Source organism: Equus quagga, chromosome 21 (assembly GCF_021613505.1).
Source record: "Equus quagga isolate Etosha38 chromosome 21, UCLA_HA_Equagga_1.0, whole genome shotgun sequence".
Lineage (NCBI taxonomy): Eukaryota > Metazoa > Chordata > Mammalia > Perissodactyla > Equidae > Equus > Equus quagga.
This window is the reverse complement of record NC_060287.1, coordinates 40,343,998-40,415,191: the sequence shown is the minus strand read 5'-3', so window position 1 is coordinate 40,415,191 and position 71,194 is coordinate 40,343,998. Positions and strand designations below refer to the sequence as shown.

Here is a 71,194-nt window from a genome sequence, read left to right as displayed (position 1 = left end):
GTGCAGGACCGATCACTGCCCAGAGGCAGCGGCTGCCTCCCGTCCTCCTTCCACCCGAGCTGGGAGCTGCATCTGCTGGTCACAATCACACGTGGCCGCCATGGTCGGGGCACCACCGTAGCAGTGGTCACCCAGAGTGTCCAGTGCAGTGGGACGCAGCCACTGCCCGTCTGATCGCAGGGGGCGTACCTGTGGCCTGAGGGTTGTTGCTCTGGTCACCCCGCTGCCCTCAGCTCCATGGCGGGCAGAGTGGCTGGCCCGTGGTGGGGATTCTCTTGCCCCACTGGAGGCCGTCAGATCCTGACCCCCGTAACACTTTATTTCAAGAAGTCCGCAGCATCCTCGGCAGCATCCCTGAGTCTTGTGGGGGGCATCCACCTTGGTAGGGGAAGGTATTTCTCTGCTCCCAGTGGGCTGGGGGAGGGGTGGGCACAAGGACTCCGTGGAGGACAGGCCGAGGGATCCCTGACGGCTCAAGGGGGCCCGGGACAGGCCACGGGCCAGGCAGATGGGGGCCGGGCAGGGCAGCTGGGGAATGCGGGCCCTGGACAGCGCTGGAGTCCTGCAGGACCACCGGGCAGGGGACCTGCCCCTCGACTGGACAGGGTGACTCGGCTGTGGGGCCCGATGGGTTAATCTCTTTCCAGTTACCTCACACTGGCCTCTGGTTCTATGGAAAAAGCAGAACATCTGGCAGCAATATTTCTTCATCGCTGTCTGCGCCTGCGGGAGAAGCTTGGCTGCCCCCTTGAACGGGTGCAGACCTGAGGGACCTGATGGGGGCGCCGGGGGTGCCCAGCCAGGACCTGAGGAGGGGCCTTCCCCACAGCGACAGCCACCCAGCTCCCACCACACCCCAGAGCCCACCCAGCATGGTCCCCTGGGGCGGAGATGCCAGAGCATTCCTGGAGCAAGAGTCACTTCCTGTGCTGCGAATGGGCGGGGGTCCGGCAGGCAGGGGGAACTGGCCGGCCGGGCTGGCCTCTCAGGTGGTGCAGCCAGGCTCCAAAAGGGACGGGTCAGGGTCGTCTGGGACCTCTGGTCTTCGAAAGCACCCCGGCCTCCTGTGGCCTTGGGGGTGGGGGTCTGGGGAGTCCCTGCAGGGTCTTCTCTTTCTCTCCAGCTTCCTCAAGGGTAGCTGGCTGAAGGGGATGTTGGCGCCCTGCCTGAGGGCCTGGGGCCTGGTCCCCGAGATCACTTGCATTGACCCCACCCTGGGCATCTGGGGCGCGTGACAAGGAGGCTCGGCCGCGGAGCTGCCTTGGTGAGGGTCCACGACCTGTCCACCCTGGGTCATGCAGCAGTTCCCACGAGGCCCCGCTAGCAGGGAAGAGGGAGAAGGTGGGCAGGGGCCCCTCACAGACCAGCAGCCCCTGCCCTGCCCTGGACGGCTCCTCTCGACCACTGGGCCCTGCGGGGACAGGGAAGGCTCCTTCCTGCTCAGCCAGGCAGGCAAAAAGAGACCTCAGTTCCGGTCACTGTGGCCCCATCCCAACAAGCCCCACCCCTCGCTTCCTTCCCTGAGCTTTCCTGGGCCCAGCACTGCAGGGGACCACTCAGACCCTCCGTGCCTGGGCCTGACTGCACCACGACTCAGAGAAGCTGCTGGCAGCCCCTGTGACCCCGAGGCCCGGTGCCCCCAGAAAGCAGGGGCGGTCAGTTGGGGTTAGGTCCCAGCTCTGTCACCTACCAGCTGTGTGACCTCAGGCCAAGTGAGCTCCCCTCCCCGCCGTGAGGCCAAGGGGGACCAGACATTGGTCCTGATGGACCCATCTACTTGAGCCTAGATTCCCACCTTTGGTTTCAATTTTCCCCATCAGTGTCTCATCCCAGGATGAGAGGCGCGAGCGTGGGCGGATGTGTGCTCCGGAGAACATCTGGGTTCTCAGGAACAGCCTGGGGCCTGCTTGGCCTCCACCCTCCCATCCAAATCCAGGGGAGTGTGGGGGGCTAGCACCGCTGTTCCCTCCAGGAGTCTGCGGTTTAGATCACTCCAAAGAAGGCTTGTGCAGCTTTCATTCCCTGCAGACGCTCCCATGGGCCCTGGGGGTGGGACGGGGCGGCCTTGTTCTGGGCCACGGTGGGTGTCCCTCCTGGGGTCCCAGTGGTGCCTGCCCCAGCGGAGGGGGGCTGAGAGGGAAGCCCCTCCCACAGGCAGGGGGAGAGTAAGGTGCTGGGGAGCAGCTTATCTGATCCCCCACCGGGGGGGCCCACCCCTCATGGTTCAGCATGCGGACTGAGGGAGGGGGTCTCTATGGGTCCAGGACACGCTACCAAGAAGATCAGGTTCTAAAGGTTCGGAGCAGAGGGAGCTGGGGTGAGTGCGGCGGCCCTGGGCTGCTGCTGCATGTCTTTGAGGCCGGGGCCTCTCCCAGGAGCCTGTGGAGGTCAGAACAGGCTGCCCTCCCATCTGGGCCAGTGGCACCCGCAGGCCTGGGGTCTCAGCCTGGGGTCCCAGGTCGGCCCTGCAGGGAGGAGGGGAGGATGGGGTCGGGACAGGGTGGCTGTGATGAGAGTGGTGAGTGAGTGTGGGCAGCCGGCTTTGGGACCCCTGCCCCCAGGGACACAGCCGCCAGTAGGACGCAGCCCCCGTCCCTGGGGACCCACAGTCCTGGTGGGGCAGAGCTCAGGAGCGGAGCCTGGGGGCAGCACGCAGGGCTGGGGATGGACTTCCGGGGGGGGGGGGGCTGCTGCAGAGGACAGATGGACAGAGGGTGGAGGGTGGGAGGGGGTCGTGGTTGCAGGACACCTCTGTTTCCACTTCACTCGGAGGGGTCAGCCGGCCTGGGCAAGCATGGTGCCTGGGCGGGCATGGTGCCTAGGCTGGCGCCTCCCCTGCCTCCCGCAAACCTGCCCTGACACCCAGGACACAGTCTGGAGAAGCAGCGTGTGAGCCTGGGGCTGGGGCGCCCTCTGCTGCCCGCTGGGGCACTCGCGCTGGACGTCCGCCCAGGAGAGGGGCAGCCCGGAGCCATGGCCCCGCGTTCACCCGGCCTGGAGATATGGAGGCGGGACGAGGCGTGCCCTGGGGATGGGACTCGTGTGATCCCCAATGGCCCAGGACCCCAGTCCTGCCAAGGATGTGGCTTGGCGGGGTCAGGGGGCTCCGCCTCCACACGCTCAGCTGGAGAAGCAGCTTTCCTGCCAAAGGCGTCCTTGGGTAGCAGGGCCTTCTGACGCCCCACCCTGGGGTGGTGGGCAGCGCAACGCAGGCCGGCAGTCAGCAGGCTCAGCCCAGGGCCACGGAGGACATGTGGGTTGCCTCCGGCCCTGGTCAGCCTGGCCAGGCCCGGCCCCTGCCTCCAGCTGCTGTCCCGGGAGTTTCCAGCCTGGTTCCTGAGGGCTCAGCCTGAGCCCTGAGCCGGCCCTGGATGCACCAGGTGTCCCTGGTCACCTTTCACCGTGACCCTGGACCATGGGGACACTCTGGGCCAAGGTGCACTGGAGCCTCGCCCGGCGCCCAAGCCCTGAGGCCGTGGGGCAGGTGGTGGTTTGCCCCAAGGCAGGTGGGCAGCTGGGACATTGGAGGCAGCCCCTGCCAGCCCCAGGACGAGGTCACAGCCCTGGGGGGAGGCCAGGGGCTCCTACGAGCCCTTTGTGCTTGTCACAGGCCCTAGGTGATGGTGGGTGCTGGTCAGAGCCCACATAGTGGCCACGCAGAGGGGACACGTGCTCCATCTTCCCGCTTCACAGATGGGGAGACAGGACCTCGGAGAAGGCTGGTGATGCCTCCAGGCCGAGCCCAGGGCCCCAGGGGCCGACACCACCCCTCTTCTCCCACCAGGGTTCCAAGCCCCCGAGGAGGGTAGGTCAGCAGGTGGGAGGGAGACCTGGACAGGGGGTGACCCCAGGCTCCTCACAAGGCCGGCCGGGGAAGAGCTGGGTAAAACACCGCCGCTGACAAGCAGCTGACTTCCAGAGGAAAAGGGAGACAGGAGAGGGGCTCAGGGGCTGGGCATCCTGGTCCTCCTTCCCGTGACCGGTCACACAGGACACCTTCCTCTGAGCTCTTCCGTCCTCACAACTCTGCAACTCGGTGCCACTGCCATCACCTCCCTCTTCAGACAAGAAACCTAGACAGAGAGGCCTTGAAACCACCCACGAACCCGCAGAACCAGATGCACACAGCTCCATGAGGAGAGAGGGCCCTGGGCAGCCCTCTGTGAGGACAGTCCCCTCAGGAGTTTATGGTTTTCCTTATAAATGTTGTGGACAGTTCTTGCAAAGTTTGTGCCTATGGGTCTTGCCATTTTCTTTTAATTTACTTTGCTCTATTTTATATTATTTTACCATTGCAAACGGGATTACCTCTTCTACTTCTGAATGTGATTGTAGGGAAATCCATGACACTTTATGAAATTATTCTATTTTCTATGGTCATTTGCTCATTGAGCCTCTTGGGCTCACAGATGTATAATCGAATCTTGTGTCACAACTCCTTTTCCAATTCTTATCTCTGGTAGCTTTTTCCTGTCGAGTTACTTTGACCTCTTGCACAGCTTTAAGCAGAAGCTGATACAGTGGGTGCAGCAGGCACTGATGAGGCCCTCTTGGATCCCCTTCATCAGGCTGGGGCACAGTCCCCAGTTGCTGTGCTCACATTTGCACAGAACTGCCCTTGAGCAATGCCTGGGAGCTGATGCCCGCCCGGTGGGGCAGCCTGCAGCCATGACGGACGGTAAAGGGGTCACAAACATAGATAGCCTTGCCTCAGAGGGCCAGCTCTTGGTGACATTCATGCTCCAAAGCAATCTGTGGGGTCAGGCTGAGGTCAGACTTTGTTGTGCATTTACTCAAATCAAGGGCAGGCTCCTGCTTAACCACAGTGTAATTATTAAAATCAAGAAATTAACATTGAACGGATAACACTACCTAATCTACAAAACATATTCACATGTTATCAATTGTCCCAATAATGTCCTTTAGAGCAAAAGAAAAAAAAATATATATATATATATGCACAGACGGCCCAGGATCCAGTCCAGGACATTTGGTTGTCATGCCTCTTTAATCTTTGATCTATCTTTCTTGCCTTTCCTGACTTGACATTTTTGAAGAGTACAGGCCACATAGTGATTAAAATTCACTTCAATTTGGGTTTGTCTAATCAGGTTTTGCATTTTTGGCAGGAATTCCACAGCCCTTCCCACTGAGCCCTTTTTAAGACCAGGAGTCAAGAGCTCACGAAGGCAGCCTGTCCCGTCACTCTGTTCAGGTGACATCTACCGTTTCTCCACTGAGAAGTTCCCATCTTCTGGGGACGTTTTTGGGGACTATGTAAATTGACTCTTTCTCACTAAACTTCACGCACTAGTTTTAACATCCTTGGATGATTCTTGACTGAAACAGTTACTACTGTGGCTTTTGTAATTTCATCCTTCCTTCTGCACTTCTTTTTTTTGAGGAAAATCAGGCCCAAGCTAATATCTGCTGCCAATCCTCCTCTTTTTGCTGAGGAAAACTGGCCCTGAGCCAAGATCCTTGCCCATCTTCCTCTACTTTATATGTGGGATGCCTGCCACAGCATGGCTTGGCAAGCGGTGCCACGTCTACACCCGGGATCCAAACTGGTGGACCCCGGGCTGCTGAAGTGGAACGTGAACACTTAACTGCTGGGCCACCGGGCCGGCCTCCCTTCTGCTGTTCTTGGTCTGCATTCTACTCCTCTACCCCTTTATCTTTTGATGTCTTTATTTCAGTGGGAGCTCATGCATTCTTATCTTATTCCATAGATTATAATCTAACTATCATGACGATTCATTTAGATGCTCACATTGTCCCATAGATGCCCAATGGGAGTCTTTTTGAACCAGTTTCTTTGTCCTTTTGACATGTCTCCATCATTCTCTGAGCGCTGTCCTTGTTTTCTGACACAGCAAGATGTTCCATGCCTATACTTCTCTGCTCTAGTCCTGGAAACAGCCATTTCTCCAGGGAACTCTGATTCCTTTTGAAGCCAGTAGAGATGGTATTTAGAAACCAAGGGCTGGGCTGTAGGTGTGCTCAGTGCTCCCGGGCTGTGGTAGCTTATAAGTCCTCTGAGAGGATGAAGCTGGGAAATCTGTTATATCTCAATCATCTGTCTACCTTCCCTATGGATCTATCTATCTATCTACCTACCTATCCATCGTCTACCTACCTACCTGCCTACACATCTCTCAGTCATCCATCACAGGGGTATTCTGGCTGTCCTCACGTCCACAACTCTAACTCCTTCTCTGACTGTGGGAAACCTGGCTCCCATTAGTCACAATATATTTGTCTATTTGCTCAATCCTAGAATACACACAAAGTAGTTTCCAAGTTGCTAATCCACACGTAGGTGAAAAGCAAACCTACTAACTAGAGTTGCATATTTGTTCAATTGTGTTTGGTCTTTAGCCTGAGAATGTATAGTCAAAATACTCAGTTCAAAAATTTCTTAGATTAATTCTCACTCCCTCCCTCACCTAGAGTGGGTTTATATTATTAGTTTGAAAAACAATTAGATGTATATTCCATTTCAGTTCCCCCTTCCTTTTTTTTTTGGTGAGGAAGATTCGCCCTGAGCTAACATCTGTGCCAGTCTTCCTCTATTTCGTATGTGGGTCACCACCACAGCATGGCCAAGGAGTGGTATAGGCCTGCACCCAGGATTCAAACTCATGAAACTGGGCCACCGAAACAGTGCACTGAACTTAACCACTATGCCACTGGGCTGGCCTCCAGTTCTCCCTTTCTTTTTGATTTTAGTTATTATGTCTTTGAGTATGTGAGACAATAACACAGTCCTGAAATCTAGAGCTTTAGAGAGAGTGTGCTCACACAAGCTGCTGCCCCAGCCCCTCCCTTCCCACCCACCTCCTGTAGTGACCAACTACATTCATTCTGATTTGTCCTTCTTGTGCTTCTTTTTGAAAAAATAAATAAATAAATAAATAAATATTTCTCCTCTTTCTTGCCCCAAAGATAGTATAATATAATCTCTTGGGCTTTGCATTTTTCACTTAGCAATATACATCGAGTCACTCTTTCTTGGTCCTTTCGGGCTGCTATAAGAAAATACCGCAGACTGGGTGGCTTAACGACAAACACTTACTTTTCACAGCTCTGAAGGCTGGGAAGTGCCAGGCCAAGGGGCCAGCTGACTCGGTTCTAGTGAGAACACACTTCCTGGTTTGCAGATGGCTGTCCTCTCTGTGTCCCCATGTGGTGGAGATTGAGAGGAAGCAAGCTCTCTGGAGTCACTTTTACAAGGCCACTAACCCCATTCATGAGGGCTCCACCCTCGTGACCCAACCATCTTCCAAAGGCCCCACCTCGTTCTCTTTTTTTTTTTAAAGATTTTATTTTTTCCTTTTTCTCCCCAAAGCCCCCTGGTACATAGTTGTATATTCTTTGTTGTGGGTCCTTCTAGTTGTGGCATGTGGGATGCTGCCTCAGCATGGTTTGATGAGCAGTGCCATGTCTGCGCCCAGGATTCGAACCAACGAAACACTGGGCCACCTGCAGCGGAGCACGCGAACTTAACCACTCGGCCACGGGGCCAGCCCCCGGTCCCACCTCTTAACGCCATCACATTGGGAGTTAGGGTTTCAACACTTTTAAATTGAGATACAATTGACATAACATTATATTAGTTTCAGGTGTATGACGTAAGAATTCAGTATATTTATATATTGTGAAATGATCACCACAATAAGTCTAGTTGACATCTACCACCTTACCACCTTGAAAATATGTACGCACAACGTTATTCATCGCAGTGTTGTTTGTGATTGCAAATTATTGGAAAGCAATTAAACGCCCATACAAAAGAGAGTGGTTGAATAAATTGCGGTACTTCTACACACTAGGGCACTATGCAGCTATGCAGAGAATGAGGAGGGTCTCTACAAACTTACATGGAATGATTAATGCTGCGGACTGGATGTCTCTGTCCCCCAAATTCACATGTTGAAATCCTGTGGAAAGCTGGAATGCTGGGCCACGCACCAAGGCCCCATCAGAGGAGACCCCTGGAGTGGGCTGCCCCGACAGGTCACACTCCTCATGCTCCTCCTCTCCTAATGCTCCCCGCAGGCTCAGGCTTATCGTCCTGGGAGAACAATGTGAACTCCTCTCTAGACCCCAGCTGTCAGCCCGTCCTGCAGGTCTTTATTTCTCATGACTCTTAGAACTCGGCCCTCAGCCACCTGCACCAGTGTCCCTGGACGTTTGGAAATACACTGTTTAGTCCTCCTTCTTTACACACCCACTGCTTTCCCTCATCAGTCCTCCCACACCCTCCAGTTAATCCTCCATTTTCCCTCTGGAGGAACTTTCTAGAACACAGACACCATCATGGAACTTCCTTGGCTGAAAGCATCAGGCAGTGCCTGGAGACTGTGGAACCCATTTCAAACCCTGGGGAGAGGGCTTTCCCAAGCTGGGCACAGCTCCCTTGCCACCCCCACCTCCTACCTGAGCCCCTTGCGCCCTCAGCTACTCACAGCAGACAGCGGGGCATCCTTCCTGATAGCTTTATGGGATATGAGGGAATCGAATTAGGTGTACAGAACAATTTAAAGAAAGCCAACATCCTTACACCATAGAACCCACCAATCCAAGAAGAAAGCATGACTTACCCAAACCGTTTTTGCGTCATTTAGTGTTCGGTCGCGTTGTGTGAGTTCTCGCTGGTGGTCTTTGGACCTTGGGCCCATTTTGGCAGGCCAGGTGCCTAAAGTTCTCTTCTTCTGGTTTTGTGTATTGCGCCCCTATGCTGTTTCGTGGAATCCAGCCTGTTCCTTTCACCTTTACGACAGTCGCCATCAAAAGTCCCAAGGGGCAGTGGCCCGAGGCCTATTCTAATGAGCCCTGTAGTCCGCTCGGCATGCTGCAGCCCTCCACCCATTTGAAAATCCATGAAATCACAGGTTTTCCGGTATCCCCTGCCCTGAACCCAAACTTCTGTCTCAAGCTGCTGCTCTGCGTCCTAATGTGTTAAGGGGTGGCCTCACCAGTGACATGATGTGGGCACAGCAAGCCATCAGGTACTGAAATGGGATCCTTGTCCTGCACTTCCTTCTAGAAAGCAACATTCACAGGCATATTTCCATGTGACAGGAAATAGTACTCTGTCCTTGCATAGAGTACGAGGACATAACCTCCGTAACTGCAGCATCCAGAGGGAACATGTTGGAGTTTGTGCTTCCAACCTTGATTTACAAAAGGCAGGTGACAGAAAAGCCACGACAGCTGTTGAGTGTAGATTCTAACCTGAATCGGGGCTCTAACAGAGAGCTATGACTAACGACTGTGCTCAAAATTCATACACTTTTTAACAAAATTGGGGCCACATGGCACAGCCTCATTTGAACAAATCACGGGCATCTTCCTCTGTTCTTGGGGAAGGCGGTCTCCAGCAGAAGCCTTGTCCCTGTGTTGGCACACTACAATTTGCTCAAAAAGCCCTCTGTTTTTCACGTCACTTTTTTCACTGCTTCAAAAATAATTCATGAACATCTTTGCACATAAAGATTTGAGCCCATTTGTGGTTGTTTTCTCATGATACAGTCCTACCAGAGGAATTTCCGTTTCGCGTCCCCTAAACCAAAGTTCGCGTGAGACTGTGTAAGAAGAGTCAAAAAGGACACAGTCGGTGGAGCCGAGTGGACGAGACACACGTCTGCCTCGCCAGCCCACGCCTGGCTCAGGAGGCCCCGGCAGGGTCTCCGGGGTCACAGGTCAGGGTGTTCTCAGCTCAGTGAGGGGAAGAGCTCAGCAGATCTGGTTTCCTCCCGGCCTCTTTCCCTTGCTGGCAGACGGCTGTCTTCTCCCTGTCTCTTCGCGTGGTTGTCCCTCTGTGTACCCACTTGTCTGGTGTCTCTCCCTGTGTGTCCTAACCTCCTCTGCTTATAAGGACAACAGTCACATTGAATTAGGGCCCACCATAAAGGCCTCATTTTAATGTAATCATCTCTTTAAAGCCCTTATCTCCAAATACGGTCACATTCTGAGGTACCGAGGGTTGGGGCTTCAACACACGAATTATTAGAGTGGGATGTTAGGTTATCAATTTGAGATCTTCCTTGTTTTTTAAATACAGATAGTATAGCTATAACTTCCCGTCTAAGTAGTGCTTTTTTGGAACATTGTTTTCATTTTCATTCATCTCAAAGTATTTCCTAATTTCTCTTGTGATTTCTCCTTTCACCTGATGATTATTCAGGAGCGTGTTGCTGAGTTTCTACACATTTGTGAATTTATGAATCTTTTTCTGTTGTTGACTTCTAGTTTAACTCCATTGTGGTCGGAGAACATGCTTGATATGATTTCAATCCTCTTAAATGTATTGAGGCTGGTTTTATGGCCCAGCATGTGATCCATCCTGGAGAACGTTGTGTGTGCACTTGAGAAGAGTGTGTATTCATTCTGCTGTTGTTGGCTGAGTGTCTGTGATGTCTGTTAGGTAGAGCTGGTCTGCAGTGTTGTGCAAGGTTTTTTAATATCCTTGCCAATGTCCTACCTAGCTTTTCTATCCTTTATTGAAAGTGGGATATTGAAGTCTCCAGCCATCGTCATTGAATTGTCTATTTCTCCCTGAATTCTTTCGGTTTACCCTGCATATATTTTGGGCCTCTGTTACTAGTTGCATGTACGTTTATAATTGTTGTATCTTCCTGATAGATTGGCCTTTTTATCAACATAAAATGCCCCTCTTCCTCTCTAGTAACTTTTATTTAAAACTCTATGTTGTCTCATATCAGCATAGCCACTCCAGGCCCCTTATAATTGCTGTTTGCATGGTATAATTTTTTCCATCCTTTTACTTTTTAATTTCAACTTATTTGTATCTTTGAATCTAATGTGTATCTCCAGGAGAGAGCATCTATCTGCATCTCATGTTTTATTGGCTGACAATCTCTGCCTTGTCATTGGATTGTTTAATCCATTCACATTTACTGTCATTACTGACATGGTTGGATTTAAGCCTGCCATTTTACTTTGTTTCTTATGTCTTATGGTTTTTTTGGTCCTCTATCCTTACTTACTGTCTATTTTTTTTTTCAGTTAAGTGGATATCTTCCAGTGTACTATTCACATTTTTAAATGAGGTTTAAAACATATTTTAAATTATTCTCTTACTGGTTGCTCTAGGGCATACAACATATAACTTAGGTTCTCATAATCTAGTTCACATTTATACTAATTTAATTCTAGTAAGATATAGAAACTTTATTTCTATATAGCTTCATTTCCTCTTCCTTTATTTTTGTATATATTATAACTATATGTTATAAACCTAACAATATATTGTTTCAATTATTGTTATATATAATTTATGTCTTTTAGAGAACAAAGAGAAAAAAAGAAGCAAATATGTTTATTGATTTTTTAATAATAACCCAGTTATTCTTTATTACTTTTCAATCTCTTCATTTTCCCTGTGGATCTGAGGCATCCTTGGGTGTCACTTCCAACAGAGGTCATGCCCATTCTCCTCCTTTGTGTTCTTATTGTCAAATATCATACACTTATGCATGTTATAGGCCCAACAACACAACTGTATAGATATTGTTTTATGCAATTGCATTTTAAATAGTTAAGAGAAGATATGTGTAATTATACTGTTTTTATAATTAGCCAAATAACTACTTTTATACTGGCACTCTTTGCTTTCGTGTGTGTGTGTGAATTTGAATTACTATTTGGGATCACATATCTTCAGCTCAAAGAAATTCCTTTAGTACTTTTTGTACAGGAGGTCTTCTACCAACAAATTTTCTCAGTTTTTGTTTACCTGCAAATATCTTTATTTTATCTTCATTTCTGAACAATACTTTTGCTAGATATAAGATTCTTGGTTGATAGGTTTTTTTACTTTTGGTACTTTGAACATGTCATCTGACTGCTTTCTGTCTGCCATAGTTTCTGATGAGAAGTCAACTGTTAATATTATTGGGGTTCCCTTGTATGTGACATCATTTTTCTCTTACTGCTTTCAAGATTTTCTCATTATCTTTGGACTTCAATATTATGACTATAATGCATCTGGATGTGGATCTCTTTGTGTTTATCCTATTAGGAATTTGTTGCGCTTCTTGGATATGTAGATTATTGTTTTTTTAATCAAATTTGGGAAGTTTTCAGCCATTATTTATTCAAATATTTCTTCTATTTCTTTCTCTCTTCTCCTCTGGTATTCCCATTTTGCACATATTAGCGCATTTAATGGTGTTTCACATCTCCCCAAGGCTTTGTTAATTCTTCTCCATTCTTTTTTCTTTCATTTCTTCAGCTTAAATCATCTCTATTGATCTATCTTCAAGTTTGCTCAATTTTTTCTCCTGTCAGCTCAAATCTACTGTTGAGTTCCTCTAGTGAATTGTTCATTTCAGTTATTAGAGTTTTCAACTCCAGAGTCTCCATTTGTTTCTTTCAGATCATTTCTATCTATTTATACTCACTATTTGATGAGCCAATGCCATCATGTCTTCCTTTACTTCTTTAAACATGGGTTCCTTTAGTTCTTTGAATATATTTATGATGGGAGCTTTTAAATCTTTGCCTGCTAAGTTCAACATCTGGGCCCCCTCAAAGACAGTTTCTGTTGTTTGCTTTACCCCTCTGTGTATAGGTCACATTTTTCTGTTTCTGTGAATGTCTCATAATTTTTTCTTGAAAACTAGACATTTTAGTCAGTATATTGTAGCAACTTTGAATGCCGATTCCATCCCCCACTCAGCTTGTTTTTTAGTGATGTGGTTGGACCATCAGTGAAGACTATTCTCCCACAGTGTGCAGCCTCCCTGTCCATACTCAGAATTTCTCCCCTGTTTTTATCTCTAAGCTTGGCTTCCAAGGGGTTACCTGTGGGCAGCAGAGCTTCACAGTCAACGATGATTCCTCAGAGGTTGTGTTTAAGCCCCTGAGCCGGCGGGTTTCAGTCTTTCCTGTTGGGTCTGTGCGGGCTTGGAGGTTGCTCTCACAGCTCAGGAACTACATGAGTTTGCCCCATGTTCAGCCGGGGACCAGCAGCTCAGAAGTTGCTTCCCTGGTTGCTTCTGGAAGTGCACAGTGTTGAGCACATGCACAGTCCTGTGACCACCAGGAATGACAGTGACTTTGCCAGGGCCTCCTTGAATGTCTCTTTCCTGTATCTCCCTGTTCAACTTCTGGCTGGTCTGTCTCGCTTGGTATTATGCCCAGCTGTTATCCTCCAGTGATTGCTAGTGACTGCTCTATGGTTTCTGGCTCACCCTAGGACATAAATTCATTCCCAGGCTGACCAAATAATGTCAAACCCCTCAGGCAGGGCTAGGATGTTACCAGTGTTTGTGGCTGGCTCTGATCCCCTCCCCAAGTGGATCTTCTGTGCTTTAGAGCAGAAGCTGGTGGGTGGGGACTCACTCTTCACCAGCTGTTCCACCTGGATTCACCCCATGGAGTGGGAGCTCTGAGAGTGGGGGATGTGGGCACCCCACCTGGCTGCCACCACTCACACATATATTTCTCCCATGACGTATAGTGGGAAGGCATGGTTCGCCAAAGTTCACCAGCTGCCGTGGTGGTTTTTCCACCCTAGGACCTGGAGAGATGGGTGTTGCCACTTATCTGCTGAGCCCACCAGAATGGCTTCTACACAACCCAGAGCTGGGTGGCCGTACCCCCAGCTCAAATGCCATGGCCCCTACTGTTTTTACTGAGTCTCCATAAGTTTTGTGGAATAAATGCTTCTAAATTTGTCAATTGAGCCCTTTGGTTAATCTCCAAAGACTTTAAGTGACTGCCTTTAAATGTACCGGGTGTTTCTTTGGGGAGAGGTTTTGCTGAGCTCCTCACACTGCCGTTTCATGAGGCCTCCTCCCCGAGTTAATATATTTTTAAAAGGAAAGAAAACAAAGGATGAGATATATCTGCATGAGGAATAATATTCAGCTCGATTTCTTTCCCTGTTGCTTATCTCTATTTTCTGAATTTAAAAAGAACATAGACTGGTTAGACGATAGAAAAGAAACAATAAAATCTCACTTTCTCACTTATAAACGTTAGAACGTGTGGTGCTAAAGCGGCCAGTCCCGCACCTACCATGCCCTGCATGTAGCTCCTTGTGGCTGCTGAAGAACAGAAGTTCAACTGAGTCAATGTAAAGATTGATTGGCTTTACTCAGTGCCGCATGAATGGGGCAGCAGCCCCTCCAGCAAAGAGGTAGGAGCTGTGAGGAGCTGTACAAAAGGGAGGCTTCTATAGGTAGAAGGAGGAGGGGACAAAGAAGTGAAAAGAGTGGATTATTTCAGGTGGGGCCACCTCCCCCCAGAGGACAGCAGGGTCTATCAGGCAGATGACCTCATAGTGCTGACCAGGAAGTTGCAGGCCCATTGGTTTTTAAGGTCCACTCCTGGGTGAGGCTGCAACTGCAGTTAGGTTATGTACTAAGTCTCGTGGGCCCTAGCACAATTACTCCATTTGGGCCTGCTGTTTCCACACTGGCTCCCTCCTCCTGCTGGCAGGGGTTCCATACCTGACAACTGTTCCCCGCTCCAGTCCCACTTATTTGAGACTGGTAACATTTCCTCACAACTTTTGTCCTCCAGGCTCCCGTGTGTCCTGGGAGTCTCTTTCTGTCAGAAGGCAGGTCTCTTGGATGCCCTCCTCCCTGGGTGGACCTGAAGCCAGGCTGACATGTCTCCACCTCTCAGGTGGTTGGCTGCAGGTGCGTTGTTAGCTGTGTGGTTGGGGCTGGGATGCAAAGCTGCTGCAGGAGGCTCCCCGCCTTTCTGGGGCTCCCCTAAGGCACGGGTGGTGCATCCTCCTGCCGGCCAGGCGGGCTTGGGCTCTGGGGAGTGGAGTAGTCTGTTCTCTGACTGCCTGTGTGGATGTGTCTGATGGTTGCCAGATATTCTCCCAACAGGCAAGTCACTGTTTCCCTCTAGAACAGGCAACTCCTGGTCCTTAATTAACAGGGGCTTCTTGGCTTGGAGCTGCCCAGAAATAGGAGTCAGTCCATCTGGAGGATGCTGCACAGAGCATTTGACGAGGGCAGCGCTGCTGAGGGAGCGCCAGGCTCGGGCTAATTCTGACCCCGGTCCAGCACCGTGTGGCCTGTGGGAATCCAGCCTGTCCAAGGCCCTGGTGGGAGGGATGCTGCTCTTTGGGGAAGCCCTGGAAGAGCCCCGGCCGCCCTGTCTCCTCTGACCTGGCTTCAGTTCACCTTTCACTTGATATTTGTATCATGATACTTTCTCCCTTGGTCCTCACTGCATGCATTTCAGACCCTGTTTATCTGAAGATCAGAAACACGCTCAGGGAGACCGCGATTTGGATCCTCCCTTCCTCATGTCAGCTCACAAACTCCCATTGTGAGCTCGTGTGGCTGAACGGGGGTGGCTGGGTTTTTTGCCAAGTTTTCAGACAAAGTCAGACCCAAATTTACACACTGGCTGGATCTCATTTTGAATAGTCCTTGGGGCATAAATAGAAACAAACAGAGCACAAGAAAGCTGGTGAAAAAGGAACATGTATGATCCTGAGATTAAATAACTAGTAAAATTCTTTGTTTGTGAGCTCGGAGAATTAGCCAGAAAAACATGGGCAGGATTTCTGTAAAAGCTACGTGGAAGGACCTTACAGCCAGGTGCTTGACAGCACCTTCCAGGGCGCCCAGTGACTGAAAAACAGAAAAGGGTTGAACCCCGGGGGGCCCTGTGTGGTCCCTGTGCTGTTGGATTGATGGCCGATCCTTGCTTGCTCTCCTTTGTGGGCGGGGGTGGCTCTGCCCCGGCTGCAGAGCAGATTCCCTCCGGGGTAGCGATCTATCCTGGGCCGGACCCCGAAGCAGAGCACACTTCCGCCCACGTCAGCAAGCCTACTTGTCCTCCTCAGGGAGAGAGCAGCAAACCATGTCCACCCAACCAGCTGTCCTCCCATGTGGGGGGCTCCCTACTCAGGCCAGTCACCAGGGTCGTAGCTCTGGGATCCCCATCCTCCTGACTTTTCCAGCTTGTTTCCTAGCCTCCTGCCACCTGGTGCTAGTCACAAGTCTTCTGGGGAAATTCTGGTCATTTCTGGGATCCGGACACTTTGGGCAGCTCCAGGAGGATGTTGCCGGCACTCTCCTGAGTGGACCAGGACCCTGTCCACCCCCAGGTGGTTGTGATAGGAATCCAGGTGGAGAGGTCAGCCCAGCGGGCTTGGTCTTGGACCCTCTGCCATCTTGGTGGGCTTTGAGTGCTGTCCACCTCCTGGAGACCAATTCTCCATCCAGCCTGGCCCACCCCTCTTGATTCACTGTCCTCAGATGCAACGGACACGTGTGATTGTGGGCTAGACAGGATGTGGCCGGGGTCGTGGGTGCCTGCTCTGGCTCCTGGGGCAGCCCCTGAGGGGACCTCCACAGGTCCTCTGCTTCCTCCTGGGGTGGGGCGGTCGGGGGGCAGCATCCATACTCCCAGGGGGTCTAGAAAATGTGGCCAGAGACGTCCTGCCAAGGGTGTGTGTGGGACGCAGCAGACAGAGCGGGCGCTGTGCAGAAGGCTCAGTGACTGGACACTGGCGTGACCCTAAGTGGCGGTCACCAGATCAGGCAGAGCTGGGGCCCACACCCAGGACAGCAGAAGCTACAGATGCTGCTGCTGAGTCGCCAGGTCACTGACTGAGGTCCCCAACCCTCTTGATATCAAAGCTCATTTGTGTGGGCTTGAGGTGTTCCTGCCAGGGGCAAGCTGGGCATCCCCGTGCGAGAAATGGGTGGATTGGCTCCAATTCCTCACACTTTAGCTTGAATGTGCATGTGCTCACACATGTGTCTGAAAGGGGGGTCAGCACACACCACACTGTACACAAAAGGGTGGGGTGCTGGCGTCTGCTTTGAAGGCACTGGCCAGCCTGGCCCTGCACACAGCCTTGCTGTGCCCCTACCTGTCACTGTGAGAGCAGATGCCACTCGGAGTCCATCCATCACGTGTAGGGGGAGATGGAGCTCCCGTGTGTAATAAAGATCAGACCTCAAGGCCACGGGGAAGCAGGGAGGAGCTGCCAGTCCAGGGGCCGCAGGGGGGCCCTCGGGTGTGTCTGGAATGGGCAGCCCCATGGGCATGCAGACGGGAGCCAGGAGGTTGGGCGTGCTGTGGGCAGTGTGGCTGACCAGTATGGCTGTTCCTGGAGGTGGCAAGACCACAGCCTCAGCCTGACTCAGTGGGGTTTGTGCATAATTTCACCACAGGGTCTCGCCCCCTCTACCTCCCCCAGATTTCCCATCAGAATCCCCCAAGCTGGGCCTCGCCATGAGCAGTCGAGTGGCTCTGCCAGGTCTGGGCACCCTGCCCCGGCTACTTGGAGCGGACCCCTGCTGCCCAGACAGAGGTGGGGGCCATGTCCCAGCCACCTCTGTCCACTGTGGGCTGGGCCTCCCCAAAACCTTGGCGCCGTCCCCACCCACTCGTTGCTATTTGGGAAGAGAGGAAACAGATTTTCCTCAGAAGCTCTGTTCTCTCTCCGCCTCCATCCTTTCCCTGGGAGCTCTGGCAGCGCTGGCAGGCTGGCCATTTCCGGAGTCAGACTTGGGCCAGAACCTGGCCACTCTCCCGAGGTCCCAGTGGGTGGGGAGATGGCTGAGGCTCACGGGCACCTCCAGGGGCCTTCTTCTGGGTGACACACAACCCACCTCCTGGCAACCCCAAGGGGATACTGAGGCCTGTGGGGAGTCCCGGCCTCCAGCTGCATGAAGGGTGCTACCTGCCCCCCACCTCATCTCACCCCATCTCTAGGGAGACACCAATGGTGTGGGTCCTAGGCCTCGCCTCACATGGACGGGGGCTGCCTCCACACTCTTAGGCAAGCTCCTGGCCGAGCCCAGCACATCTCAGGCCCCAGTCTCCATGGCACATGGAGCCCCTTGGGCTACATGTAGTCCACAGATGGCCCAGCCTGGTGGTAAAAATATTCAATTAGGTACCAATGTGAGTTCACATAAAAACCCAAATCTCCACAACTCAGCATTGTGTGGCCTCTGCCCTGTGAATGAGTGTGTTCTGAAGACACCCTGGACCTCACCTGCTGTACACAAACCTGAGCCCAGGAAACACCTGCTGAGTATATGTACATGTGAGCCCAGGCCGCATCTACTGAATTCACACGTGAGCCCAGGTCCCCCATGCTGAGTGTACACATGAGCCCAGGCCCCACCCACTGAATTAACTCCTGAGCCGAGGCCCCACCTGCTGAGTGTACACATGAGCCCAGGCCCCACCCACTGAATTCACACCTGAGCCCAGGCCCACCTGCTGAGTGCATACCTGAGCCTGTTGGCTCCTGGTGGCATCTGAGCCTCCCTGAGCCAGTCCAACTGTCCGGTTTTAAGGAGACAACCGAGACTCAGGTGGTGGTTTCAGCTGCAGCGCAGAGGATGCAGGGACAGCCTCACGTCCTGTGTGGTGGGCTCTTCTCTGCAATCGACTTTGGTCCCAGAGGGTGTGCTGGCGGAGGCTGCACACCTCAGGACACTGGTCCCTCCAGAGGGACACGGCCCTTGAGGAAAGCTCTGCAGGGTCTACCTGCTGGGCAGCTCTCTCTCCTTGTGAGTGGATGAGCTGTTTCCAGGCAGGTCATGGTGCTGTGACCTCAGGCTGAGGCGGAGTCTGAGGGTCTGAGGGTTGGGGATCATTGGATCAAATCTCTTCTCCACCAATGGGACGGGGCAAGTCAAGGGAAGTCCTCCAGACTCTGGGCCTCTGGCTGAGACACATGACTGGCGATATGAAGAGATGGGAGGCCTGCTGCTCATCAGACCTGCCAGCTTTGTGCAGGGAGAGTGAGGACCCACATTGGCCCAGGCAGCCCGGCAGAGGGACTGCTTTGTAAGGTTGGGAAGACAGAAGCAAGAATGTATGGGTCACTGACTCCGAGTCCCAGGTTCCTAGGGCTGTTAAATGTCTTTCACTTCATCTCAGCTGGAGACCAAGAAATTAAACAATAATCCTAAACATTTTGTGAGTCTTCAGTAGAGATGGGACGAGACATGGCCCTTCAAACCATGGCCCCCAGTCCTCGAACCAGGAAAGCTTCTCAGGAGACCTGACCCAGATGGCAGAGGGCAGCCTCAGAGTGTGGCCTGGAGAGAAGGTGACACGGTCGGTTCTGTTTCCAGATGTGGAGTGAAGAGAATTTACCCTCTAGATGATCCTGAATGTAGCCAGAAATTTTAGGAAAGCTTAGGGTGCCAAATATCACTACTCATCCTGCGTAATGTAGGCATGAAGACATGCTCAAGTGAGACTGGTTTTATTTGTTGCCATGGTAACACATCCTTTAATCAATCTAATAACGCCTCGTCTTAATTCTTTCAGCAGGAAACTTTTTATTCTTGTCAAAATAATCTTTGCCTAACTTTATGCTACATATTTTTATAACATTGTACATTCTAGGGTCAGAACTGGAAGTTAGTATTACTTATAGTCATAGATTTCATGGAGCAGGAAGAGTAATCACTGACTTAAACCTCAGACCAATGTGAAATTTCTCAAGGTAAGCAGTGGTGCTTGTCCATGGCTCCTGACCAAATACCAACCCGACAACCTGGTGTTGCTGCAGCCCCGTGGGCTGTGCCTGTGTGACAAGCAATTTCTTTAGAGCTTCCCCCCTCTCCTAGGAAAGATGACTCTTGCATGTCACTTCACTTTAGGTCAAGGTGAGTGCACCCTAAGTTGGAGTAAATTAGGGATTGGTTTGGGCAGAGAACTCTATTTCTCGGCTTCCTGCCCAGGCTGTCCTCCTCAGTCCTTCTCATCCCAGGGCAAGGCGCCCTCTACTGAGCTCTCAGTAACCACAGTAGAGATGCGTCCCAGGGTTACAGGATCAATGCACAGAGCAAGCACAAACTGGAGCCTAATTGTGAGTTTGGGGGTGCTGCTGTCTGACGTGGAGCTGGTTAAGTATTGGGCATTTCCCGAACTGCTGCTGGTCCTTTCAGTGGAAACATCTAAAAATACAAAATGACACTTGCAGGAAAGTTCTACTCCACACCATCAACTTGAAACCCATCCATTGCAGACTCAGGGGAGCCAGGCTCTTCCTCCATCCTCCTCCTCCCCTACCCTGCTTGCCCTGCTTCCCACCTTATCTAAACGCTTCAAAGATAGCTGGCCCCAGCAAGCTGTAGTTAATCAAGTATTCATCTCAAGGGAGCACCTCCAAGCTCATTCACATCCTCAGATAAATCAGAGTGGGAGCTGAGTTCTGTAACAAACCTGAAGTTGCTTCTGATTTTGAGTGTATGTTCAAGCCTAAGGTGATTTTTGGGTCTAATTAGCTCTGTGAAATTATCTTTCCTCGATAGAACTGCTGAAATTGATGCTAAAGGATAAAGGATGTCCATCTGGAATAACTGGACGAATTAAACCTGTTGCAAGTCTTTGTTGACTAATTGGATATTCCCATAACTCTCACAAAGAGTTTAATCTACTGAGTACTAGTATCTTCAGCGCGTTAATTAAAAAAAAAAATCCTGCCTCCTGAGATTTTTATATCAACCATGAAATTCTTTGAAAGCCCTCAAGTCTACGGGCAGGGACTCCTAGTTCCAGCTGTGACAAACACCCCCACCAGGAACAATTAGGAAAGTCGGGTTAAAAAAAGCCTATTGAAGGTACTAGAGAACTTCTGAAGCAGCCCAAAATGGAGGGGCTGGGATCCTGGAGAGAAGGCAAGCCTGTGAGGGAGCTCAGCATCCTATGGCATCTTCCCTCTGCAAAGAGGTATAGAGGACCAATCCCTCTTCATCACACTGGTTCTCCCTTCAGGACATGTGCCAACTCCAGATCTTCACATAGCAAAAGGCTAAGAAGCCAAACAGAAACTGCCCAAAGCTGGGCAGAGTTTTCCGTAGTGTCCTGGTGCCAGACAACAATCCAAGTTCACAACCTTCCAAGGAAGAAGGACCTTGGTAAACACCCTAGGCTTCCAGTGGGACATCTGAGGGCCATACGCTCAGAGAGGAGTGAACCAGAAGTAGATGAAGTCCTACAAAATCTGTACCCCAAGCTTGATTAGATAGAGGGGGGCCATCCCTAGTCCAGCAGAGGATAGGGCGAAACACCTGTAGAGGAAAATCAGTCATCCAGAGCCTCTGCAACCTGCTGTTCACAGTGTTCATACACAACAGGGCGTTTGACAGTCAGTCAAATCATCAGGCACACCAAGAAATATGAGAAAAAACAGACAAAAGAAACAGACCCACAGGTACTCCAGATGATACAGTTGCCAGACAAAAACTTTAAATGAACTGTGATTGAAATTAACAAAAATAATCAAACGGAGTTTTCAGAATTTTAAAACTGAAAATGAAGCTAAGAACTCAATCGATGGGTTTGACAGTAGATTGGACCAAAAGAAATGAATGATTAATAAACTGGAAGATAGAGGCAAAAGAATGGAAAGAACAGAAATGAGCGTAAGAGACATGAGACTTGATGAAAAATATCTAACACATTTATTATTATTATTATTATTATTATTACCATCAAGATGAGAGAGTAAACCTTCTATCAAGGAAACAGAACAAAGAGTGGAAGTGCCTGGCAGCAGAATATGTGAGGAGTGGAGGAGAAACAAATTTTTTTATTTTTAAACATTGGCACCTGAGCTAACATCTGTTGCCAATCTTCTTTTTTCTCCTTCTTCTTCTTCTCCCCAAAGCCCCCCAGTACATAGTTGCATATTCTAGTTGTAGGTCCTTCTCGTTGTGCGAGAAACAAATTTTGAATGGTTCAGCCATTGGTAGAAAAGCCAATAGGTGGAAAATTCTCCAAATCCTCAGGCGTGTAAATGTGTAAGCAGAAGATTGAGTCCTCACTGTTCTCTGGTCAAGGGAGAAGCCTCCTCTCATTTGGAACATGCCAATAAGGCAGAGTATGCCATCACTCAGGCAGCACACTGTGTGGGTTCACACCAGCAGCAGCACTATGAGGAGGTGCGTCCAGCTGAGGCCAAAGGTTCTGTGCACCTCGACACACTACATCTCCTCACCACGTATTCTGGCAGCTCCAGAACATAAATTTCTTTTAAAAATATGAGATAAATTCTTACACAAAAATAATAACAATGTAATATGAGATTTATAACAGATGTATACGTAAAATGTGTGACAACAGTATAAAGTCCAGGAGGGGAGAGATGAAAGTAGACCCTTTTAAGGTTCTTATATCATATGTGAAGTGTGAAATCTACTTCTACTTGAAGTAGATTGTGAAAAGTTTACAAACCCTAAGTCAAAAATAACAAAATAAAGAGTTATAGCTAATAAGCCAACAAAGAAGATATAATGGAATCATAAAAATATTAAGTGAATCCAGAAAAAGTCAGAAAATGAAGAAAAAGGGAATAAAGAATACATGAGACAAACAGAAAACCAAGAGTGCCTGATAGACCCAAATCTACCAATAACCACACTGAACGTAAACGAGCTAAAGGCAAAGGCAGAGACTATCAGACTGGATTAAAAACCTAGGCCTACAATAAAGTAATTTCAAATAGAAGACACAAATAGGTTAATAGTAGAAGAATGGAAAATATATCATGCTAACACTCATCTAAAGAAAGCTAGAGTGGCTATGTTAATATCAGACAAAGTAGATCTCGGAGAAAAAACACTACCAGAGATAAAGAAGGCAATTTCATAATAAAGAAGTCAGTTGAGCTGGAGGACATAACAGTACTAAATGTTATTCACCTAACAAGAGGTTTCAAAACAAGCAAAGCTAAAATAGATAGAACCGCAAGGAGAAATTGACAACTCCACAATAACAGTGAGTTGCATAGCTTGTAAGATATAAGAATAATATACACAAATCAATGTCTTTCTATGTATTAACAATGAACAATTGTAAAGTTGAAGCAGTTTAAAACAGTATAATATATATGAAATACATCAGGATAAGTCTGACAAAAGATTTGTAAACCTGTTTACTGAGAACTACAAAACACTGCTGAATGAAATTAAATAAGACATAAACGGAGAGAGACACCTTGTTCATAGGTCAAATGACTCCAAATTGTTAAGCTGTCAATTATTGTGAAATTAATCAACAGGTTCCACACCATCACAATCAAAACCCCAGCACACTTTTTTTGTGGAAACTTACCAGCTTATTCTAAAATTCATATGAAAATACAAAAAGGACATACAATAGTCAAAACAACTTTGAAAAAAAAGAACAGCCTTGGAGGACTGACACTACCTGATCTGAAGACTTATCATAAGGCTATGGCAATCAAGACTGTGTGCTGTTGTCATAGAGACAGATAAATCAATCACTGGAACAGAACAAAGACCAGAAATAAACTTGCACAAATATGGATAATTGGTTTTTTTTTTTGAGGAAGATTAGCCCTGAGCTAACATCTGCAGCCAATCCTCCTCTTTTGGCTGAGGAAGACTGGCCCTGAGCTAACGTCCGTGCCCATCTTCCTCTACTTTCTGTGTGGCGGGACACCACCATAGCATGGCTTGATGAGTGGTCTGTAGATCTGCACCTGGGATCCAAACTGGCGAACTCTGAGCCACTGAGGCAGAGCACATGAATTTAATCACTATGCCACTGGGTCAGCCCCAGGGAGAACTGATTTTTGATAAAAGCGCAAAGACAATTCAGCAGGGGAATAAAATTACAAGCCTTCCTAGAAGAAAACGTATGAGAAAATCTGTGTGATCTTGGGTTAGTCAAAGATTTCCTGGATATGACACTAAAAGCATGATCCATACAAGAACAAATTGATAATATGGACTTCATCGAAATTAGAAACTTCTGCTCTTCAAAAGACATCATTGAGAGAATGAAAAGACAAGCCACAGACTGGAAGAAAATATTTGCAAAGCAAATATCTGGTAAACGTCTCACATCCTGAATATATAAAGAACTCTCAAAACTCAATAATAAGGAAACCAAATTAAAAGATGGGCACAAGATTTGAACAAACACTTCAGCAAAGAAGGTATAGATGGCAAATAAGCACATGAAAAGATGCTCAACATCGTTAGTCATAAGGGAAATGCAAATTAAAACTACAGTGAGATACCATCTCACAGCCACTAGGATGGCTACAATGAAAAAGACTGGCGTACCAAATGTTGCTGAGGATGTGGAGTAACTGGGACTCCTGTGCACTGTGGAGAGAGTGTAAAATGGTACAAGCACTTTAGAAAGGTTTAGAAGTTTCTTAAAAAGTTAAACATAAACCTATCATATGATCCAGTCATTTCACTCATAGATATTTACCCAAGATAATGAAAGCGTGTCCGTACGGACTTGTATGTAAATGTTCATAGCAGTTTGATTTGTAGACACTGAAGTGTGAGCCCGCCCTGACTGACCCCTCCTCCCTGTGGTTTGTGGCTGCTCCCTGGGGGCCCAGCTGCTCAGGGTGCCAGGCATCACCTGGGGCCAGTGACATGCCCATCACATGGCATCCCCTCCAGGCCTCACCCCGGGCCCCGAGCTGGTCTGCATGGGCACGGCACCCTCTTTCCTGACTCTTGCTGTGTGCCCTGCGTGGAGCCCCCTCAGTGCTCCTGGGCTGCTGCTTCTACAGCTCTCCGCCGGGACTGGGCTCCAATTGCAGACCTCAGAGCCCCCATCTCCACAGTGGTGCCGGCATACCTCAACCCCCACTGGTCACAACTTGGCTCCCATCTTCCCGCACCTCTCACCAAGCTCAGACCAAGAGCCGTCATGTCCGCCTGGACCCTCTTTCTTTCATAGCCCACATCCCATCTGTCGGGAATCCTTAAGTGCTTTCCTCAACAGGCTTCCAGAACCCGATGCTCCTGGCCTGAGTTCCACTTTCCCTCAGCTCCCACAGCCTCCAGCGCTCCACTGGCCCCACTCTCACTCCTGCGCCCTCCTGTCCTCCTTTCCTTACCTGCACCAGCTCTGGCACTCCAGCCCTGGCGCTGGCACCCCTCCACCTGCTGTTCTTCTCCAGTCTGGGGCACAGCTAATGCCTCCCCTCAGGTTGGCCTCGGCCCGCAGCTTCTCAAGGGCCCACCTTGCCACCCACTTAATACTGCACTTCCGATGCCCTCCTCACTGTTGGCTTTACCTTCTTTCCACAGCATCTTTCTCTTTCTAAGACACCTACTCACCCTGTCTACTGGTTATCCGCTGCCCTCTTCTGACAGAGGAGCCCAGAGAAAGGCCTGCGTGCCTGAGTGGTGGCTGCTACATGGCCAACGAGTCCAGCAGGTGTATGAGTGAACTGCAAGGCCCCAAACCACTGAGTGTTTGATTTGGCCAGGCATTGCTATGCTGTGCACCGACTCTGGACCACAGGACCCTGAGGAGAGCAGGGGCAGTGTGTCCGGGCCACCTGGGCACACAGGGTGAGCACCCGAGGCCTGGCCAGAGTCTGGGAAGCAGGGCAGCTTCCACTCAGGGCAGGCAGGCTCTCTCTCCTGTGAGAGGTGGGCATTGTGAGCAGGCCATCCTGGGCACTGGATGCTTGATGGGTCCTGGGAGATGCTGTGGTCTCTGCCTGCCTTTGAGCCTCCCCTCTGCCCCAGGCCAGGGTCCTCTGTTGCTCGCCCTGAAGGAGGGTGGGGCCTGCCTGTGCCTGGGCCTGTGTCCCACCCAGGGCTTCAGCATCCAGAAGGGGCACAGTGGGCTCCTTAAAGGTGAGCACAGGTGAGCAGCCTGTCTGCTACAAGGTGAGCCGAGTAGACAGTTCCGTGAATGGGTCACCATGAAGCTAGGAAGCTGCTGGTATCACCATGCGCAGCCTGGCCTCCCATGCCCACGATGGCAGTGGAAGAGGCAAATTCCACAAATAGAAACTGGTACTTTGGTGCCAGGATAAAACAGAGTTTTCATTATTGTCATTTGAGGCAGTTTTGCAAAAGGAAAACTAGAACAACCTGCGCAAGTCAAACTCTTAAAAGGGGCTGGAGACAGAGGGGGAAACCTTAGCTCGAGGGAGAAAGAGCATCGTCTTCAGGCAGCAGGCCAGCCCAAGGCCAGGCCTCACGGGTGCACGTGTGCATGCAAGTGTGCATGTGCGAGAGGGGGCACAGAGAGGAGTCAGAGCCAGTGGGGGGCAGAGCACGACATTTATTGAACTCCGACAAGGTGTAGAGGCGCTTCCTGGCCAGTCCACGCTCTCCAGCCCCCCTGGAAGCCCCGTGAGGGCCACATATGCCTCCCCAGCACGTGACATCCCCGTGAAGTCAGGGTCCCAGCACTCCCACTTCACCCTGCACCTTGGGTCAGGACTGCGCATCCTCTATTCTCCTCCCCTGGGAACAAGGGGAAAGGTGCCCCCTGACTGCACAAGACTTGCATGGACATGTAAGCCAAGATCAGCACAGGCTGTGAGGGGACATGGTCAGCAGGTGGGGCTGGTGTGGTGGGGGGCAACTCAAAGCAACCATGGTTCTAGATGGCTTAGGAGAGGACGCTGAGGAAGTGCTGTCAAAACACCAAACCAACTCTTAAACAGGTATACTGACACTAAGGAAAAATGTTTCTAGAATGTCACAGATGGGAATGCCCCCAACATTTAAAATAATTAACACTGCATGCCAATGCATCAACAGAGCGGAGCCTAAATTAATGTACAGAGCAGAATCGGAGACAGAGCCTGGACCTCACACAGAGATGGATATCAACGGGCTTTGTTGGTATGTGCAGATCTCTAGGGCATAGATATTTCTGTTAGTAAAGAAAACCTCTATTTATATTTGGACGAAGGGTAGGTGGTCTGTACAGAGTGTGCGAGCCGGGTGGAGGTGCGGGTTCGCGGACCTGGGGGACGCTGGGTAGGATTAGAGCGCGCCCATCCCAGTGACCTCAGACGTCAGCCTGGAAGAGACAAAGACACAGGGTGGGCAGGTCACAACCTCCTCATAAAACAGGCTTAACACAAAACCTGTGGCCCTGTGGCATCCTCACAGCCTTTGCATCTCTCTCTTTGTCGTGATGGGTCGGCCCAGGTCACTGTTCAGTGGCCGTGAGCTGGAAACCAAAGCCAAGCAGAGGGAGGAGGACCCACTAGGGCCAGATCCACAGGACCATTCTTCCCCGCCCACAAGGCCCACATCAGGGGGGTGACGATAATCATGTGGACAAGCACAACTTCCACGGCGACCACTCGGGGAGGGGCACCAGAGTCACACTGCCCATGGCGGGCTGCCTTCCCTGACCACTTGAGCCTCCTGCGAGCCTGGCTCTACCTTCTGGATTAGGGAGGAGGGTCTCACCCCAGGTGGAGGGAAGATAGGGGCCCCTTCCCACCCTCCTGCTCGGTCCCACCTCCCCACGTGTGGTCACCTCATGTTCACTGACATGTCCTGGCAGGGAGGCCAAAGTGAATGGCCAAGGCGTGGCCAGGAGTGTCATCCCTGGCTCTCAGGCTCCTTGCTGTGAATGTGGCCCTGCCGCAGGACCTCAACTCCCACAGCAGCATAACCTCTGACCCTCACACACTTCCCTGATGCATTGCTCAGCAGGGGCGGGGGGGGGGGGGGGGGGGGTCTTTACAACCACAGGATGTGTGAAAGCCGAATGATCTAGTAATGTATTCTCTGAAACTACATAACCCTTCATGCTAACTTTCAGTTAACCCAAGAGTGTGGCTGACCTAAGGCCCCAGAAATGCTCTCGTCTATTACCACCTAGCCCCTCACTAGAGACTCTTCAGTGTGAAAGTGCAGAGGAGGGTGTGAGGCCCCCGTCTACATGGAGACTCTTTCCATCACACTCCACCCCCACAACTAGGAGGGAAAGAGAAGCCCCCAGAGGGAGGCAGGACATGGTCCAGGCTCCTGACCATGGCAAGCCAGGTTCTCTGAGCATCCTGTTGGACCAGAGACAGGGCTCCGCGAGCACTCACCTGGCATTGATGAGGTACTGGGCAAGGCTGATGTTGGCTGGGGTCCCTGTGATGGTGATCTGGCGCTCTGACGACCCCTCTGTGGCATTGGCGATTTTGATCTGGGCTCCAGACATCTGTCGAATTTCATTGATTTTGGTCCCTTGGCGTCCAATTATGCAGCCTATTAGCTAGAAAAAAGGAGGGAGGGATTTCTTAGAGAAGAGCCCACAGTAGCCCTGAGTGGAGCATGCACAGAGCTTGGGAAAGCCTGTGGGGACAGGCCCAGCCTTGGTCTATCTACTCTATACCACACGATCCGTGCTTCTGGAAGGAGGCAGCACCGGCCACCCTGAGAGAGGGGGCGAGCATGAGCCTCCTGCTGGAGGGATGGGAGAGGGTGTGAGTGTGCGCCTGCCTTCCTGCTGGAGGGATGGGCGCTGCGGCACCTGGCTCTGCTCAGTGCCTCAATGCACAAAGCTCCGACAAATCAAGAGACTGGAGAGCCACATGGCTGGTCACCTCTCCTGGTGTCCTCTGGAGGCTGGATGCTAGCACCAGGGCCGAGGCCATGTTAATGCCTTCTTGGCGGCATCCTCATGGTAGGGGGGTGTTTGAAGCCAGGATAAAGCTTACTGCTGCCTAAACCCTGTCTTTTGATGAACTTGGATAAAATTCTGAGGACACATCAGATGTTCCCTTTCCTCCTTATCATGCGACCTCTGTTTACAGATGGGATGCTGTGGCCTCTGGCCCTCTGAGCCACCTGAAGGAGCAGGTGGTCATTGAAACTGAAGCAGTAAGAGGGACAAGAGGCGGGGCCTCCCCAGGACACAGGAACAGCCATGGTGGGGCCGGACTGCAGCCTGAGGTTAAGACTATCTGTCTATGGCAGCAGAGTTGCCACTGAGTAGGCTCCTCCAAACCTCCCCTGCTGTGTGGGGGCAACTTGGACCCCAGGGAAGCCTCCATGGAGGAGAGTAGGCACCTCTCAATTTTCCCTTCATTTACACAGAGGCGCTGATGAGAGCTCTGAGAGGAAGCACAGAAAGAAGAGGCCGGACAAGTAGGGCCAGTGGAGTGGGCTTCTAATTCCACCTCCCGTGTGGCAGTGGGCGAGGCAGCCTGGCCAACGGTGTCAGCACTTGTGGTGAAATCAGTATTAGGAGCACGCTTTTGTGTTCATGTCAGTGAGGTGCTGGGTGGAGGAGCTGGGCCAGGCATGCAGGAAGGATATCCATTTCCAAATAGAAACAACTCTGAACCTATACACTGATAACAGTTCACTGGGGACACAGGTACATCTGAACTAGCTCCTGTCCCTGAGGTGACCCCTTGAGTTTCAGTTCTGCTTACTTGTAAGGCCATCTCTGCTCCTTTCCTAGGTTAGACCAGCTGCCTCACTGACCATGACACAGCCTCTCCAAAAGTCCAGAGACTCCTGTCCCCCAGCTGCTCAGCTCCCTCCCCGTCCTGTCCATAGCCAGATCTCTCTGCCAGGAAGGACCAAGGGGTATGCTCTGTAGGGCACACAGATCCAAGAAAGGACGCCTCCTTCTGGGAGCTCCCCCAGGAGGAGGGGTGGCAGCAATGTGTTGGGAGGGGGCCACAGAAGACAGGCATATCAACTCTCCAAAGGAGCTTCATCCTCTTGCCTTTTAGGTTCATTTCAGCTTTAAAACGAAGGGTTGGCCAACAGCAAGAGACCTGGTGTTGGCAAAACAGTGATTTAGGTAAAAGCCTACAAAAGAGGAAACCCACAGGGTAGAACGTGGGTGAAGCCTAGAGCCATGCTGCTCAAGGATGATTCACAGAGTGAGGACAGTGTCAGGAGCCTTTAGAAGCAGAGACCTTCTCCCTCTGAGGATGTAAGGGCCCTATGCAGGAGGCCTGGGACAGGCACCACTGGCCTGTGTGGGAGCCAGCCTGCAGCAGGCATGAGGGGCCCAATGAAGACGGTCTCTCTGGAAGATCCTCTCCTCTGGGTGCTCCTCACCTCTCTTCTGCCTCTGTTCCTCCTGCCCTATGCCCATGTCCTTCCACACTCAGGATGGGTCATCTCCCCTGAAGTTACAAGTCTGTGCTTCCTGGGGTTAGTCCATGTGAAGGGAGGAGACAGGGCTAGCATTTCCTACCCTGCCGAAGCAAGGGCAAAGCACTAAAGGTTCCTGAAGGCCTCAGTTCTAGGGTGGAAAAGGCCAATAGACACGTGAGTTGGAAAGGCAGTGTCCCCACATGGTGGCCTCTCCATGCTGCTCCAGCAGTGACCCCTGCAGTTCATGTGGCCCACACCTGCCCTGGTGTCTTGGTTTGGGGATTGGAGTCAGCATTCTTAGGATAATCCAAGCATTCAGGATGCTTGGATGGTACTGGGGAGGACTGAGTGTGTGGAGGGGAGCTCATAAGGCCACACCCTCAGCTGAGCCTGAGGCAAGAACAGACAGTGGGCGCTGCGTACAGGGATCCAGGCAAACCTGCGATATCCTGACATCCTGTTGGAACAGACTCACAGAGAATCCTAAACCCTCCAGGGGCCCTGGGTGCATGGGGCAAGTCCACTCTGGAGCATTCCTGCACCTCTCGTCCTTCCAGGGCTCAACCTGAACTAGGGCCGTGCCTTCACACAGGGTCAGTGGAGGCCCTCAGCCTTCCCAGCCAGCTTTGGCATCTAAATTCTGAATAAACCCTAAAGCCCGGTATTGACTCCTTTCTTGTCTGGTATCTTAGGGGTGTGACATCACATCCCTTTCACGGGCAATAAACTGTGTAAAGTGGGGAGGGAAGGGGAGAGTTCACACAGTAAGGTGGGGGGGGGGTGATGGCTCCAGGCATACTCACATCATTGGGAATGGTGAGCTCGTGAGTGCTGGCCGGGGGGCTGGCGTCCAGACCTAGGTACATCAAGGGGACACGGTTAGGCTGGCAGAAGGCTGCTCACGTTGCACCCTGGCGCCCGGCCCACACTTGGCCCACGAAGGCAGACCAGGGCCAGGGGCTGGCCCGAGGGTGAGGGTCAGTGCAGCTGGAGGCCCAGGGTCCTGTGAGCTCTCAGTCCCCAACTGCAACCCAACTCCTGAGTCCCAGCTTCTCTCAAAACAAAGAAAGCCAAGCAGAGTGGCATTTCACTTTTTCATTTTGGGCACATCATGACCTCACTCCTCCACCATTTTGTACAACCTCTCATGACACCCTTCATAAACACCCTGGGAAGACCTGTGTTAAATGGCTCTTGGGGCATGGCCTGTGCGTGGGGGCCTCTTCGGCACACCTAGGGCCTGGGCCATGCTGGTCATATGGACCCCGGCTGCCCGTTCTCCTTCTGTGCTTGGTCCCTCTCTGCTCTTCCCTCTCCCAGACCAAACAGTGTGCGGCCTCCTCTGTGGACCACCTGCCCACTGTGGCATCAGCTGCCTCTCATTCCCTTTGGACCCAGCTCTGCTCAACAGCCCCTGAGCAGCCCAGCTCTGTGGACCAGGCCCACTGTGCAATTCTTCCAGTTTGGAGCAGGGAGACCTGATAACTTCACTGATTCAAAACTAAACTGCTGGGCCCACTGGTAGACTGTGCATTTCTATACGTGTATCCTATGTTGAAGAGGAAGACTGGCATAATTTATCACCCTGCCCCCAATTTTTATCTTTACAAATCTCAGCTTAGGACCTACCAAATCAAAGACAACTTCTGAAGAGTTCAAGGACAGGATCTACACTTGCTTTGGAAGCAATGACAAGAAAATGCACAATGTGCTGTGCTGGGGCGCTGACGGGGACAAACAGCAAGGCAGACATGCTCCCTTGTACTCAGTGCTTCCACCTCTTTGTTGAGGCATCTCCAACCCAAAGACCATAGCTGAGACCCTGCTCTTCCCTCCGATATGGTCCTGGTGTCTCGGGTCCTGCAGCTTAGTCCAGACCCTGGAGCTCTGGGCTCCACCCCTTCTCTCCACCCACAGCCAACCATCACACACCCAGCTCCTGTACCTTCTGAATATTCTGGAACCTGAGCCCTCTTCCCACCCCACACTTCTCCCTCGCTGGTCCACCCCTGCCCTTGCCCCTCTGTCCAATCTCCATACAGCCCAGAGGGCTCCCAAGAGAATGCAGGTCAGATGCAGACTGCTCAAAGCCCAACAGGCTCCCACTTCCTCACGGCGACCTGGTTCCTTTGTCCTGTGTTCAGCCGCACTGTCTCTGCCTCCCTAGCCTCTGCCCTGCTCTCCTCGATCCCTGGGCTCGGGTGAGCCCATACAAAATCTCCTCTCCCCATCCACCCACGGCTCACAACCCTCTTCCTCCACAGCATTTGTGTCCCCAAAACCAGATGCACCTTGGTCACTGGTCCCCCTGCCAAGAGTGACCCTATGAGGGCAGGGCTGTTCTGGGGCCCAGTGAGCACAGGGGCTCAGTTGGTATGTGCTGAATGAACCAATTCATCCAAAATTGTCTGTTATTTTTCTTTTGCATATCTAAACTTAGAGTTTCTATCCTTTATCTTCTTTTAACAAAGATCTTTTCAATACAATTATTTGGTTGTTCGGCCATCTACACATATTCCATAAACAATGACATTAAAATGTCACTTAAGAGATTTCCTTGGTCCTGAGTCCCAGACTCGAACTCCTGAACAGCCTGGTTTGGGATGGACATGAAGCCTCGAGTCATATCTGTTCAACTTGGTTTATTTTGATTGAGGGGAGGGAAGTATCAGGGTTCTTTTTAAGGTACTGAAATTAAACTAATAATTGGAAAACGTATCTGTTTAAAACTCGTATTCATGTAACTCAGAATCACGTAGCCAGTAGTGAGTATCTCTCTCTGAGACAATGACGTTCCATGCACTGGGATGTGAATAATGCTTCTCCAACAAAAACACAAGCCTGCTCTGGAAGCAATGGCGACATCTGCCTTCAGGATGATGTCAAACAAGCAAACACCTCTTGTCACTGTCCACCCTACCTAACTGGCTGTGGTGGGACATGTGTGTGCACACACACATGCACTGTGGGTCCCATGGGGATCTCAAGGAGGGAGGTCATAACGAGGACATCTTAACAAGGCCATGTGCATACATGTCCCACATCCCTGAGGCACTGAAGGCTGTGTTGGGAGGGGCCGTAGCAGGGGAGGTAGATGGCTGGGCAGGGGTAGGTGTGGTGGCAGTGTGCTCTGGGCAAGCCAAGCTCTTGGGGTCCCCAGGCCATCTCCAGGAGACCATCACTGGGTAATTATATGAAGTCACATTATAAACTGCAGAGGGCTGTATAGACGTGTGTTATCACCTAGATATAAACTTTGTAAGGGTTGCTATCCATTTCCTTAATCAAAAACATTCTATAAATGATTTTCTCTAATTTTCATTCATTAAATTCTGCCCTGACTTCATTAAACACTGCACCAAGATGGAACCCATCATGAGTGTGCGGAGCATCAGAGCTGACGGCTGGGCCTGGAGAGATGCCTCCGATTCTCTGTGGTGCACAGCTGGGCCCTCACGGTCCCAAGGGAGGGGTGAGGGGCAGACATAGCCTATGGGGAAGTCTCAGGACTTCCTCCAGCCTCAGTGACGCCCTGAAGCCCAGACCACATCAATGGGGGTGATAACTAACACCCACTGGAAATGCTCCTCTCCTGTATTTCCCCTTTAGCTGGACACTCGCTCTTCTGCTCTGACCCAGGTTTTCAAGAGGCCCACGTGGAGATGAGAGATGGGGTGCCTCCCTCACAGGGAACCCGCTGTACCCAGGCCACGCGCTTCCATCGGCTTCATTCCCAAATGACATGTCAGTGAGCCGCACCCACTGCTCCATGCCCTGGGAAATGGGATCTACAAATCCACGCACCACCCTGCGATCTCCTAGGAGCTCTTTAATGCAAATCAGAAGAGGGTGTAGACTACGCAGCCCAGAGCTATCTTCTCCTGTGAGTGTGCACACAGCTGCTATGCAACACATCCTGGAAAGCGTACATCATGGTAAATCCTTCACTGCAGGCCCCCACACCCTGGGCCACTGGGAGGATCAACAACAACACTGACAGTGGCTCCGCCACATTCGAGACCTTCGGGTGACAGGGCAGCCATGCTCTGAGCATTGTCAGAGCCCACAGCCCACCAACACGCTCCTAGCAGTGACCAAGGCAGAAGGTGAGAACTGCGTGTGCGGACCTGGTGCCAGCCACACGGGCACTGGCCCCAGATGGCACTGGCCATGCCTTCACTGAGGCGTTCGCCGACCCCATGGCAGACGTGAGCGGCCCCGTTGCCCCCTTCTCCCACCAGGTCGGGAACCTGGAACTGAGTAAGGGCGGCTGCACGGCTTCCTGGCCTGCTCACCCTCCATTTAGTGAGGTTTTGTTTTACCTGACGACTGGCCCATCAGATTTTGAGCTTCTTCGGAGGAGTGTAAAGGCAGCTTTTCTCCTGGAGAGCAAAGAAGAAACAGATTTAAGGTTTTTGCCCTCAAGGAGATAAGCAAGACCACTTCAACTAGGGAAGCTCAAAGTCTGACTGGTGTGTGCAGCTGACCAGGGAGCCCAGTGGGTTCTCACCAGCCATGGTCGCCGAGGCGATGCTCTGCCATTACGGGGACGAACGCCCGCTGGCCAGACATAGCCATGGGAAGGCCCACCCCCGCCCCTGTGCCAAGCAGGTGCTGATAGTGACTGCGCCTTGGGCTGGGGACTGGCTCATCCCAACTTCCCAAGGGCAGGGCTGGGCGCCGTCCTGGGTGGGTGTCACTCCTGGGATGTGCACAGGCCTCCTGCAGAAGGGCATCCCTGACTGCTTGTCTGAGCTCTTGCTCTCTTGCTCCTGGACAGAACAGGCTCCAGGGCTGGCTGAATGGATGTGTCCAGCAGGAAGGATCCCCCCAGCAGAGAGCAGGCATGGACCAAAGGGGCAGACATCTCATCACAAGACTGCCAGCTGTGAGGTGACTAACCCACCACAGGAGATACAGAGAGGCCTCCCTGTCCGGCCCTCGGCAGTGTGCACACTGTTGTGTGTGAACGCTGCATCCTTGGCAGTTACAACTAGAACCGTACCTGTTCTGCTCACTGCCCTGAATAAAGACAGTTCACAAAGAGAAAGTCCCCAGGTGAGAAGAGAGGAGGTCAGAAAGGGCAGCTGGGTACGTACCGGGGAAAGCGGGGTTGGTCTGTCCGAGGGGAGGAAAGGGGGTTTGCTGCATGGCCAACTGGTGGAGCTTGGTCAACTGCTGGGGGTAGGAGGGACATGAGAGCTAAGAAGGTTATTGTCATCGAGTACAAGTCACACCAAATCAAAAAGGCAGTAACAGAACTTTGTACAAATAGATATAAAGAGGGGCCATGCGGACACATGGCAGACGCAGCAGAACTCAAGGACTTGGCCTGGAAAACAAATGGGCCGTTGTCGGCAAGTGCTCTGAGTGCCGTTCCTCTCCTCAGCTCCCTGGCAGCTCCAGCCTGAACCAGGCAGCCTTCCCCTCTCACGGGCCTGGCCAGATGAGCAAGCCTCAGACCAATGCAGAAGGGCAGGAAGGCGTATGGAGGCCACTGTGCCCCCCGGCCTCCACAGGGAGGGTCTGAGAGCCACAAAGCAGAACCAGCCGGGCCTGAAAGAGCTTCAGAGCCACACTGCCACTCAGAACTCACGAGCCATCTGTGGGAAGCCCATGCGATGCTCCCTTCTGCAAACCTCGTGGGGCCCCAGCCCTGTGCTCAGCCTGGATCACTCCCATGGCCAGCTCTGCCTTCCCTGCAAGGCATCACTTCACTGCAGAGGTGACTTGGAGGGGGTCACCCATGGGGCACACAGGCCTGCCTCCTGTGACTTCCAGGATTACACAATGTAGGGCTGGAAGGTTCCACGGAGGGCGAGTGTGAGAGCCACCTGGAGGGTGCAAAGGGCTCGTTTGGAGCCACCTTGTGCCTGCACCACCATGTGGGAGCAGGCTGCTCCTTGTCCTGTTGTCTCCCATCCCCAGCCACTAGACTATGGTGGGAGGGCTTTGAAACGCAGATTCTTTAGTTATTTTATCTGAGCCTCACTTCTTAAATAAACACTAAAAATAACAGAAGATAAAGGTAGCTGTGGCCAGACTTGGCCACACAGGGGAGCTGAAGGTGGCAAGCTGAATGCTGGGAATCTTCTCAGCCTCTGCAGACGTCCTTGTCCTTAGGCATGGCGTTCCCACAGGGCCCCGTCACAGCAGAGGGAAATACACTCAACTCCCAACCTTCTCCCAACAGAAAGACCAGTTGAATGTGGCCCAGCATAGGCTTCCAGAGCTGGCCCTGGACTCTTGTCTGGAGTGAGGACAGGCACCACCATGGAGATCCTGGACGCCAGCGGGTGGGGTCACTCTGGGCACAGGGCTGGTGTCCCCTGGTAACACAAGGATCTGACCAGGCACCCAACTTTGCCCCATCATGCAGAATCTGGGCTTCCTTGGCTCCACAAAATTGCGTTGGGGAGGCAGCAACTGTGCCAGAGGCACAAGCATGCAGATTTCCAACATCCCAGCGCCTTCACAGATGAGCCCTCGGTTGACTGACGAGTAGGTTTGCTGCTGGCCTCCTAGGAGCTGGGTACATGCTCCTAACAAGTTAGCTCAACGCTACAATAAACGCCAAACGCCCCTTCTCAGTACAGAGAAGATCATGGCTGCCCCCCAGACAGCCCCTCCCTGAGAGATCCCTGCCCCTGTCCATGTGCCCTGCGGGTGCAGCTGTGGGGACAGGGGCTTGTAGTCAAGCAGCCAGTCAGTCTGGTCTCTTCCTGCTTCCACAGACGGGGTCTCAGCGTGTGTGGATCCCAGTTGCAGCCCAGAGCCAAGCCATGACCAGCCTGCGGCCTCCTGATTGGTCATAGCTTCAAGGTAGAATCTTTGCTGTGTGAGTTGCTGGGATGCAGGGTGAGTAGTTGCTGCAGCACAGCTCCCACACGTCTATCTTTCCTGGCTGATCCTGTAGCATCTTCACCTCAGAGGTGTCTGGTTTCCTCCCCACACCCTTGGAAATGGTGACTGCAATTTAAAAGCAGCCCTCTCCCCCATCCCAGGCCTCTCCCGTCTTCTGGGGTGCTCCCTGACCTGCAGCATGGGGTGGGCCTGCTCGGGGGAGAACCAGCTGTATCCCAGAGGCCACTCCAGGTGCAGCTGTAGTGGCCAGGGGTCCCAAGGAGTGCAGGCTAGGAGACGTGGTGACCTGGAGTCAAATTAAGCTCTAAGTGTCCCTGAGGAGGCAGGGGCTAGGGGGCTGATGGCATATCTGTTGCGCAGCACATCTGCCCCATGACCTAATATCACTGGGCACGGTGTGTGTGTGACTTGAGCGGATATGCATTGAAGTCTCCAAGAAAGGTGTTAGAAGAGCTGGCCCCGGAAACACGGGAATGGGGGTAACTGGCAAGACTCAGAGTGCACCCACTGGGCCTGGGCAGGATGCCTGCAGGTAAGGGGCCTGCAGGGGTTGGAGACCTTGCTGAGGGCTTGGCATCCTAGCAAAGCCTCCTCTTTCCAGGGATATGTAAGTGCCTTGTAGAAAGATGGCAAGTACCCACAGGCGCCCTGGGGCATGACGGATGAGTATGGAGAGACACGGCAAGGCTGAGGCCTTCTGGGGACTGAAACTTACATGCTTGATCAAGCAAACCCCATCTCCCACTTGACAGGACCAGGAGCTGAGGGAGCCTTGGGCCCCATGCACAACAAGTTCCACCAAGTCAGGGGGGACATCTGACAGAGGGCTGTGCTCTGAACCGCCCTACATCAGAGAGTTTGAACTAGGTTTCTTCACAAGGGTGAGAACTACAACTTCCTAGGATGGAGGAAGAAACCTTGTTTTCAGAGACAATAAATGTAAAGTTGAAGCGCAAAGGCTGTCCAAAGTCCAGCTCAGGGCTGTCCGGTCATGAGGGACTGTGCTATATCCTCTGACCATCACTTGAATTTCGATGCAAACACTCACACAGAGAGAGCAGCCTGCTGCATGACCGGCCCCCTGGGGGTTCCAGCCCTTCACCCAGGGGATGGGGGCCAGAGGTGAGCCTCAGGGGACGGCCCCACATGCAGTGAGGTCTGCTGGTGCCTGCAGGGCCTAAGGAGTCCTGAGTAGGTGCTCTCTGCTCCTGGTCTGCTTTTTCACCCCCAGTGGGATGGATGCCTGTCACCTGCTCATGGTCTGTCAGCCAGGCTGCCATGCTACCCTCGAGGGCAGGGCCCTCTCAAATCTGTCCCTGGGAAGGCACAGCTGCAAGGACGGCAGGGAGAGCAGAGTATCCCCTGCTCTAGAGGCAGAAGAACTGCCCTGGGTTGGCTCCAACACTGACTGGCCTTGTAGAGATAGGTACGTGTGGTCTCTTTGGGCCTCCCTTCCCTAATCGGCAAAATGGGGGAATTTGTGTGAGTGAAGGGCAGGCTGTGAAGTGCTGTTCACGTTAGCTGGGGTGAGCAATCGTCATAAACTACCAGGGGCTTTCCCACCTGCTGTGCACAGGCTCCATGATTTCAGATGCTCCCCTGGTCTCTCCAGCGCCTCCCTCAGTTACACAGGTGAGGTGCATCTGGCGGGGTGTGCTCCAGAGCCCACCAACGGCGCATCTTACAGGCATATCCAAGTAATCCACGAGGTTGGCTCTGCTCCCACCAGAAAGTCTGACACTGCGAAATTGAACAACCCCGACTCTAACCTCTCCTACTGCAGTGAGTTTGCTGCTCTTCTGTGAAACTATGGCCACACCAGCAAAACCCCCCTCCACTCACACACCCACGAACGTAAAGTGATGTCTTGGGGAAGGACTGAATTGGCACACAGTGGTGCCTGGACAAACATCTGTCCGGTGGGTGGGTGGGTGGAAGGACAGAGGTCAGCTGGCATCTTTCTCCTCTTGGCTCTGCCCTTAATTAGTCAAGCCACTTCATCTCTTTGGGATTTAATTCCAAAATCTTTTAAAGGCCAGAGCATGACTAAGTGTGAAGGGGCGTTCCTGCTTTTTGAGATATTTCTGCCATAAAAAAATTATACTTTTGGTTCTCAACGTGCCTCCAAATCACTGGGAGGGGAGGGAACCAAGAGAAGGAAGAAAGGTAGGCAGGGAGGAGGGAAGAAAGGGGGAGGGAGAGAAGGAAGGAGTGGGGAGGGAAGGAGAGGGAGGGAGCAGGGTGCCATATCATAGATATTTGTCTGTGACTCACCTTTTCCATTTAACCCTGCGTAGTAATATAAACACATAGACAAATACTAAACACAGACCCTAAAATCATAGGCATCTGTAAGTATACAACTCAGTGAGTTACCACAGAACGAACATACCGTGCAGCTATTCCTGGTCAAGAAACAGACCACCACGGTAGTTTAATCTGCGTTCATGTTTCTTCTGTGAAATTCTTGTTTATGTATTTTGCCCATTTTTTTATTGGGATGATTTTTCCTGATTCACAAAAACTCCTTACATATTTCAGACACTAATCCTATTTCAGTTGTATGTGGTGAAAAGATCTTTTACCCACTCTCCTTATGGTGTCTTTAGAGAAAGAGAATTTTAAAATTTTAATGCAGTTGTAGGGGAGCATAATTTGTCACCCTAAAATATGTCTGTTTGGCGTAAGGATTATTTTAAGCTGGTTGTTTTTAAGAAACAGCAGGCATGGGAGAAGCTCTGCAACTGAGGAGAAGTTACCCTTTGTAAGAGATGTTTACATTTGTAAGGGTGTCTCCCTGTGGTACCAGGAGGAGGGGGATGACCTTATCTCTAGAAACTCTCATCAGTGGAGAAGGCAAAGCCTTAAACCTGCCTAACAACCTTACCCATAACTGACTTCCCACACCCAACACTTCCTTGTCTTTAGCTGACAATGGTACTTAAGCTTGGGGGTTCAACCATTTCAGGCAGTTACTCAGTTTTTCTGGGTCTCTCCCATGTATACAGGAGGTATCCAGGTTATTAAACTTTTGATTTTTTTCCTGTTTACTTGTCTTAAGTCAATTCGATTATTAGATCAACCAGAAGAACCTTTGAAGCAGGAAGGAAAAATTTGTTCCTCCTCAACATAGTCAAATTCATCAATATTTTCTTTATGGTTTGTGCTTATGTTTTGTTTAAGAAATCCTTCTCCGACCTGAGAACAGAGATATTCTATATTGTCTTCTGAAAGTGCTAAGCTTTCTTCTCTTGTGTTGAAGTTCTTGATGCATAAGGAGTGGTTTTTGTTTATGCTGCTGACAAACAAATGGCAAGCAATAGGATATACTGGAGGATATGAGGAAGCCATTTGGTGTAAACCTAATCGGCCTGACCTTGTTTTTCCAAAAGGGCCTGCTGTGGCCATTGAGCATGCATCGTATATCTGCCTTAAGCATTTGCTGTGTCCCAAAGACAAGAACAAATGGCCTTAAGATAAAGATGCAACTTCTCCTACATTGGCATTTCCTTAAGGATAAGCATCTCTCGCTAGGCTAGAGATTGCTTACTGTGCTCACCTGTGACCACCCAGCTTGAGACAGCAGACCTGCCACCCTGCTGTGTCCAATGAGACAGCAGACCTACTACCTGCTGTGTCCAATAATCGCTGTACCGGCAGAGCAGTCTTGTGACTATGGTAAAAATCTATTGTGACTATTTCAATCACGTGTGAAACATGCTCTTTGAGAGTATGTAAACATTCTCTCCCCTATGATCTGCATTGGCAGCTCTGGCATAGACCTGGTTTCCTTATCCATGTGGGTCAGATCCTGGGCTCTCTGATCTGATCCACTGGTCTGTTGTCTCTCCATGCACCTAAACCACAGTTTCAATTAATATAGCCTGTCATAAGTCTTTGCATCTGCTAGGACAAATCTCCCTATAATATGTTCTCTTCATGAATATCTTGATGATTCTTGGCCTTTGCTCTTCCATATAAATATGAAAACATCAAAATATCAAAAATCCCAGTTGGTATTTTGATTGAAATTGTACTGCATTTGTACCTCAATTTGGGAGGCACAATTTAGATATATAGTGTTCCCATCCATGAACATGGTATGTCTCTCCATTTATCTTGGTCTTTTGGTCTTCTTTAACTTTCAATAAAGACAAGTTTTTAAAAAAATCACCTTTTGGGGCTGGCCCTGTGGCACAGCAGTTAAGTGCACACATTCCGCTTTGGGGGCCCAGGGATCGCTGGATTCCAGGTGCAGACATGGCACTGCTTGGCAAGCCATGCTGGGGTAGGCATCCCACATATAAAGTAGAGGAAGATGGGCAAGGATGTTAGCTCAGGGCCAGTCTTCCTCAGCAAAAAGAGGAGGATTGGCAGCAGATGTTAGCTCAGGGCTAATCTTCCTCAAAAAAAAAAAAATCACCTTTTAATTATTGATTTCAACTTAATTGCTTTGTGGTAAGAGAGTATAGTCTATACGATTCCAATTTTTGAAAGATGGTGAGTCTTCTTTATGGTCTAGTATATGATCAAGTTTTGTAAATGTTACCATGAATTCTATAGCTGTAATGGGTGTAGTGTTCAACACATGTCAATTATATCAGCTCACTGATTATACTGTTAATATTTTCTTTATTCTTGTCTCCTTGGCCTTAACTGAAAGAGAGGTATGTTAAGGTTCCACTACAATGTCTGTCAAATTCTCTTTATGGTTTGTTAATTTTTTATTTATATATATTTGAAGGTAAGTTTTAGGCGCATACAAATTTTAAACTTGTATCCTCTAGTAAACTGAATCTGTATCAATATGTAATGACTAAGTAAAGAATTTGCCTTAAAGTTTGTTTTTTTCCCCCATTGATATTAAATTGGCCTATAAGGTTTCTTTTGGTTATTATTTTCCTAGGACAGTTTTTTCCTATTCTTTCAATTTTTCTGGGTCCTTATTCTTTAGGTGTTGTCTCATGGGAAAAAAAACCTGCTAGATTTTTTTCTGTTTTTGTTTGCTTATCTATTTGTTTAACTTAAAAAAAAAAAAGTCTGACAGCCTTGTTAACTGGAAAAGTTCTTTTACTTTGATCCCAATTACCCATATACATAGACTGACCTCTGCCATCTTATTTTGTACTTCTAATTGCCCTGATTTTCTAGGATTTCTTCTTTCCTTTTCATTCCTATCTTTCTTTTGTTTTGATTAACAATTTTTTCCCCTCACCCGTTTTCCCCTCTGTACCTTTATGGAACTTAAATAATAAGTCTTCTCTGAGTGGTCACTTTGAAATTTTAACACATACATTTAAAGTCTAAATTCAGTATCTTTACCCTCCTTCTGAATGATACAATGACCTACAGGATGTTTTAATTCCCCTCAGCCCATCCTACTCTTGTGTATGCTATTTTTGTCCATTTAGTTGTGTTATGGAATCCTACAAATTAGTATTGATATTGATTTTACAGACAATGTTTGTTTTCATTTACCCAAATGTTTAAATTTTAATGTACTCAACCATCAATATTTTCTTCATGGTTTGTGCTTATGTAAAGCGGGGACGTGGTAGTTTCTTTGCTCACCATTCTTTCTTGCATCTCCAGTCTTCCTTCTGTGGTCACTTTCCTTCTCCTGACCAGCAGCCATTAGAAGCCTGTTGGTCACAGCTGTTTCTCTGAAAATGTTTGTATTTAGGTCTATGGAAGATCCTCTTGAGATAGAATTTTAGGTTGACAATGATTTTCTCTTATTACGCAACTATCCTCTGGCTTCCACTGCTGCTGGTGAACTCATTTTCTTACCCTTGTTCCTTTGTAATATTCTTTTTCTGACTACTCTGAAGATTTACTCTTGGTCTTGGTGTTATGTGGCTTTACTATGATATGTCTAAGATGTATTTACTTTTGTGTATCATTTGGGATTTGTGGGATTCCTGAATATGAGGACTGGTTCCTTTTATTAAATCTGAAAATTTTTCAGAGTTTATCTCCTAGAATCTTCCCTCACTGCATTCTATTGTCTCTTCCTGAGGCTCTGATGGCATATATCCTCAGTTCTTGCTATCCGTGTCTCTCAGACTTTCATGTGCACACAAGTCACCCAGGGCTCTTGGGGAAATGCAGATTCTGACTCTGAGAAAGGGCAGGCTGGGAGGGATGCTTAACCCAGGGACAGAGAAAGGAAAGATTTAACACAAACCAGCAGCAAAGACTAACCTGCACCTCCTATTTTATGAAAAGAAGACTGTAGCAGCCCTGCTCTGGCAGCAGGTGGGCTCATGGGCACCCCTCCACCACTTGAGTTATGGGATCTTGGAAGGAACGCAGCCAGAGGTGCAGCCCATGGGCTGGGTGGCTATGGAGTGCAGTGCTGGTTACTCTCTTCACTGTTTTCACTGTGAAATGTGAGGAGCAGCCTCAGTGCCCACCTCCCTAACAGGGTTCTGGGGGAGACACAGGAAGCGGGAGGGAAAGTGCTCCGTAACCATCTGTTTTCAGGGGTGCACAATCGCTCTTCAGGTGTCCTCAGTGGACTGTCCAACCCAACAGCCCCTGGGAGTAGAGAACAGGAATCACTGTCAATATAGATCTAAGTGTGCACCCTTCCGCTGACTCCTTTTACTTTTATTATGACTCACACGTCTCTACAGCTCCCCACTATGGGCTCCCTAAAGAACAAGCTTCCTGGCAGATACTGGTGCCCACCTAACTCCCAGCTCCCTGACGTCCTCTGCCAGGATCCAGTGATGTAGGGGTGGGCCAGCTCCATCCTTCATTGGCTCTTGGGCTCTGGGCAAGTGACCTCTGGAAGCTTCCACCTCCTTGTATGAGAAATTGGAATGATGGTCCTGAGGGCTACTTCACATGGTTAGTGCCAGGCTCAGGTAAGAAAGCAGAGATGTTAAATCCTTTGTCATCAACTCTAACATCTTCTGTTTTTGCTTGCTTTCAACATCCCCTTTAACTGAGGGGGACATTAAGTCAGGGAGTGACGTGGAAACATGAGGGTATGCTTGAAGTTGACTAATTTCTTCCAGAAGAAAATCTCTTCGTGGTGTAATCACACTACCATAATAAGTGACAGAAATGCTGGATGAGACAGAGTCACACAGTCACTGCTCTGTGTCTTTCCAGGCTTTGCAGCTCTCCGCATCTGCTCCCTCAACCCGAGTCCCTGCTGTCTCCCTTTCTTGCATCCAAAACTACGCTTGACCCCTCAGGCAGGACATGTGGAGGCAAGCAGGCAGCTTCCACGGCTGACTAGAGAACTCAGATCATGACTGAGGATGACCATTTCAGCTGCAAGTCCTCTCCGCCACAAAGCAGTCCCTGTGCCTCTCTGGAATGCCAGAGTGGGATAAGCTTCCAGAAGGATTCGGGTAGAACAATCCATGCGGCAGGCAAGAACCTGGAGGGAAACTGGCGAGGGTGGGGGCCCTGATGATTCTTTCTAAAGAATCTTTTCTAAAGAAAGCATTCTTTAAAACTGGGTTCAGGGGGCTGGCCCTGTGGCTGAGTGGTCACGTTCATGCACTCTGCTTTGGCAGCCCAGGGTTTTCTCAGTTCGGATCCTGGGCATGGACCTAACACTGCTCATCAAACCACACTGAGGCGGCGGCCCACATGGCACAACCAGAAGGACCTACAACTAGAATATACAACTATATACTGGGGGGCTTTGGGGAGAAGAAGAAGAAAAAAAGAAGAAGATTGGCAACAGATGTTAGCTCAGGTGCCAAGCTTTAAAAAAAACTCAACTTTTACTCAGAAACCTGCTCTAGCTTAGGAGACAAGAAAAACTAATAAATAAATAAATAAAATTGGGTTCCGAGAAAAATACGTATATTTTAGTTCTAAATAAAGAATTACTCAGCTCTAAGAAATATATTTTCTCATAGTCTGTATCTGATTCAAGTAAGATATTAGCTGTAAAAAGATGGCTATGGTGTATGTGTCAGTCACTCTGGGTGAAATATTTAAATTGTGTATTCAGTTATAAAATAAAGCAGTATTTCCTGTATTTACTATATTTGGGCTGTAAGAATTGAAGCTTTTAAACTTCTGACTGAACACTAAATGCAGATAAAACCTGCCTTCCTGGCTATCATCACTTCTGTCACTGTGATTTTATTTCATTCACTTTGAAGGGATTTTCTAAGTGACGAAGTCTTCCACTTTACATGCCTGCAAGAAGAGCATCTGCCACAGCTCCCACTATCCCAGTCATCACAGGGGCTCACCTCCACCTGCTGCTGCTCTAGAGGGCAGAGTGTCCTGCACAGAAAGCCATTTCATGAGAAGCAGCCAAGTATTTCAAAACTCTACAAAACGCAGTGAGGCAATTACATAACAGTTAATTTAGACAAATCTGAAGAAAAAAATCTGTGAACCTATCCATTTTTAAGAGAGATGAGAATCACATGGAAAGAGCAGAACCACCATTGATAGAAAAATCAATCAATCCCTCGCCCTCATACAGGCACACATGCCCAGACTGTGGAAATTTCAGACCAGAAACACTTTTCTGCCAGCTCAGAGGCCGTGCCGGAGATGGTAGGTCTGAGCATCGATCTTAGATCTGTTCTCAATTCTGGGGTAAACTGCCCTTCACTGTGGGGCCATACCACTGTGTTTCCTTTCATTTCTTGAGCTTTATAAAAGCCAAACACCCAGGTTTTCGAATCTGCTTTTGCACATACAGATGCATTTCTAAAGGCATGAGACCGCCCTGCCCATGTTAAATGAAGACTGTGCCGTCCAAGAAATGAGGCCCCTGACCCAGTGGGTCAGGGCATTCCATTAGGAGCCATGGAAGCTGCCCATTGCAGTACCTCCCAACCTCAGGCCCACCTACACTCGCACACGTGCTTGCTCACTCTGCACAGCACTCCTGCACTTGGGGACGGGCCACCCTTCTCCTAGGTCCTAACATCTGCCTCCCCTCAGCCACAGTCGGCTGACAGCTAAGACAACTAGCATCACCCATCTGGAATCAGAAAGTTTCCTCAGCTATAGGGCCTGCTCCTGCCTGTTCTTGGGGTCTTATAGCCCTCCACCACTGTTTCAGCTTCATGGGCAATGCTGTCAACTTCCTTGGAGTATAAGACATTATAACATTTTTTTTTACAGCTGCTGATGGTTCTTTCAAGAAGGCTGATTGTGTTCACATCTTCACCACTCCTACCACTCCCAAGATCTGATTAAAATAAACTCAGAGAAGAATGAAGAGCATCCCCAATAACAGCAAGTGTGGGGGAACCACTAGCAGAGGCCAGGTTTCAACACATGCCCTCAAGGGGAGGCTGAAGTGACCATGGCCCTCTGGGGGCTGTGGGCAACTACAGCAGTGGGGGGTAGGCAGAGGGACTCGAGTGAGCCATGGACAGAACTGGGCATCAGTCCACAACCACCTGCATGTGGCAACTATGCTTCCATGTAATAAGGAGAGCCCAGACAGCGTGCCTCAGGCAGGAGGAAGATGGCTTGCCGAGTGGGGACAGGTAGCTGTGTGTATGGCAGTCATCACGGCAGGTCTAAAACCAGGAGCCAAGAAAAATGGCTTCTGGGGATGTGACGAGGTTGGAGAAGGACTTTCTTCATCAGGCTTCTCTATCACTTGATGCCTATATGTGCTGATGCTTACTGAGGATTTTTTTAAAAAAGGAAAAACCCTTGGTATTTTTTCTACTCAAGAGAAATTTTCCTGCAACGATAGTGAATTGAATCTCTATTTTCCCAATACAGATACTTATCTAGTGTCAGTTAGTTCTTACAAACCCTCCTGGTCCTGTCTTCTATCTTACTCAGATGACCGTCTCTTCCCCTGCCCAATTCAAAAGTGTAAGGGTTTGCAGGACTCAGAGCATCGTGTGTCAGCCTGGCCTCACCTCCCTGTCTGGAATGGTGGCCTCTCAGCTCACAGAGAGCATGCTTGGAAGGAAATGCTTTCCCAGGAGGGAAAGGCTGCCAAGCTGGGCAAACATGCAAAATGGTTTAGAGAAGAAAACCTTCTCAAAATGGACTTGGGGTTTGCTCCCTCTTCTTGCCCCGCCCCATCTCTTCTGGTGCAGACTTCAGGACCCAGGTGTTAGGAGATGTCGGAGCAGGCCCTGATTATGGAGCAGGAACCCTCGACGCCCCGTGTGGTGTTTGATGAACACCACAATGAAGCCACGGCCTGTCCGCTGGCTTTCACACAGATGCGGACCCTGTTTCAACTCGGGCTCTGAAAGGGGAGAGTGCAGCCTCTCCAGATGTTCAAACACCCTTTCCAGCATTCTCAGACCTGCTGGACAGCATGTCACCTAACTCCTCAGCTGAGCAGCGGCGCTGCTCTATCCCCGCCTTGGGGTGTGCACCGGGCAGAGCAGTCCTGCCTCGCCACCGGAGGCCCCATGTGCAGAGGTAAACCCCGGACTGCGGCAACAATCAGAACAATTTGACATCAGGCCAAGTCCTCCACAGGAGTAGAATTAGTGCTAAGAGGTTAAAGGTTATTCAAGGTCATATGGATACGACACAGGTCAGGAACATTGAGAGAATGGTATTAATATTATTGTGTAATATTAATATTAGTAGCAATTAACAGCAGCATGCAGGTAGGTGAATGGTAACGAGAAGAGAAGGAGACAGGGAGACAGAGTGAAAACTCACCTCTGGGTGGGGGATGGCGTACTGGCCCTGGATCGTGTAGGCCTAGGAAGAGAGAGACACCATCAGCTGGAGAAGAGGCTGGCTGCGCTTGTCACCCCTGCGGCCCTCCCCTGTAGAAGAGGGCTTTCTGGTGGCTGGGACTTTCACGTGAACGGGCCACAGGCCCTCTGGTTAAAGCTTTCCCTGGGCAAGCATGTCCCTGCCTGTCCCCAGTCGCGGAGGAGAAAAGGGGAATCCTCCCAGGGCACCAGGTGGTGCAGACTGGGGTAGTCCTGGTGTCAAGCCTCGCCAGTGCCCTGCAGTGGCCTGAGCCACAACCAGACACATGAGCCCGGGAGCCGAGACTGGCCGAGCCAGCGGGGAGGGAGGACAGCAGCTCAGCTTTGAATGCTGCCACTCTCACTCCCTTGGTTTCTTAAAAGAACGTATCTAAGAATGAGCTGACATCTTTTATGGATTCTCTGATTATTAACCTTTTGAAAATTTAATCAGCCAGCAGAGTAAACACTTTTAGGAAATATTTACCCCAAGAAGACCAAACAAAAAAAAGAAACCTTTAAAGGTGACCTAAAACCAATTTTGCAAAGGCCAGATTAAGTAAGAAATGCACCAAAATCAATCACAGGATTGACCAATCTGTCTTCCAGCCTCAGAGGTCCAGGTGGCTGCTCTGACTTGAGGGCAGCACGCTCAAACCACAGCCTGGAGAGGCCAGAGTGGGTTCCCAAGGCCGCACTTTGTTTCATGGTTTCACTTGCCTTCAAGACAGTGACTCAGACCAGCCACAGTGGGTGGGACTGTGCAGCCTCTCCCACCGCCTGTCAAACTCACGGCACCCACCCCCACTCGCCTCAATGGTCCATCAGCTAAGATGCTCCCAGAAACTCATGGCCAAAAAACAAACAAACCAAACGGAGTCAAGGGAGAGTAAAGACCAAAGACTTCCTATCAGGCCTCAGTGATGTGGACCATGTCACACCAGCCCTGGGCCAGTCACACGTGGGCCTGCAGGTATGGGTGGCACAGGAGTGGAAGGAGATGGCTTCCAGCACCTGACCACGTGGGGCTCCCATGCCATGTCCTAAGTGGACACGTGGTATCCACCCGTGTCCATACTCAGGGGTCGTCGTGCACCTGAGAGGGAAACCTCAGGCCAGTCCACGTGTAACCTCTGTGGACCCCAAACCGAGGGTGGTTTCCAAGCTTCTGCCAAACTGCAGGTTTTGAATCTGCTTAGAGTTTTCATCATAAACAACCCAAACTAGGAGTTAAAGCCAACCAGCCATTGGGCAGAGATCACTGGAGGTGAGGCCCCCAGCCTGCTGGCATTTCACGAGAACGTAAAGGAATCTTACCAGACAGAGCAAGTGTCCTAGTGAAAAAGAAGTGGGTCACACTGCCCTGTAATTTGTTATGGGGTCCACAGGAACTGCATCAAGACCTCATCTTCAGGTTTTGTGGAGCTGCCACGAGGCACGTGCTCCAATGTGTCACCAAATGTAAGAGACCCTGGGACACATGCTGCCCCGAGAGCCAGGCAGGTCTGCGCCAGGTCGGGCCTCTGGCTGTCTGAGTGGAACTGCATGTACTTTCTGACAGGACAACTCTTTACCCTGATTTTATGTTTCTGACATCTTTTATTCACTTAGGCAGTTGTGATTTCTAGTTCTATTTGAACTGTGTGAGCAGCTGACCATCCTCTCTGGGTGGAGGTAGAGTGTAGACAGACAGATAAAAGGTTTTGTCTGGATGAAACCTTCATCATCTGTGACCTGCTTGAAATGTAGGAACTGCTACTCGGCAGTGAGGACACCCACCAGGCCCCTGTGACCTCCAGGGGTGTGTTACCAGCACAGGCAGAGCACTCACAGTGATGGTCCTCTTCACAGAGGTGAGTCGGGGGAGATTCTTGGGCCACATCTCTCTACAGTCTAGGCTTTGTAGTGTGTCCTGCATGTGGTGGTGTGGGGACTGATTCTGGTGGGGACCCCTTGCTGCATTAGGTCTCATTCACACCCTTATTTCAGTTTGTACTGTGGCTCCCATGCCTGGTTACCTGCAGTGCAGTGGTGACTCTCATGTGACTTTGTCCCCTCATAGATTACCAAGACTAACCACTGGCCAGAACAGACTGTCCCAAAGGCACAGGGGCCAGGTTAAGATGCTAATATCCTGGCGATAGCCTTGGGCCAGGTGCCTATGATGGCAGTGACCTTGCTGCCCTGAGAGGTCAGCCTAGTGCCCTTGCTTTAGAGACAGGAAGGTGACCTGGATAGTGGGGGGTGGGCTCACCCATGTGGCATCTGAGGCCCCCCATTTGTGTTAACGTGCCTCCCTTTTGAAAAAAGTCCCATACTTTGCCATGCAGTACCACCACGGTTTGTTCACAGGTTAGGGTCAAGACCACATAGGTAACTAACCTGCTAGCTGACCACAACTTTGAGGGGAGAGAAAACAGTTCTGAAGAAGGCCTGCTGTGTGTCTCTGGGCCCCCAGGCTCCCAGAGGTCGGTGAGGAGGGGGCATAGCTGCAGGTTCTCAGGTCCCTGCCTCTGGGCTTCACTTTCCGACCTGTCAAATGGGGACATGTGCACATCCCGGGCTGCTGTAGAATGATGTATGGATGTGACAGCTAATGGCAAAGGGCAGGGCCCTTGGGAGACTGAACCACGCATGCCACATGGGAGTCGCTGTGTCCCTTACTATGGGAAGCACCACAAACGCTGCTAAAGACATGGAAACACAGACCTCTGCCCTTCACCTAACGTGTGAATCCATGCCAAGATCTGATAAGATTCCTTTACAAAGAAAAACATGGAGAAAATTTTTATTTCTCTCTTTTCTTTCTTTTTTAATGATAAAGTAAAATCTCACGGCCATTCTCCTGTGACCTGGGTCACCTCTGGGAAGTCTGTCTTAACTCTCCCTTGAGCAAAGAGACACGTCACTGCCGTCTGGACGCAGAGCTCCTCCAGGCACCACTGGCCAGGCATTTTCAAAGTCCATCTACCACGCAGCTATGTGACCCTGGTGAGTGGGACAAAACGAGCTCCTGCCACGGATGCCTCTGGGCAGGTACCGGAAGGCAGGAGTGGGCACTTGGGAGGAAACAGGCACAGCTCCCTCTAGGTGGCTCTCTAGGCCCTACTAGTGGGACCACTGGCCTCAGACAAAAATTTCTTTGTAACCTCTGGCCTTTGACGCCCCTTCCTTGTAGGAGAGAAAGGAGGTCAGTGGTACCAGACAAAACAACAGGTATGTAAAGTGGTTGTTCCCAGACTGCCGGGCCCTTCGCCATTGCTGTAACTGGGAAGGCTCTCATCCACTGGGCATCTTTCCCTTCCTTGGTGGCATGGCTCTTCTCTCACGTGCTCCCAGGATAAGCTAATTTGTGGGAAGAAGGGAACATGTATTTCAGGGGAAAATGGGACCCTAGTTCTTAACAGTCTTAAGGCCACCTGTAATGTTCCTGGCTCTTCTAACTCAGCTTCTTAAAAACGCTGGAGAACTAGACTTGGCAGGCGTCACCCAGGCAGACCTGGGTGTAGGCATGGAACCAGGGTCCTCCTGTGCCAGTTCAGGGAGAAGACGTTTCTGCATCCAGACTCCACAGGACACCTGCCTTGGCCCTTTCTTTCTGCCAGACACTGCCCAGCCACTCTCATGGCCCTGATGTCCACCCCAGTGCCTAGCAGTGGGCCAGGAGAGCTCTGTGTCCAGTACGGTGGGGGGGAGACGTGCACGTGAGGAGGGAGAAAACCTGAGTGCACTAACGGGCAGCGGCGGGGGCTGCAGTAAAAGGCTGAGGTTGGCAGTGGAGGCCGCGAGCGGGTCGGCTCTTACCTGACCACCTGCAAAAATGACAGGGGTGGAGGCGGGCTTTGGGCGGTAGGGAATGGTGGCACCTTTCGGTGGGGACTAGGAAAAGGGATAGGAGAGGGAGAGACAGCATTAGAGCAGCTTCGCAGCGTGACAGATGTGACGATGGGGGAGGCCTGATCCTGAGCCCACCCCCGGCTGCACCACCCACTGGCCCCAGCCTCCCAGGTGCAGCGGTGCCAGGAGGGGTGGGGGGATGCCCCAGGGCAGGAGGGCCACCTGCAGAGAGGCCCCCTCCTCCTCGGAACCACTGCCCTAAATACGCCCAGCCTGGGTGCCGATCACCCCACCAGATGCAGTGGGCTCCCTGGTGGTGCAGAGTTTCTGTCTCTGGATGGGGTAAGAACTGAAGATGAGACTGTGCCTGCATGGCCCCGGGGGCTGTCGCTCCACGTGTGTGTCAGCCTGGTGTCGGCCATTGAGAGAAAATCTCTCTTTCCCTCATCAATCCTCAGGAAAAAGCCGAGCTTGTGCGCAGCTCCACTGTGGGAGCTTTATGCCAGTGCCTCGAAGATTGTGCTTGGCCTGTGGTGACGTTGAGTAGACATCATTACGGGAAAGTTAGAAACATCCAATTTCACTATCAATAAAAAGGAGCCATTTTTCAAAAAGTTTAGAGTCTAAATGAAATATTCCACAGTCCTAGTGAGGTTTGCTATAATTTCCTTTGATTATTCGTGGCCAAAAGTATAGGATTCTTTCTCAGGGTGAATGATATTCTCAAGTGCCAGAAGTCTGCCAGATTTTGACGAAGTCAACCAAAGCCCTTGGTCAGAGGCAGTTGGGCCTTCCCTTGTCCTCTGAGAGGGTGGCAGTCTTCCCTGGGAGCAGAGGCCCCAGGGCCTGGCTCAGGTGAGCAAGTCAGAAGTCCCCAAGTGAGTGATACCACCAGTGAGAAGAAGAGGGTGGGGGGCCAGAGCAGCCTGTCCCTGCTGGGAGTTCTGGAGGCCATGGCCCACTCTGGCCCAGCCTGTGGCCTGGCCAGTGGGATATGATCTCAGAGTGCCCCCACTCAAGACACACAAAGTGATGAAGGGACAGGTTCAGCAGAGTGGGTGGGAGCTTCAACTCTGCAGCCTAGGCCACACCGTGTGACCCTGGACATACTGTGTGACCTTGGCCATGCTGTGTGACCTTGCTCTAAAGCAGGAAGGGCTGCTGAGAGGGTCGGCAAGCTGACTGGTGTCTGGGTGACACCAGGCTCCCAGGGAAGGCCCATCTTCAGTATTTCTGCAGTTATGACCAAATGCCTCCAGAAACGTCTCTGTGCAAACTGGAGTTCATTGTGGTCTCAGACTAGACTTGGCATTGATTGTGGAAGAGTCATGACTAGACGGAGAGTAAATGAGAGAGCATTTTCACTGCATCAAGCAGAGAACTCAGTCCAGCTGCTGCCCCCCTGCCCCAACGCCGGGCAGCGCACTCCTCGTGACTCTCAGCCCCAGCCCATCACCCCCACTCCATGGGGCCCTCTGACCCCACTGACAGCAGCACCTGCCATCCCGGCACTGTGAGCTCTGCTGGGGCCTCTTGCTTGTGATTCCCAATTCCCATTCTCATCGACTTCCTCTGCAGGAGGAGAGGCCTTCTGAGCACAGCCCCCCACATTCCCCTGGGGGGCAGCAGGTGTCATGAGGCAGACCATGGCCGTGACACCTGTGTTCTCCACTCAACTCACCAGCACCTAGGCCAGCCCTCCTGGTGTATTTCAAGGGTGTCAGACCCACCCCACAGCCACATCTGAATGTCCTCTGAACTTCTGCTTCATTTTTCCAGTCACTCTTCACTGAAAATGGGCCCAACTGTTCCCAGGTGCCATGAATCTTGCTCCTGGTGAGAGAGCCACGCCCCAACTCTGGGAGCTTCATAACGCCACTAGGAACGAGGTGTCACCTCAGCCCAGTGTTCATCTATTTGCACGTGTGCTTCAATGTTCATCAGCTCACAGAAGTCCCCTGGCCTTGGGAAGGAGATAGGGTCGTCCCAACCACGGCCCTGGGGGCACCAGCACCCCATGGCCAATGCAGGTCAAGCCTGATTCGTGGGAGCCGTGTCTGTCCTTGAACGTTGTGCAGGCAACACCACAGTGTGCAGAGTCCTGAGGAGACCATGCATTTGCTCTGACCTTCAAGCAGGGGCGGAGGAGGCTGTGACCCCCTTGGAACTGTTCCATCGCCCATCATTCTGAGGTGCCCTCACTGCCTAACAGACAGGCATGAGCTTCTTACCTCCTCGGGTGTCCCCAGCACTAGCGAGGGCTGGGCCCCACTCACCATATGCCCATGTGGCCCTTCTGGGGTCCCAGTGGCTGGAGACTGAAGGGAACAAGAGCCAGCACCAGTTGTCACCAGGACCAGTGGTTGGGAAAAACTTTAGTATCTAGAAAAATACTTTTGACCTCACAAAATATTATATTTCAGAAAAATAAAAACTATACATGTCTTTCTAAAGAGCTGGACATAGGTTTTCACACCAAGCCAAGTACAAAAGAGGCAGGAACCCACACTGCCTGCCGAGGCTTTAGTTCCTGTGGGGATGCTGCCGTGGTCGCCTGGAGCAGAGCTTCCCTCGCAGGGACAGCAGCTCAGGGCAGAGGAGGGGCCAGGCTGTGGGGCGACCAGCAGGCTGCTGGAACATTTGAGGCGGGAGTACTTCATTTCAGCAGCTCTTGACAGCTTCGATGAATCTTGCTGCATTTTGGGTATTGGTTGAAATTTAAATCTCAGGTATTTTCCCCCAAAATTTCAAGAAAGGCTTTTTCCTGCTCAGCTGGGCTTTGTTTCTCCTTTGCTTTTAATCCTTTTGTTTACTTCTCTTGTCTGTATAATTTGGGCATACGCGTGTGCTTTTCCTAAGTTGTGTCCTTTGAACCTCTGTGGGGCTCTGATGTCTGCAGGCCTGGCAGGCATGGGCCTCCTGCCTCACCTTCCCTAGCTGGGCCAGTGCTGAGGAGTCCCTCCCACCAAAGTGTGAGCCTTTCCACCTCCCCATGGATATCTCCAGTGCAGACTTGCACCATTTTTAAGACCCGACCCTTTGTGGAATGCCTCTCACTCCATGGACTATAACTCTCCATCCAACGCCAGAAATGAGGGGAGGGATGCGTGTCTCCCCACGTGTTCTCTCCCCGACTCCCCAGTGAAGATGAAGGACCCACCAGAGGTGGCAGGTACCAGGAGCTGCCCTTCCCACAGCACCCACACACCCAGCACAGCTTCACTCAGGTTGCCTTGGGCCTGGGTCAGGGACCTGCATCACACTCCTGATACCCAGCCCTAATATGGCTCTGACCATGTGAATCCTCAGCATCCCAGAGGTGCCAAAGCCTTTGCTGTCACCGACACTAAGAAGCCACAGCCAGCGTGGAGAGAGGGGCAGGCTGGCGATGACCCCTGGATGCACAGACAGACTGTACCTCCAGCATGACCACACAGATCTGCTTGACACACTGGATGATGGCGTCGGGGGTCCCTGAGATGGTCACTGCTCGCTCTGTGGAGTTGGGCAGCATGTCCCCAGCCACCTGGACCTGGGCACCTGTGGACTGGAGAAACTAGATGTTGGAAGGGGCATGATGGAAGGAGGGGCAGCAATGTGCACTGGAGTAGCACTTTCTGCATTTTTGAGAGGGTGTGCATCGAGGGCACAGTGCACCTTGGGAAACCCACCCCAATGTTGCTCCAATGTCACCCCCTCCATGCCCGCCTGGGCACCCCAGCCCTCTGCACATTCCCTTGGGAGCCACTGTGGGCAGGTCTTGTCCGCCTCAGGACACCACTGCCCAGCACAAACCTGGCGCAGGGCGAATGATGTTGGACAGGAGGCATTTTAACCTGCAGAGGGGCATTTGCAAGAGACAGAGGCTGAAATAGTTACTTTTTTCAATTATGCGGAATTCTATCTCCTTTGTAGAGTTTTAGGTCACAGAGAAAGATGGGTTCTAGATGGGCCTAAACTTTGTGGCCCTCTTTCCTTGAAGGAATCAAGACTGGGCAGCCACCCTCCTTCTGGGGGAGAGAAAGATTCAGGCTTTCCTTGGAATAGATGAACATGTAGACATGAAGTCCGAACCTCATGCAAACTCCATCCAAGCTGGGAGGGCTCAATGTTTTTCCAGGAAACTGGGTCTGACAGTTGGAGGAGGCCCCTCACTGAGGCAGAGACCACAGCCCCACTGTGCAGGGCCTCTGTGCCCTCGAGCCACGTGACTGGGTGGTGGGATGCTACAACCTGCACTGTCCACAAGGCCCCCAACAGTCCCAGGTCAGGCACACGTCCCTCCCTCTTGCAGTGCCCGGCATCTCTGCGTGAGGCCTGTGAGGGGGTCCACACATGCTGCAGGGTTTCCCATGTTCCACTCTTTGCTTTTTGGATTGTTCTTCTCTTACAAGCTCTGTGCTGGCAGGGTCTGCAGTGACAGGGGCTGACACTCTGCTGAGGATGGCCATGCCTCCCACGAGGACGGTCCTTATCCACCCAGTGGCTCGGCACCCATCAGTCTGGGGAAGGTTCTGTTACCTCCCTGATCTCCTTGATCTTGGAGCCGCCTTTGCCAATCAGGGACCCGCACTGGCTAGCGGGGACCACCAACCTCAGTGTCACTGGGGGCTTGCTGGTGGCAGGGCTGTTGCTCATGGAGTTAATGATGTCCTGGGGAAGGAGAAAAGTACACATGTTGGCCAACACATGATGCTATTTAAACATCAGTGAGTGCAAATGTGAGGCTCTGTGGAAAGGCATTTGGAATGTGCTTGAAGAGCCCCTTTGTGAGGCCAAGTGGTGGCGGGCACAGGCTTCAGGACCAATGGTGAAGTCCCTGCCCTGAGAGGCTCACGGTCATTGGGGGAGGAAGATAAGTGTGGAAATGCACATGCTCCTTGATGGAGGCACATGCACAGCGGTAAATGGCTGAGTGCACAAAGGAAGGACACAGTGGACAGGCTTGGCTGGTCGCAGAGGCTTGAAGGCCAAGCCAGGCTCAGGAGGATAAGGAGATGGCAGTTGCATGGGCAGAGGGGGCCCTGCACACACCGACCATGCACAGACATGCATGGCCAAGTGGCCACGGTGCTGCCCTGGGACAGGGCAGGGTGCAGATCCAGAGGGCACTGGCTCAGAGTCTAACCTTTGTCCTTGAGGCCTGGTGGGGTATGGAGGGGTTTGAACAGACACGGTGACAGAATTTTGATAGAAAAATTTACTCCCCAGCTTGATCGTCCTCTGAATAAAAACAGTAAATGCATCTCTAAATAACTTTGGCAATTTCAAAAAAACCAGAAATACATAAAAACCTTAAGATTTGACTCACTAACAGAAATACACAAAAGTGCCACAGACACATAAATGTGTATGTATTTGTACGTGCCAGCATGAGAATTTGCACCTCTTTATCCATCCACATCTAAGCTGAGCTACACAAGCAGCGGGTGAGCTGCTGTGGAGGGGCCAAGGCAGGCACTCCTGCCAGGGCTTCCTGAGGGCTCTGCTCTGGCAGTAGGGCTGAGGAAACTGAGTGACATGGGCATGCGCAATGTTGGCCTTAGGAGGAGGAGGGATGTGGGTCTGTCACCAGATGGACTGGAGCAGGTAGAGTCCCTGGGAGGCAAAGGAGGTAAGAGGAGCCAGAACAGGTCCTGGTGGCCGGTCAGGGCATCCGGGAGGGCAGAGCTGTGCCCTGGTCTAGAAGCAGGGGAGAGAGAGGGAGGGGTAGGAGGACCAGCTGGGACCAGGCTTGCCCTCTGTCTGCCCACAGGGGTCTTGAGTGGGTGCATCTCACCTCCTCAAACTTGTAGGCGATCATGGCAAAGGCCTTGAAGATGGCATCCGTTGGGCCCGTGATGGTCACAATTCTTTCTGGGCAGTTTCCCTCTGAGATGTTGATCCTTGCACCACTCTGTAAGGGAGTTGAGCAAACCCAGAAACTAGATTAAAGCAGCGGGGCCGGTAATGAGCCATGTTCTCCAGGCCTACTGACAACTGATGCCAGTGTATCTGGCTGGTGCCTGAAGGGCAAACTTCAGCACCAAATAGTAAAATCTTTTCCAGCACTGTCCTTTAAAGTGAAATTTTAATCAGCAGAAAGGATCCAAGTGATCAGTAAAGAGGTGCCACACACCACAGCTGCTCACCCAGGAAATAGAGGCACCTGAACTGCTGGGGTGTACGTGTCAGAGGGAAGGGCTTCCCCCTGTTGTGTGCCCCCCTTCAGTGAGGTGACTGCAGTGGGCGGTGCTCCCCGACATCCCTGCGTGCACGGCAGGTTCCCAGGTGGTCCGAGGACACACAGAGGTCTGGACGTAGAGCCACTGAAGGCCCTCCTGGCCTCACATCTCCCACCCGCCCAGAAACAGGATGCTGTTGAGGGCAAGCCAACTCACCTCTTCACGCATCTTTTTCACAGTTTCTCCTTTCTGGAACAAAGATTTAGACAACAAGGGAAAGGGGTCACTCAGGGTTTCCACTAAAGGCACATAGAGGATTTGGCAGGGCAGCAGGTGGTGTTGGGAGCCGCCTGCCTCGTGCACCCCAGCGTACCCCAGGGGCACATGAGCAGCAGCCCCTCAGAAGGCCAGACTCCGTCCCAGGTGCTGTCAAGAGCTGGACACACGCTGTGACTGCTTCAGTGCTCACCACAGCTTTGTGAGTGGGCCTCAGAGAGGAGGACACCAAGGCACTGGCCCAGGGGCACATGGCTATAAGGGTGGGTGGGCTTGGACCCGGGGACCTGACTTGGCATCACACGTTGCCAGGGTACCTGCTCCACAGTATGGGGACAGGTCTGCACACAGGTTCACAGCAAACCCCTACCTTCATCACGGGCAAAGCAGGGACAAGGCCCACGGGCAGCAACTCCCCAAAGCTGCCTCCCAAGGCACTTGTGAGAAAGAGCTGGACTTTGAGCACTGACGGTGCCCCTACTGTACAGGGACCATTCAGGACACCAGGGAACCCAAAGATGGTCAAAGCATGACCAGACAGGGAGAGCAGCCCTCAGCCCTGCCCTCTCTCCCACAGGCACAGAGTTCAAACTGGAGCTTACTTTTCCCCATGGGAACATTTCTTTTATTTAGAAAGTAAATATAAAGAGACTCACTGCCACTCACTGGCTGGAGGCGGAAGGCGGCTCTGAAGAATGCAAGTGAAAGAATTCTTCCTGGGCTTTCAAACCCAGGAAGAGGGACTAGCCACTAGGGCAGTGGGGGTGGGGCAGCTGGGGTGACCAGCCGGTGCCTTGCCAGGGAGGGGCTGTGGGGGAATGCCTCCCGGGCTCCCAAGGAGCTGGTGAAGACGATGCTTTCGGACCAGCCTCAAGGTGGTGCAGCTTGGAGGCAAGGAGATGGCAGGATTCCCCTGGAATCCTCACTGCATACACATACCGCCCAGCACAGGTGTGCTGTGGTCCTCGTCCCCTTACAGAGACCCCGATAGAGGCAGGGAGTTCACTCAGTAATTACCTTCCCGATGATGCTTCCAACTTCCTGTAGGAAAAAAATCACAGAAAGATGACGTCATAGAGCAGAAAGAGAAAAAAACATATGACAGACACTGCATAACTCATCCACGTTATGAATGAGGAAGATTTGGACACTCAGGAGGAAGTGTGCAGGCAGGCCACTTGTGCAGGGGCCCTGAGTTGGAGGGCTCCTCTGTGCCCATCTGACCATGGCCAGGCCCAGGCCCTGCCTCTGACTGACAGACAAGCAGATGGAGAATGGCCAGCTGCTTTCCAGATAAATAAGTTGGGAGGCATGACTATGCACTTAAGGCCTCAAGAAAACCCTGCAAGAAACAGATGACAAATAAAATCTCGCTTGATTTTGTGATGTTAAGAAAATTTAGCACTGCTATCGCTGTTTGACTTTTTGAAAAAGGCAGAACATTCAAAGACACACTTGAACATCCTGCCATGGTTCTAAAGCCTGAAGCCCATGATGGTTCGGACATCCCGGCCAGGCCTGCTCATCACAGTGCCTCCCTGCCTGGGGCAGACCCCCACGGTGCTGCCAAGGCATCTCATGGAGACAGAGCTCCTTGCTTCCAGCCACAGACAACATCTTTCAAAATCAAACCCATTTTCCTAATTACAACAAAGTCCTCAGCAGCTACAGTGTTCCTGGTGAAGCCCCTAAATTCTGCTAGGCCATGGAGAGGGCGTGTGCGGCAGGGAATGGGGCAGCAAAGAGCAGCTGGGCATGAGGTAATGACCCCTCTGGGGTCAGGGCACCTCACCTCCCACAGGCAGCGTTTGGTGCTTGTTGTGGCGGCTGCTGGAGGTGGGGGCTGTAGAACTGACCTCACAAGACGCCCTCAGCTTCCGACAACCCTGACCACATGCCGCCCAGTTAGAAGAATGAAAGGCTGGTCATCATCTCACCATCACAGAAAGGGATGCTCTGGGTGTGAGCCCCCACCCCCTGCCCCAAGGATAAGGGCATATCTTCTGGAAATCTAGGATGAACAGCACCTCAGGTACTAGGCCAGAGCCTCTGCCACCAGAGAGCACGCAGATACTGGGAGTTGGGTTTCTCATGGCACAAACATGGGACAGACAGAGGAGCTAGAACAAACCCTGTGCTGTTGGACTGGAATTGAGAGTGTGAACTCACGGGAACCAATATATAGAGATAAACACGGAAATAAATATTATGCGAATGTGGGTATACATGTACATGCGTGATTATATACACATACACACACGTATATATATAAACACATTGATACATATATTCCCCAGCTCTGGCTGGGACCCGTAATAGCCCAAGAGAGGTGAGCACCTCATGTGCCCTGATCTGGGCTCCCAACACCAGCCTCCTCTCAGAGGAATCAGGGTTCTTTGGAGGAGTGGCTAGTTCCAGGACCACCGCAGGGAAAAGTACAAGATGAACCATGAGTGGCATTTTGTGCCAGAAAGTGAGTACTATAAGAAGGACAGATCACATCAAAAGGACACAGGAGCTAGCTTGGAGGGGCTCCCATTGGCCAGGTCAGGAACAATATGAACATCAAAGTAATGGTGAATAATATGAACAGAATAGCAAACCCTGAGTCCATGAAGACGAGCATGAAGGAGGGGATGACAAACGGGACATCTACATGGTGTCTAAGTACCCCCCCCAGCAATGCCTTTCTCTTAACAGTGGAAGCAGAGCAGCGCTAGGTGGAGAAGCCTGGCAGGTACCCCCTAACCAAGTGATAAGTAATGGGACACCCTGAGATCTGGGCCACCAGAGAGGAAAACTTCTGTGACATTCCTGCCAGCGACGAGGAAACATCAGAAAAAGCCAAAGTGAGGGACATGCTGTGAAAGAACTGACTGGAAACTTTCCAAAGGGAAAGGCAGGAGGACTGGGGAGCATCCTGTCATTGAAGGGCAGCATTGGGATGGCTGGTGGGCTTGTGTAGGGTCCAAGGAAAAGTGGCCAGAACTTATCAGTGTTGTCATCCTGATTCTGACGGGTATACTGAGGGTATGGAGGAGAATGCCCTCGTGTGCAGAAAATACACACTAAGGTATTCGCTGATAGGCATCAAGTGGCAACTTAGTCTGGAACGGTTCCGGGAGAAGCCTAATTTGGACTGTAATGCGGCTGCTTTATCAGTTTGAGATTGCTTGCAACTTTAAACAGCATAATATAAAACAAAGGCCCGGCCTGGGCATGCCCTCCCTCTCCTCCCAGCTGCTCTGGTGCTTCCTTCCGAGGAGAGTGACAGGGCAGCAGCCTTGCACTTCTGTACCTTTCCATGCATCAACAGGCGAATTGTCAGGGTCACGTTCAGGCCACCTTCTGAGACCTTGGACTCCATCTTTCTCCCAAAATGCGGCTGGAGGTGGTGGCTTAAGGTGCTGAGGGTGCCGTGAGGAAGGACAGATGGGGCCCAGATGGTGTCACCTGGAAAGAGAAGGCACAGCAGCTGCTAACCGAGAACAATCTCAACAGCCAACGCCCATGTGGAGGATGTCCTGTTCTGCAGTGACTTTCGCCTGGGGAGGATGGGGAGCAGAAGCGTGCTGCCTCCACCGCAACTGCTGGTGAGGCGGAGGCTCCAGGAGGCAACAGGTTCCCCGGGCATCTCAGTCAGCAAGAGGAACAAGCGCCTGGGATTCCCAGGGGTGTGACCTATGTGACCTGCTGGGGCAGGAGGAACACAGAGTGGGGGGACAGGCCTTGGGGCTCCAGTGCTCACTAACCTAGTGACCCTGGCCAGGTCATCAAGCCCTCTGGCCTCAGTTTCTGCCTCTGCAATGCAGGAAACAAGAACAGCTCTCTCAGCAGCTGGAGAGGGGAAGGGGTTCCCCGGTAAGCTCTGGGGTCTTTGGTTTGTGTCCAATGAGTGTCTGCTCCACTATTACATTAGTTTTGCCCATTTCCCATCACACTCCTGCCACGATCCTCCCTCTGGCTGGGATTCCCTTCTCCCTTAAAAAGCCAGGAAACTGCAGGTATTGGTGTTCCCCTTTCATCTAGATTTAAGATTCCTTGCTAATCCTCATTAAGTGGATTTAGTTTCTATTAAGTGAACTGCCAAATAGCTGAACATTCTTCTTTATAAAGGTTTCAGAAAATGCTTTCCATACCCCATCACTGGTGTATGTTTACTGTATAATTTCTGCGACATTTGGCCCAGTGCTTAGCCCACCAGAAAGAGTTAAGGCTCTGTTTTATGATTTACAGGCAAGGAGTAATTATAGGCAGTCAACCTGAAGTGCTCATGGGAAGAGCACAAGGCTGCCGTGAGCACTGGTGACGCGGGTACACGTGACTTGGCCTGGAATGGGCAGAAGACAGAACCCCTGCCAAGGTCTACACATGGTCCCCCTGGGGCTGCAGCCCCTTCTCAGGGAGCATCCAGGTCCTCCTTTGCAAAGGTTGAATCTTGAGGGACAGGTAGGTCACCACCAGCCAGTGTATGGAGTGGTCGCATAAGACAGGCACCAGCGAGGATTAAATGTGAATGCCAGGTGAGGCTGGGGAGTAGGGTCAGGAGGGAACTCTCAGAACAGACCAGGAGATCCAAGGGAACCACAGGCGTGTACAGATCCCAGGTAGTAGGGGCATGGCCAGGGGGGCACCAGACCCTGACCCAGGCCTGGGAGGTGTAACTGAGGGTAACAGGGGTCATAAGGAAGTGGAGTGTTTGGGTGGTCTTTCTGGGAGTACAAGCAGGCCGACTCACACTCGTGTCAGTGCGGTGCACCAGTGGGGGCTGGAGAGCCATCTGCCTGGGTGTGTGGGAGTCCTGTGGGGCGACAGAGAGGAGGGGGAAACAAGGGCAGGATGGGACACAGGCATGAGCAGCCCCCATGGGAGCAGGGGACCTGTCAGCCTTGGAGAGCCGCGGAGTGGTAGCCACAGGGTTCTGACAGCATGGTGCCACCTGGTGGACAGAAAGGGAAGTCCTGGCTGGGGAAGATTCCGGATAACCTGGTATGGGTCTGGGGCCCAGGGGTCCCAAGAGAGGGCCAGGAAGGGCCCCGGGCCAACCCTGCAGGACTGAGAGCACCACAGGCCTCCAGGAGCACAGGCACCTGCCCAGGTGTACACCTGAGTGGGCAGAGCTGCTGGGGCCATGAGCGGAACCAAACGCCGGCTCGTGACTAAGAGTCACGGTCCTTAATAGTAGATTCTCCCAACTCTTTCCCCTTCCTCACTTCCAAATCCTGTTCGACTTCTGCCCCTTCCTTCCTCAGAAATTGTTCTAATAATTTCCTCATACACAACCCCTGACTTAGTCCTTCACTAATGAAAATATTGCACTGCCTGCTGGCTGCCTAAACCCTTCAGGAACACAAGTCCTGTGAAGCCTGCATATATATGCACCACCCCGCAACGAGGTGTCTGGACACTGGCCCTTTGATTTAAGCTTTAAAGATGAAAGGCTCTGTCTACACACAGGAGAGACCATAGCTTAAAAAAGCAAGATTTTCCTTTAACCTTATAGGTATCTTTGGGCCAAAAATTTTTTTTTTCCTCATCAAAATATTTCTGCTGAAAAATATGCTAAAAGGAAAACACAAAAATAAAGTATAGAAACAAAACACATTCCAAGTACCTCTGTGATGTGTGCGAGGAGACGCCTGTGAAGGGCAACCACTGGAGGCTGATGGGCGCGTACAAAAAAGACGGCTCCTGGTACACTTCCGCAATAGGAAACAACGTGTTGTTCCACACACGCATTTTTAAAAACGTATTTACAGGTACTTTAATGAATCCAAACTATTAGTTCTAATTATTTGTGATAAAACGATACTTTTGAATAACAAAGATTTAATGTGAGGGTATAATTCATAGCAAAGAAAATTTTTAAAAATCATCCTTAAATATTAATGTTCTCTGACTTCATTGTCCAATGCAGTAGTCACTAACCACTTGTGGCCATTTATATTTAAAATAAAACATTCACTGGCCACATTTTAAGTGTTGAATAAACAGTCTCATGTGGCTGGTGGCTGCATTTCTACCACCACAGAGAGTTCTGCTGGACAGTGCCATGTGCGTGAACATATCAGAACTTTGCTTCTAAGTAGGGCACTCAGGAAGAAAGAGCCCAGAAAGAAGAGGAGTCAATCTAGCTCAAATGCTCCTTCCTACACTGACACCCACATCAAACCCCACAAAGCCCTTTTTAAAGATTCGAGTATATGCTAAGGCCAAGTTATCAGCACCAATGAATGGGATCTTGTGGTAGCCAGGCTGGGGCGCTGCGCCTCCTTTTTAATTAGGAACATCTCCTGTGTCAGGGAGACAGCAGGGCCCTGCGGCCATCTGTTATGTAAATGTTTCCAGTCCACAGTGGAGAAAGTGGGTCAGCGAGTGCCAGGGGTGCTTCAGGCTCCAGGCTGTCGACTGCCATCAGTCATACAGACCAGTGAGCTGCTGCACAGGCCAGTGCCTTTCTTCCTTCATCATGCAGCCAAGAGCGAGCATCACAGTGCCCTTGGTAGACGGGTGAGAACAAGGAGCAGTCCCCGTCAAGGTCACCTGTGAGTTAGTAGCCTTGACCCTGAAGAATCCACCCTGTGCCAACAGCAGACAGGCATCTCCCCCAGGATCATGGGCCTGCAGCAGGCACGAGGCCATCCTCTGGCTGTCCCTGCCAGGCCCTGGGACACCTGCTTGTCAGACGTAACACCTGAGTGCCAGGCCTTGCTCTTGTCTCAGGGGCTGCCCTGCAGCAGTGTCCACTGGGGGCAGCTTTGTGGGCTATGAGGGAATGCACAGGCGCACTCGTGGTATTCAGCAGGAAGCAGCAGCCGGACTCCTGTCATAGTCACCCCAAACCAGGTCAGATGGCCAATTCATCAGAGAAAACCTTTCTGTGACTCACTCTTCCCCCACACTTGGTGTTCCAGAGACTGGCAGATCTCTCTTGCCAGCAAGGACCCCTTCTTCTATTCTCTTTAGTGCTGGGGAGTTAACATATTTTAATTCACTTAATGGGAAGGACAGGAGAAACAGGCACATCTCCCTAGAGCCCGGGAGGGGCCCTCCCCTTCTCACCCATCTGCATTCACCAGGTGAAGCCCATCCAGTGTGTGGTTTCAATGCTACTTTGTGCTGACACCATCCACAGATGTGCCTCAGTCAGAATATGCCCTGCACCAGACTCCCACAGCCACCTCGATTTCTTACATTCAACATATGCAATCCACCCCAGTCTTCCCAGTCATCGGTCTGTCTGTCTCAGCACTTCTGCCATACAACTGCTCAAGCCCAAATCTCAGAGCACAATGACTCCCTTCTCTGCCCCTATCCCATTCATTAGCAAATTCCAGCACCTGGATGCAGGGTTTAATTTTTTCATCTTTTTCTAGTTTCTTAAGGCAGAAGCTGATGGCGCGGATTTAAAACCTTACTTCTTACCCAATACAGATATTTAAGTCTATAAATTTCTCTCTACACATGGTTTTAGCTGCATCCCACAAATTTTGATATTTATGCTTTTTTTCCACTCATTTCAAAATACTTTGAAATTTCCCTTTTGATTTCTTAATTCATGAGATATTTTGAAGTGTGTTACTGAGCTTTCAAATATTTGGAGATTTTCTAGATATCTTTCTTTTGTTGATCTCTAATTTCATTCTATTATTATGATTAGAGAACGTATTTGGTATACTTTAGATATTTTAAATTTATTAGGACTTGTTTATGGATGAGAATCTTGGTAAATGTGCATTCTTGTGCTTTTGGGTGGAATGTTCTACAAATATCAATTAGAGCAAGTTGGTTAGTAATACTTTCAAGTCTCCTATAGTCTTACACTTTTCTGTCTGTTTATTCTATCAAATATTGAGAGAGGGATGTTGAAATCTCTGACTATAATTGTGGATCTGTCTGTTTTACCTACAGTTCTATCATTTTTTGCTTCGTGTATCTTTAAGCTCCATTATTAGCATCATAACATTTAGCACTGTTACGTGCTGTTGATGAACCAACCCCTTTATCATTATGAAAGATCATTCTTTACCTCTGGTAATATTCTGCTGTGAAATTTACTTTGTCTGTTATTCATATAGCTACCCCAGCTTTCTTTTGATTAGTGTTAGCATGGTTTATCTTCTTCCACCTTTTATTTTTAACTTATTTGTGTCCCTATATTTAAAGTCAGTTTCTTAAAGGCAGCATACAGTTGGAACTTGCTTTTTTATTTACTTGACAATCTCTGCCTTTTAATTGGGGTGTTCAGACCATTTACAGTGATTGTTGACAGAGCTGAGTTTGTCTATCATCTACTGTTTTTTTCCTATCTTTAGCATCTGTTCTGTGTTCCCCCATTACTATTGTTTTTTCTCTGCCATCTTTTGGGTTAACTGCATAGATAGTATGACTCCACTTTATCTCCTTTGTTCACTTATTGGTCATGACTCTGGTGTTGGGGTGGTGGCGTCAGGGTTTAGGTGCACACCTGTAACTCACTCCAGCACGTTGTGGAGTCATCTCAAGCCTCTTCTCATCGAGCGTGAGGACCAACAGCAGTGTGCCTCCTGTCCTCCTCTCAGCCTCTGCACTACCACTGTATACGTTTTAGTTCTACCTATGATATAAACCCTAGGTACATTATTATTTTTAATTTAAAGTTAGTTGTTTTTAAAGGGATTTAGATAATAATAAAAAATGTCTTTCATACTTACTCATGTAGCTCTTCATTCCTTTGTGTAGATTCAGATTTCCACCTGCATCACTTTTCTTCTACCTGAATAAATTCCCATGATATTTTTGTAGAGCAGGTCTGCTGGTGATGAATTCTCTCAGCTTTTGTGCATCAGTCTTTATTTCACCTTCAGTCTTTAAGGCTATTCCGCCTGGCATAGAGTTCCAGGCTGACAGTGTTTTCTTTCAGTTCTGGGGAGATGCTGCTCCTCCTCCCTCATGAGCACTGTCTCCAAAGACAAGTCTGCTGCATTCTCATCTTTGTTCCTCTATCTGCAATATGTCTTCTTCCCTAGCATTCTTAAAGATTTTTCTCTTAATCAGTAGTTTTGAGCAGTTTAACTATGATGTGCCTTGTAGCTACATGCATGTTTTTTGTGCTTGGGGCTTCACTGAGCTTCTTGGATCTGTGGCCATAGAGCTTTCATAAAATTTGGACAATTGCAGTCATTGCTTTTTCAAATTTATTTCCTGTCCCTGCTACTCCCCCACTTTCAGGCCTCCAAACACACATCTCTTGACTGCTCGAAGTTGTGCCACAGCTTGCTGATGCTCTGCTCATTTTTTTCTGCCTTTTGTCTCCGTGTTTCATTTTGATAGGCTCTATTTCTGTCCTTAAGTTTACTGTTATTCTGCAATGCCCAATCTGTGGTTAATCTCATCCAGTAGATTCTTCATGTCAGACATTGTTGTTTTCATCTCTAGAAATTTGAGCAGGGTCTTTTTTTGTATCTTCCATGTGCTCAGTCTTTCCTCTTGCTTCTTGAACATGTGATTTTCAGTTATAATAATAATTTTAACGTCTGTGTACCCCAGTGTATAATGGTTGTTGTTTCTGAGTCTAGGTCAAGGAAGGGAACACTGAGCTGGGAGAGCACAGGCCACTGGTGCCTTTGACAACAGCTCCTTCTCTGTGGATCACAGAGCAAGCACTCCACAGTCCTTGGTCAGACCTGTTCTCCCAGGGCCCGCATGGCTGGTGCTCTTACAAGCCAAGAATGAAGGAGACCAAAGCACTGCCTCACACAAACCTGAAGGCCAAGTCACTTCTTCAAGTCCTGTTGCCCTCTTTACAGTCCTGTGGGCTGGCACACGCTGGGGTGCAATGGCAGAAACAGGGCCCTACTCAATTCAGTTTGATCTGTAATGAAATAGTTAAACCTGAAAACGACTTGGTTTCTAAGTACATGGGAGACAGAAATCCATTTCAAAGTACTTTGTTCAGTACTCTGTTGAACAGATATATGTCACCTCCTATTGCTGAGGGAAAACTTGAAACTCAAAGTAAGGGAAGGTGTAGGGTGTAGCTGGGCCGCAGGAACAAGAACTGGGGATGGGAGCCCCCAGTGTGTTCTCTCCCCAGGTCTCCAGTTGTCCGTTCTCTCCTGTGGAGAAAGCCTGGGGATGTGGCCACTGCAGCAGCTCCTGAGACCCACAGCCTGTGTCTCCCACCCCTGGGCAGGGCCACACTCAATTCCTGTCTGTAATGTCCTCAGGAAGGATTCTGGCTGATCTTCTGTGGGCCATGCACTGAGGTCAGAGGTGCCAGGTCATGTGGCCCAGACTCGGCATGGCACCCCACTGCTCTATGTTGAGCCTCTGCTAAGCAAAGGATCCACTGGTTGGAGCAGGTCTCAACTCCCTGGCAGGGCAGAAATAGCTTCTATGTGCTACACTGACTCGTAAGAACTCCTCCTGGTTTTCAAAGGCATTTGCCCTCTAACGCCAGGTTGGAGAGAATCTGGAGGGATAGAGGCAGGTTTTGTGACACTGTAATCCCCTGCGTCTAGATGAAATCTCCATGAAGTTAAATGTTCTTCCCTCGAGGACACCACAGACAGATCTACACCCAAAGCTGAGGAACACTTACAGCCACACGTATTTGTAGCTATTTCAAAGTCCTGCCACAGGCACTGTGGTGGGGAGACTAAGATACAGATTGTTCAAAATTACCAAGCGAGCAAAAGAGAGTGAGGTCTATCAGCACCACTGCAAATCCTTTCTCAAGAGTAGGGTTTGGAAGGAGGGAGGGAAAAGATGGCTGTGGGGCACTGGGAAATTAAGGGGGAAGGGGTTGATGTGACACTGGGTTGAGCAGACGGAGTCCCCACATTTGCCACACTGCCTGTTGAGAATGCTGAGTCTGTGTACAATAATGACCTGATTTTTTGCACCTTAGCTCTTCTGAAAGCCAGTCTGAAGCTGGGGGAGCCCCTCTGAGCAAGGCCTGCCAAGCACCAGATGCTCAGATTCCCACATTCAGATCTGGGCCACGTCTTTGCAAGTGAGGCATCAGGAGGGAGGTGGACCACAAGGAAAGTCCTTACAATGTCTAAAGATACCCCAGGCTTTACGTGACTTGATGATTCTTCTCTAGTCAAAAGAAACAGACAGAGGGCGTTGGGGTCAGTGCTGGCAGCTCTAGGGGGCTTGCATCTGACAGGGTGGCTCCTTGCAGGCCGTATGCGCCTTCCTGGCTGCACTCTGCCCCTCACCCGCCATCGCTCTTCGTCTCCACAGACGAAGCCGACCCAGGAAGAAAGCATGTACGGACTATCTGAGGTGCAAACTTTATAATCATCACCTATAGATTCTGTCTACATGTGTAAAATACATTCATTTAAAATTCACTTAAAACTAATGATGGCTTTAAGAAGTCAGCCTCAATGGGCAGTTCTGTGTGAACTGCTGCAGTGGGCTTCAGTGGGCAGCCGGAGGGTGAAGTCACACGTGACGCTGAATACCCAGACTCTCCACAGGAAAGTTCTGCTGCTGAGCAGGCCCTTGCATCAGGGAGGATGCCAGAGAATGCCTGCTCATGGTCCCTCCTGGGAGACGGGGCTGTGGAGCCACACCACCTGCCCCATGTGGCACAGGGGTCAGAGACCAGGGCCAGAGCCAGTGAGGTGCTCCTGCCTCAGCTCCTTCCTCCAGGAACACATAAATGCAAGAAGCAGACTGCAATTCGCCTCGTAGGTAATTGGTAATTAATAACTTTGTTAATTCAACAAATATTTCCTTGGCAACTACTAAGCTCCAAGCACTGTGCTGTCTTACCAAGACAGATAAACAGGACCCCTTCCTTCCTGAGGGAGGGGCGAGGCTGTCAAAGAATCATTATGCAAACAGTGAGCGGCATACAGGAACCAGAGGAACAAACAGGAGGGCTCAGCGGCCTGCCACCCCCCAGCAGGGCTCACGTGGGAGACCCCTCAAGGCGTGGAGCCCTCCAGGAGTTAGTCACGGCTGGGGAGAGTCCTCCAGCAGCAGCACTTGGGGACTGTGAGTGCTCCTGGGGGAAGCTCTGAGAAGATTGTTAGCCCCGCCTCCCAGCCTCCCAGAGCTGCCCCCAGGTGGTCCTGTCCCAGGAGGGTGGGGCGGTACAGCTGCAAGATTCGAGTCTGGCAAAGGAGGCCCTGCCCTACTTTGTCCCAGTGCTCACCTGGTGTCCCAGTGCTCGCCTGGCTGTCCTGTGGTGACAGAGTAGGGAGTCCTCAGCATTGGAGTCACCTGGACGGCACGTGCTGCTGCTCAGAGCCTGATCCAGCAGACCCGGGTGGCACTGGAAGCTACATTTTAAGGTTCTCCAGATTTCTCTTGAGCAAAGCCACATTTGGGAACCACTGGTCCTAATTCCCACCCCAACTCTTTCCCCACACTATCCGTTAGGAATTCCGGTAGGCTGCCAGTGACAGTAACCAACTAATCACATGACTCAGTGACCCAGTACTCAGGGCCTGCTCTTCTCCTTTGTGAAAGAAATTGGGAGGAGGCAGTGAGCTGGGAGAGGTGCAGACTGTGGGAGGTAATAGGACGAGGAAGTGGGGGCTGTGCCTCCTTTCATGAGGGATGGGAGACTCACGAGCATGCGCCCAAGGCCAGGCAGAGGGTGGGGCAGGGAGACAGAACTCACACCACCAGCCATAGGACCCATCAACAAGTGTGGCCCACTCCAGCCACGAACAGCAGAACACACGGCTCTCAGGCACCACAGAACGTATGCCAATACAGACCATATCCTGGGCCACAAAACAAACCTCAACAAATTTAGAAGAATCAAAATCATATAGTGTATCTTCTGATCACAACTGAATCAAACTAGAAATTATTAACAGAAAGACAACAGGAAAATTTCCAAGCACTTGGAAACTAAAACAACACCCACCTAAACAGTCCGTGGGTCAAACAGGAACTCTCAAGGGTTACAAAAAAAATACACTGACCCAAATGAAAATAAAAATGCAACATATCAAAAATTGTGGGACATAACTAAAGCAGTGCCTATAGGGAAATTTACAGCACAAAATACATATATTAGAAAAGAGAAAAAGTCTCAAATCAATCATCTAAGCTCTCATATTAAGAATCTAGAAAAAGAGGAACAAAATAAATTCAAACAAAAAGAAGAAAGGAAATAAGAAAGAAATCATTGAAGTTGAAAACAGAAAAACTAGAGAAAATCAATGAAATAAAGAGCTGACTCTTTGAAAAGATCAATAAAATTGATAAACTTCTAGCAAGACTGACAAAGAAAAAAGAGAGAAGACTGAATAGTGTGAGGAAAGAAACTGGAGCTATGCACACCTCAAAGGGATGATGAAGGAGAACTCCACACAGATGAAGCGACTCAGAAAGCCAGCTGTTCCTTGAGAAAGAGGAACAGCCACACTCACCCACTATGAAAGAGATCATTTGAATAGCCCTATGTAACCATTAAGGAAATTGAATTCATAATTTAAAAACTCCCCCAAAAGAAATCTCCAGACCCAGATGGTTTCATTAGAGAAATCAACCAAGAGTTTTAAGA

General features: G+C 50.6%; 1 protein-coding gene across 1 annotated transcript; it reads right to left on the bottom strand.

Moving 5' to 3' along the window:
- Positions 1–26,595: 26,595 nt before the first annotated feature.
- On the bottom strand, positions 26,596–66,505 carry PCBP3 (poly(rC) binding protein 3). The gene is made up of 14 exons (XM_046648261.1): positions 66,369–66,505; positions 60,974–61,128; positions 58,693–58,716; positions 57,616–57,648; positions 57,015–57,131; positions 55,757–55,888; positions 54,654–54,782; positions 51,203–51,277; positions 47,361–47,402; positions 34,955–35,033; positions 34,178–34,237; positions 30,659–30,711; positions 27,842–28,011; positions 26,596–26,811 (listed from the first exon to the last, which is right to left on the bottom strand). Exons 1-14 carry the CDS (start codon positions 66,382–66,384, stop codon positions 26,775–26,777), a joined length of 1,122 nt encoding a protein of 373 aa, XP_046504217.1. The 5' UTR covers positions 66,385–66,505; the 3' UTR covers positions 26,596–26,774.
- Between the last annotated feature and the right edge of the window lie 4,689 nt (positions 66,506–71,194).

What these genes read in the sequence shown, in the direction of transcription:
- PCBP3 (XM_046648261.1), bottom strand. An exon ending in TTGGAAGCATCATCGGGAAG is followed by an intron (nt 57,649 to 58,692) that starts GTAATTACTGAG and finishes TCTTTGTTCCAG; the next exon opens with AAAGGAGAAACTGTGAAAAA. An exon ending in TGAAAAAGATGCGTGAAGAG is followed by an intron (nt 57,132 to 57,615) that starts GTGAGTTGGCTT and finishes ACTCCCTTACAG; the next exon opens with AGTGGTGCAAGGATCAACAT.